This window comes from Stigmatopora nigra, chromosome 19 (assembly GCF_051989575.1).
Source record: "Stigmatopora nigra isolate UIUO_SnigA chromosome 19, RoL_Snig_1.1, whole genome shotgun sequence".
In the NCBI taxonomy this organism is placed as follows: domain Eukaryota; kingdom Metazoa; phylum Chordata; class Actinopteri; order Syngnathiformes; family Syngnathidae; genus Stigmatopora; species Stigmatopora nigra.
The window spans coordinates 9,733,393-9,805,481 of record NC_135526.1 but is presented as its reverse complement, the minus strand read 5'-3'; the positions used below and the strand labels follow the sequence as shown (position 1 = coordinate 9,805,481).

General features: G+C 40.4%; 1 protein-coding gene across 1 annotated transcript; it reads left to right on the top strand.

Annotated features, from left to right (window-relative positions):
* Positions 1–12,788: 12,788 nt before the first annotated feature.
* Positions 12,789–65,492, top strand: LOC144212624 (polypeptide N-acetylgalactosaminyltransferase 10-like). The gene is made up of 12 exons (XM_077740648.1): positions 12,789–13,138; positions 33,307–33,409; positions 34,288–34,426; positions 35,128–35,294; positions 51,408–51,593; positions 51,925–52,108; positions 52,809–52,926; positions 54,286–54,393; positions 59,536–59,757; positions 59,995–60,111; positions 61,907–62,056; positions 63,712–65,492. Exons 1-12 carry the CDS (start codon positions 12,965–12,967, stop codon positions 63,877–63,879), a joined length of 1,836 nt encoding a protein of 611 aa, XP_077596774.1. The 5' UTR covers positions 12,789–12,964; the 3' UTR covers positions 63,880–65,492.
* The last annotated feature ends 6,597 nt before the right edge of the window (positions 65,493–72,089 follow it).

Below are 72,089 nucleotides of genomic sequence, written 5' to 3'. Positions count from 1 at the left end.
CAGGCTAGCCGATGGTGCAATGGTTTTTCCGCCTGACTTTAGTGTGGGCTGTCTGGGTTTGATTCCCACTCAATGACAATGTGTGTGGTTGTCTGTCTCTCTGTGTGCCTTCAATGGGATGCATTATTCAACACTTGCACCTGAGCGCTTCTTTTGTTAGCTGCACGCTAAGCACTCCACCCAATGCCGCGCGGGATTTTTAGTCAGGAAGAGGGGATGCTCTCATTAGGCATTATTAAGTAATCATTGTTTCTCATGGAGCTTTTTTCCCCCAGCGTGAACCCGGCAGACTAAATACGGCAGTCCATTATCCCTCATTATCATCTCATGCTAGCAGCTTTCATTGTATCTGGCGTCCGCTCATTTAATCTGTCGTTGACATGGACAATGGGAATCAAACAATACCTCGACGGAATGCAAAAGTATGGGAGTGTTCATGTTCTGTGTCTGCACGCGTCCCAGATAGCACTATCACGTGTTTGAAAAAAGGTAGATGTTAGCGGATGCAGTTTGTTGCACAAATAGTAAGCAAAGGACATCAGAATTAACATTTGCCTCTAACAAATACAAGATTCCAGGAACTGCTTTTCCGAAAGATATAGGAACAACTGTCACAATTTGTACGTAGAGCAAATATGCCATACACAAGGCAATTGCTTCAATACTTCTGATCTATGGCTACCTACTCAAGGTTACTTTTTATGGACTCATCCTAATAATTACATTTTATGTCTGTGATTAACATTTGGCTCAATGTTGAGGTCTTCTGATTAGGACAGTAGCTAAAACCCATATTTACGAACATTTAAATCACACCAGTGATAGTATTCCACAACTAAAATAAGTTTTCTATTGTACCTGCAATAAAATGTAAAATTTAAGTAAGGGATATCCTTGAGACATTTTCTATATACTAGGTTTCCGGATGCAATCCCCTAAATGTCACAACACTCAATCATGCTCTCTGGAAAATTTAAAATAAGATCCACAAATTGACGGTGTGTTACGATCTCGCCGCGTAGTGCGACGCGATCGTAGGGGAAGTTGAACCCAGATGCAGAGTCGCCGAAGTAAATGGAAAGGTGAGGCAGATCTGTAGCTCTTGTAGGTTGATTTAATAAACGGGGTAACATAACTTCAATAACTTGGCTTGTCCACTCATTACAAACGAAAAGTACATGCGCCGTGGCGTCAATGGAAACAGCAATGACTACGAGGATTAACAGGAAACGAAACCAGAACTAAACCAGACGATCCGACGGCGTCCACAGAAAATCATAATGCTTAAATACCAAAAATAATCTAATCACGTAATTAGTGACAGCTGATAGTTATCGTGACGTCATGCCAGGAAAGGCAATCCAGCGACTCCTGACAGTACATCCCCTCTAAGGGACGGATTCTAGACGTCCCAAGGTCAATTACAACATGAGAAACGGGAACAAGCAGGGAGGGTGGGTGGGAGATCTAGAATTGTCCGGTGGTCTTCCACACCAACCCAAGAACAGACGGAGAGGTCGCTCCGGCGGGCGTCCGCGCCAGCCTGAAACAAGACGAGGCAGTAGTCGGTCCGGCGGGCGTCCGTGCCGGCCAGAAACGAGACGAGTCAGTGGCAGGTCTGGCGGGCGTCCGTCAGAAACAAGACGGGGCAGAGGCAAGTCTGGCGGGCGTCCGTGTCGGCCAGAAACAAGACGAGGCTGTGGTCGATCCGGTGGACGTCCGCGCCGGCCAGAAACGAGACGAGGCAGTGGTCGATCCGGCGGGCGTCCGCGCCGGCCAGAAACGAGACGAGGCTGAGGTCGATCCGGCGGGCGTCCGCGCCGGCCAGAAACGAGACGAGGCTGTGGTCGATCCGGCGGGCGTCCGCGCCGGCCAGAAACGAGACGAGGCAGTGGTCGGTCCGGCGGGCGTCCGCGTCGGCCAGAAACGAGACGAGGCTGAGGTCGATCCGGCGGGCGTCCGCGCCGGCCAGAAACGAGACGAGGCTGTGGTCGATCCGGCGGGCGTCCGCGCCGGCCAAGAACGTTACGAGGCTGTGGTCGATCCGGCGGGCGTCCGCGCAGGCCGGATACGAGACGAGGCTGAGGTCGATCCGGCGGGCGTCCGCGCCGGCCAGAAACGAGACGAGGCAGTGGTCGATCCGGCGGGCGTCCGCGCCGGCCAGAAACGAGACGAGGCAGTGGTCGGTCCGGCAGGCATCCCAGCTGGTCCCTTAAGTCTTTGCCAAACTGCCTGCCTTCAGGAAATATTAGAAGTTTAGTACGGTCGGGCACCTTACCCTGTTTGCTCGGGGGGTGGACAACCCTCTTCACCCAGGAACCCGGATCATTGCTTCTCTGGACGTCGCCGGCCCCGTCCTCCAGGGGCACCGGCGAATTGCCACTCTCGACGTCACCGGCTTCCTCCTCCAGGGGCACCAGCGAATTACCACTCTTGACGTCACCGGCCCCATCCTCCAGGGGCAACGGCAAAATGGCACTCTCGACGTCGCCAGCCCCTTCATCCAGGGACTCCGGCGAATTGCCACTCTCGACGTCACCGGCTTCTTCCTCCAGGGGCACCGGCGAATTGGCACTCTCGACGTCGCCAGCCCCTTCCTCCAGGGACTCCGGCGAATTGCCTCTCTCGACGTCGCCAGTCCCATCTTCCAGGGACTCCGGCGAAATACCACTCTCGACGTCGCCGGCCCCGTCTTCCTCGAGCGCCGGAGCATCGTCGCCACTTCTGGGCGGGCAGGCGCTGGACGGGCAGGCGCTTGGGAGAGCGGTGCTTGGGAGAGCGGTGCTTGGGAGAGCGGTGCTTGGGAGAGCGGTGCTTGGGAGAGCGGTGCTTGGTAGAGCGGTGCTTGGTAGAGCGGTGCTTGGTAGAGCGGTGCTTGGTAGAGCGGTGCTTGGGGGAGCGGTGCTAGAATGGCCGTCCGTCACCAGAAACCTGATCCGTGGCTTTGGTACGGGTGCGACCGGCGATCCCAAAGGCAACGGGAGTAATTTGCGTGGCCTTGGCACAGGAGCTTGGGGCACTTGAAACGGCGCGCTGGGCCGAGTAACTTCGGCCACTTGGACAGGCGTGGTCGGCCGAGTGACTTCGGCCACTTGGAACGGGGAGGGCTGCATAGTCCTTAGGAGCTGCTGGTACAGCGTGGTCGGCCGAGTAACTTCGGGCACTTGGAAAGGCGTGGTCGGCCGAGTGACTTCGGGCACTTGGACAGGCGTGGTCGGTCGAGTGACTTCGGGCACTTGGACAGGCGTGGTCGGCCGAGTGACTTCGGCCACTTGGAACGGGGAGGGCTGCATAGTCCTTAGGAGCTGCTGGTACAGCGTGGTCGGCCGAGTAACCTCGGGCACTTGGAAAGGCGTGGTCGGCCGAGTAACTTCGGGCATTTGGAAAAGCGTGGTGGTGGTCGGAAAAGGAGCTTGGAGGGACGTGGTCGGAAAAGGAGCTTGGAGGGACGTGGTCGGAAAAGGAGATTGGAGGGACGTGGTCGGAAAAGGAGCTTGGAAGGACGTGGGCGGGCGCGTAACTTGGACAGTGGTTAGTGTGTCCAGGCATTGCTTTCGCTTCGCTCTACGGCGTGGCGCTCGGCGCCTCCTCTGGGAGGTTTGCACAGCACCCCCGCCATCACGTCGTGCCCCATAATTGGTGGTTAGCCCACTCTGTAATTGCTGGTCGGGGTATTTGTAATAGGAATTATCGGGGGAACAATCGGGATAATCCTCCTCCAGTGGAAGGTCTCGGGGTCCGAATTGGTCAAAGAATTCATCATCGGATTCCGAAACGCCAGCGAAAAAATCAATTTCCTCAACGATGTCCTCCTCACCAGAATCTTCAGGCTCCCTCCATGGTGAATCAATTCCTCTGGGCATAGGCATAAGATAACTTGGGCGCTCTCTGGTGGTTGTACGCACCTGGGCATCATGATGAAACGGTAAAGGCTTCCCAGGGCGACGTGCATAGCAGTGGTGGGGCGTATGAGTACGCTGCGGCTCTAACTCTCCTACCAGCTGTGGCTCATCTCTAGAAATGATGTGCCTGAGAGCCCCGCACCACGGTGTGTCCATTACAAAATTCCTAAACGATTCTGAGGGGTTTCTTATACATTCCAAGCAGTCCGGTGTCTTCGAGGTGGATGGTTTGCGTCGCCGAGTGCGTCGGCGCGAGCGTGGGTGGCGCTCCGCTGGGTCCATAATGGTCGGATCGTGCTGTTACGATCTCGCCGCGTAGTGCGACGCGATCGTAGGGGAAGTTGAACCCAGATGCAGAGTCGCCGAAGTAAATGGAAAGGTGAGGCAGATCTGTAGCTCTTGTAGGTTGATTTAATAAACGGGGTAACATAACTTCAATAACTTGGCTTGTCCACTCATTACAAACGAAAAGTACATGCGGCGTGGCGTCAATGGAAACAGCAATGACTACGAGGATTAACAGGAAACGAAACCAGAACTAAACCAGACGATCCGACGGCGTCCACAGAAAATCATAATGCTTAAATACCAAAAATAATCTAATCACGTAATTAGTGACAGCTGATAGTTATCGTGACGTCATGCCAGGAAAGGCAATCCAGCGACTCCTGACACGGTGGATATATAGGACCATAAGGTAAAACAGTCTCAAGGACTTTTGCCTTAAATTTGACAGGACGTCAAACATTTCGGTGGAACGCAAAAGCCAAAAAAATTATCCCCTGAATCCACTTTTATTTATCAACACAAATGTCAGGGCCAGGACCAGACAGGTGGGTGGTTGCTCTTCTCACCCAATCACAGGTCCAGCAACGGATGAGCAGTGGCAGGTGCTGCTCATCAGACACCATGGAGCTATTCACGCCACCCAGAGCATGGCCCCGTGGCTAGGTCGTCTTTATCAGTTCACTGTAAAGTACCCCCTCGCCAGTGGTGGGTCGTCAGGGCATTCAAGGCCTTCTTTGCTGGCCCTAGAAATGTCTGAATCATATATTATAGTTTGTCCATCAATACCTATAAAACAATTCCGAATTGTCTGTCAGGTTCCTTTCATTGCTTTCCCCCTGTTTGCACTGCTTCCAGGTGAGTTTTCATATTGAAGAATTTAACCAATCCATTTCAGTCATTATTTGTTGCTAGGGTCAGAAATCCTCCTCAAGCCCTTCACAATCAGTTCTGTGGGCTCTGCTGCATTAAACAAGCCTCGTTAAGACTGTTGCTTTAACCAATCGGATTTCAAGTTGGCAACTGTTGGGTTTATTCTGTATTACTTTTATAATAGTCGTATTAATTCATTTCTTTGTTAAATCATTCTCTTTCTATTCTCTGTATTAATTCCTTTCTTTGTTTAAATCATTCTCTTTCTATTTTCAAAGTGTTGCGAGGTCACGAGTATTGCCAAGTCATCTTTAACCTGGACGGCCTGTTCCAGGATGGTTATACAAACAATCCACCCAATCTGGGTCCTTGAGATTTGGTGGGCCCTTGGTGACGAGGCCAGGGCTATTCGGCCAATAACAAGAATGTTGTTATCGTTATGAAAACCGTGCACTTTGGGTTTTTCTGTATGTACCCATTATATGATTATGATTATATTATATGATTCTTAGGTCAAGGAAGTTGTATAATTACTCTAATCTAAATGTTGTTAGGTCTAGTCTCCTGTTTTTGTTATTGGTAAAATACTTTGATTGTTATTGTAGTCCCAGATGTTGTTTTTACTCATACGTGATGGAATGATCAACAACTCTGTAAATTGTTTTGATTCATGGCAATAAGAAGCGTACGAAAACGTCTATTCGAGGAGACGTTCGGAAGTTGTAAGGTGACACTTGCTGTAACGCTCCCCTCCGGAGGCTTTTATCTGTTGTATCCATTTCTATTTAATTAAATGTCAATAATTGAATAAGATGTCTTCCTGCAGTTATTGATAATTACGGACGAAGGTAATTATTAATGAACCTAACAGCAACACCACAATGCCTTGTCGCAGGCAATGGGATACGTCATAGCCTTCTCGCAGGGGTAAGGATACGTCACCGCTTTCAACAACTCTGATTGGCTAGACAGTGAGCCAGCTAGAGGTTGCAAGCTCAACCCACAATGGCCGCCGGAAGAAAACAAATGGATTTGGGTGCAGATTTGCTGGCAAAATCGTTTTCCAGAAGGTCTTTTCAAGGAAAAAAAGCTGGACATCATCAAGAAAGGTCGGACACCTCCAAAGCAAGCAAGCCTGGCGCAACCGGGAGCGATGGATATTGTGTACAGCTAAAATGCTAAATGACTTCACTATGCTTCTTCAAAATAATCAGAAAGTGTGTGCACATTTGCCTGCTTTGGGGGCCTCGGCCCATGTCCATAACAACAAAACCTTTGGGAGATGTCTAATCATAACATCACTCGGGCATTTTGGCTTGAAGTGGAAAATTAGGGATTTGCCTCGATCAGAACAAACACCTTAAAAGTGCATGTTGTCTACCACCCTTAAGACCACAGGGAGACAGCCGCAAGATTTAAAATGATTTAAACACCACTTTTTGATCTTGTCGGGTGTGCATGTGCGTTGGCTTCGCGAGGCGGCCAATGATTTATGCATGAACCCCTTTTATGCACTTCCCATCTTTCCTCAATGTGAAGCACCGCATTAATATGTGAGTGTTTATATGTTTATGCTCCCTCTATGTCTTCTCCCAACCTTGAAATATGGTAGTGGGTAGAAAAAAATAGATCAATTCAATACGCTTACGCTTTCTGTTTGACGTAAGCATTCAGTCAGTATTGGTCTCAAGACGCTGTTTTATTGTTTTTCATGCTTCAATCCAAAGTAAATATTAATTAGATTGAATACTCACTTGTTAGCGTGATCCTTTCTGCCATGTAAAAATGGGACTCAGAGTATTGCACATATTTGAATTTAATTCTCAAAATATCGGACATAGTCTCTTGGACACGTTTGTTTTTTAAACAATTATTATTTTGTCACAAATTGACCGCCTCCGCGTATAAGCCTTACCCTTAAAATTGCCTTAAAATCGTTGAATTTTACTATTTTTCTTGCATGAGACGCCCCCTGATTAACAATTTTCACCTACATATTCATAGTCTTAATAAAGAGTGCAAATGGGTTACTTTGAAGGGAAAATCTTAAGAAAAGTCATTGTACACATGGCAATTCTGAGATACAGTATGAATTGAAAGGATCGTCTCCTGGATTGCATATTCCGAAAGGGTTTTGCCTGCAAGTGGACAAATTCAAAAAGGAAATCACGTGAGCAGTACAACCAGGAAGTGTGTCCAACTCTGTAGATGCAAACTTAGCATGACATACACATTACGCAGGCATCAAGGCTGATATTCTAACGATCGACCACAAGACATTTGATCGGCCTTAACAACTATTGGGATATGCTGACATATTTAACATTACAAACACATGTATCAAGGCTACTTGCGTCTGGCCAGTAAGAGCACGTTTAAGTACCGGTAAAAGGTAAGATGGCCTCGCCCTGAGCAAGCAATGGCAGGCACAAGTAAGTGAGCTTTATGTTTTATGCAAGATACAATTTATTTTCTATATTGAATTTCATTCATAGACGTCAAAACATTTTTGTAGCATCTTATCTTTTTTTTCTTCTCTCTATTTTGAAATAAATGACCGCATCGGGTGCATTGTCTTGCGTTATGGCTTTTCGTCTTTGTCCTTTTGCAGTTTTGTTCATGTCGTCTAATTTTTGTACAGATAGGCCGTATCCTTGATTCAGCCATTTTTTTTGTTACAAATGCAGCTTATATGTGAGAAAATATGGGACTACTAGAGATCTGCCAAAATAACCCTACAATTGTCACTTAAAAAAGTTTGTATGTCTTTTCAAGCATGTTATTTTTCTTAATATACTCATGACATACGGTATTACCAAAGTCCATGTTGCGGTTCACAGTTAATACCAGCAAATGGGTACTGAAGTGACTTTCTTTATTGCACCGCTCACTTGGGATGGATAAAAATTTGTGGAGTGAAATGAGAATGGACGAGGAAACGGCAGCGCTAATCGACCGTGGCAGCAATCTATCGATCCCCATGGCAACACCGGGTGACGGGGAGATAAGGAGCCATCACTCTTGTCTCTCCACTTCACCTGCCACCTCAGTGCATTCTTCAGCAGAGATGTTCAGCCACATGCAATAGGCCAACACTAGCTTCATTCATATTCCACAAAATACTTAGATCAAGGGAATATGTCAATGTTGATCTTACTCAAAACTGAAATGCTGGGGAATTGATTCAATTGTCAAATTGCAGAATGTGATGCTTTAAATCAGAATAGTGTGAATGAGTCAGAAAATCTGATCTAATTCATTATTAGAAAGCGCCCGTATATCAGTGTGTTACATAAATATGCAATTGTAGTGGCTGGTCTTCAAATAATGGGAGTGACCTCATTCAGGTTCTACGTTCAAGCTCTCAAGCAGTAACGCTTAATACTTAACCTGACTTTTTGTGTGACACTAGTTAACTTCTGGCTTTTGCTAGACAAACCGGGATGTTGCACATACTATTTATGTGTTAAGGATATGTAGAATAAAGACTATTATTGCACAAGGTACCATTGTTAGTGCTCTACTGTTTATTCTACATATTTTTGCAACAGCTTTTTAAAAATGTTATTATTTTTTTACAATGTAATACCAGCATACAATCATCTCATCTCATCTTCTTCTGCTTTTCCAAAGTGGGGACGTGGGGGCAGCAGCTTCAGCAGGGAAGCCAAGACTTCTCTCTACCCAGTCTACTCTTCTGAGAGGACCCCAAGGCGTTCCTGGGATAGGTGGGAAACATAGTCTCCCCAGAGTGTTCAAGGTCGTACTCGCAGCCTCCTCCTGGTGGTGGGGAGTATTCACTTGGCCATCCTTTACTGAAGTAATTCTAATTTTCCCCATAATAATAGATAGAATGATTGGTCTGAAGTGTCGCTTCTTCTCTCAGCACTTTTGTCCAGCTCCGGATTTCCATCGGCATCGAGTTGATGCTCTTTCTGCTGCATATTGTGCACAGCTGGTCCCATGTGTATGACAGTGAATGCATGGCTGAATATCCAAAAAATAGAACAAAGAAAATTGTAAAAACATTAAAGTATAAAGTACAAAATAAAGTACAAAGGAAGGTATTAAGAAATATTAAAACATAATTTTTAAAAAAGATAGAAAGGCTGTAAAACACAAACGAGTAAGAGCGACTACCACTGGCTGCCACTTAGCCACCCGGCGCGATAGAACTCCTTTTTCAGCCTGACGGCATACCTTACTGCCGGTGTTCACCAGTGGGTTCTGGGATTTCCACCACGACAGGCACCGACCACCTTGCGGCCGCAGCTCCAGTCTGTTGCCTCAGCAACAGAAGTGCGGAGGATGGTCCACTCAAACTCAATGTCCCCCGCCTCTCTCGGAAATCTGAGAAGCTCTGTCGGAGGTGGGAATTGAAACTCCTTTTGACAGAGGACTCCACTAGGAGTTCCCAGCAAACCCTTATGAAATGTTTGGGCTGCACGGGCATCCGCCCCAACCAGGTGGTGATCGGTTGACATCTCCGCCCCTCTCGTGGGGCTGTGCCCGGCCGTTCCCCATGGGTATAGGCCCGAGCACTAGGCGCTCGCCATCATGTACCTTTTCCGGGCCTGGCTTCAGAATCGGAATTCGGTGACCCGCGTCCAGGTAAGGGAATCCATAGTTCATTGGTCTTTCTCATAATAAGAGGTCTTCTGAGCCATTCTTTGTCTGGCCCCTCACCTCAGACCACTTTGCCATGGGTGACCTTTCCAGGGGCACAAGGCCCCAGACAACATAGCCCCAACAATCACTTGGACGTAAAAATCGGGGGCATAAAATCAATAAATGCATGTACGACAGCTGTCCAAGGCAGATTTTTTCTCTTATAAGGTGATACACACAAATGCTCAACTAATCTGGAGTCAGACTGTGGGCAATGCCTTTAACTTACAACATTATACCATTTTTTTTTTAGATTTTTTTTTTTAAAGTTTAAAATAATAAGTGCTCTCCATGGACTTAATCCTTTATCTATCAAGGAAACATGGTAAAATGCCTATCCTTCCAAGCCCTGTGCATCGAGCAAAGTTATTTATTTGTGATTTGCAGCATTAATCTGTTCCTGATTAGAATGGCTCATGCTCGGTCGCCCCAACCTGCCGTCTACCAGGCTGAGTTGTGACAATTCAATCTGTTCCAGGTCTTCCGTTATGAATTATAGATGAACCCCATCGTGCCCCCTCCGAAAAGCTGAGAATGAGGTAGAGGATTTACGTTGATCGAGAAGCCCTTCACTTTATAACGCGTGTCACAAGACTCGAGCCAAGGAATAGTGATGATTAAAAAAAGAAAACAAGACGATTTGCGGGGAGGGAGGGAGTACACTCGCCTGGTGGGCCTGCTCATTTGTGATTGACGGCTTAACGGAGAAAGCCATTATATACGCTGTGCAATCAACTGTCAATTGATGGTGTAATTAGTAGATTAGCTAAACAATACTGCAACAACAGTTGTCAGGTTTTTAGTATGAATAAGAATTAATGCTCATGGATCATTCAATTCCACCTTTTGACTGCGGTATGTTAAAATGGGCGAATGGAATTCATCATTTTGCAAAGTAACAAATTAAATTAAATTATTATATCTTGACATTTATGTAAAAAAAATAAAAATAAAAATGCACAAAGTGCCAATCAAGTCTAACATTTCATAATGCAGGTTTCTGGAATGTTGTTTTGTGGTGAAGACAGTCTCCAGTACTGCAGGGTTATAAAACACATCCGGAAATTCCCTTTTACACCAAGGTAGTTGTCCCATGGGGAAAAATGGCAGAAAATCTCTTACTAGTGCTATTGATATCAATATTTTCTACTTTTATAAAGCGGTTGATGCCTTACTCTGCTCCCTATAGTTTTGCAGGATATTGACTAATAGACATGGGAAAAGGATATCGTACCCAGTGAATACTTCAAAAATTTTAAACCTCATTCATGGCAAGCAATAAACCAACTTTTACCTATCTAATTTATATTTACATAGCACTTTATCCATCTGAATTACCATACTATCTACCTTCCTACGTCTACCAATCTCAAACTTTGTACTCACGTAGCTCCCTTCTGAAAATGTACCTCCAACACACTTATTAGATACAAAGGATCACTTGCCGTTATTACCTGTCCTTTCAATGTTTACATGTTATTTCAGTGTTAAAATTTTAAGTAAGAGTGGTGGGGGTAGTAGTTTAAGTACTTTTAGTTTTTTCTTACGAATTTTAGGACCATGTCTTTTGACCATTCATTCATTTTCTGTAACGCTTATGCTCACAAGTTTTTTTGACCACTAAATGCAAATTCCCAAACGGGTCGCATGTTCTTCCCACTGTGTTTGCCCCCTTTAAAGTGCCACATTTCCAACTTACACTTTCCAATAGAGGTGGATATTTCTCCCTCTCAAAGAACCTACAAAAGGGACATTTTAATCTCTCCTCCTTGCTCAGCAATTCACGACTCATTTCGTGCTCATACGGCAAAGCGAGGAAACGACACAGGGGAGAAAAATGACAACGGTTGCAAGCAGAATGAAAACTTTGAGAGTGGAGACCTACAAGCAGAGAATACGAATGAGACAAATCCCAATTTGCCCGCCTTCCTGAGACTAAGCGCCAAAGTGTTTACCACAGATTGATGCTTCTTCCATTTGGAACAAAGCACTATATGTGTCTATTTGTATGTATATTTGTTGGTGCCAGTACGTTGTTTGGGTAAGAACCCAAACAACTTATTGGCACCAACTGTGATGTGATACTTGACCTTCCCATAGTTTGTTGCAATAGAACAAGCAATCATTTTTCATGTTGTGGGTGGTTGGTTCATTTTTTTCCCTCTCGTCTGTTGCATACACTTTACCCTAAAAAATATTTTTATATAACCTTTATTTTATCAGGAATTATTTCATTGAAAAAAATGCTTTTAGGGGTAGTCTTGGCTAAGGAGTTGTATCATTTTATTATTACAATATAAAAGGAGAGCTCATATAGTTATAGTTTCAACACAAGTGAAATAGCCTTCAAATTAGATAAAACTGTTCTAATTCAAAGAGACTGTTCCAAATGTTTGCATTTGTTGAGATAAATTTAATTAGAGCGTGAGTAATATGGATTAGGTTTTTCATTAGCCATGACAAAGTAAAAATATCACTTTAGCATACATTGAGGTAGATTTTGTGTTGTGCAGCATATTATCTTAACTTTAATTTTAAAAATGCAGGGTATCATAATTTTATTCAACACAATTTAGACAATTTAAATATTGATTACAATAAATCCCTTTAATATCTAGTCATCCCACTATAATGTGAACTACAATGAAAACCAGCAGACACCAATATTTTAGTGTGTTTTGAGGGTAATTTATGCTGAAAAAAGTGTGGGGCTGCAATTCGCAATTCGTTTTAATTAATAATCATCTTTTAATCATTTTTAATGATCAAAAGGGTAGTTGTCATATTTTGATGAATCGAAGATCAACAGAAAAAAGTCTTCTGTTGTTCAGCGGATCGGAACAATTCGACAGGAAACATCTCAAACATGCCTGTGCCTTATGTTGCCTACCCAACCCCAATTTCCAAAGTGTCTATGAAAAAAAAACTTGTCAATTAAGTTTGATACCTCAATTGTTTTACAATAAAGTCAGAGTGCGTTATTACTCATTTTAATATTCCCCAAAATACAAACAAATCTCTTTCCTCTCATTTTCAAATTTTACTTTTCGCCCTCTAGCGGTGTGCTGGTGGCGCCTATTCAGCGTCACAGTTCCGGGCTGACGAGTTCCTTCCGCCCCGCTGTCAGAGTGGAAGTTCCCTATATTCGGCCCCAAACGCGAACGCGGACTCCCGGGGGAGGCTCTCCTCACGGCCGCTTCCTCCCTAAGCTTCTATTTTCTTCCCCTCCCGGAGACATGAGGCGAAGGGAGAAAAGATTGCTGCAGTTCGCCGGGGTTCTCATAGCGGCGTTCCTCTTCCTCCCCAACGTCGGCTTGTGGTCTTTATACCGGGACCGGGTCTTCGATAACCCGCCGAATGTTGCTATGTCAGCGGCGGTGGACGGACCAGACCTCCGACCACTGATCCAGGTGAGTCGGAAGCAGTCTGGCCGGAGCGTCGTCGTAACGCGGATGTATGTCAATAAATAAACTATCTCCGAGGTCTTTGCGGTTTTGGTTCGAAACACTGATTTTTGCTAACATAACAATTTGTGTAGGTTGTATATGAGAACAGTTGTTTTAGCAACGTAGACATGGGTCCTAAAAACCCAAACGAAAAATAAACAACACACTAATCTACATCTAGAGCCAGTTCTGTGTGGTCGGTGAGCGGCCACGGCGACCAGGATGTCCGGGGACCACGTAGCACCTCGAAGCGAATAAAGTTGGGACAACACAGGAAGTTTTTGGTTGTGTGTTCACAGGTTGACAATTAATCGCAGCATGCTTCTCTTTTCTTATTAAGACTTTATTTTTGAGTTCGGTTTATTTAATAAAGGGACAATACCTATTAATGAACGTTCATTCATTTCACAAGGGTCGCACGTAGGGTTACAGGTGATTTCTGGCACGAGGCAGGGGACACCCTGAATTGTTGGCCAGCCAATCGCAGGGCACGAGGAGACGGACAACCATTCACACTAACTCACTCGCACTCATACCTAGAGGCAATTTAGAGTGTTCAATCAGCCTCACTCACTTACACTTGTACCTAGAGGCAATTTAGAGTGTTCTATCGGGCTACTGTGCATGTTTTTGCTAACTCCACACAGGAGGACCAACCTGGATTTGAACCCAGGACCCCACAGCTGTGAGGCCGACGCGTTAACCAACCACTCGGCAGGCCACATTAATGAACCAATACATGTAAAATTATTGTTGAAGGCTAATGTCCATCTTTAGTCCCTTGAGCAGGTGGGTGTTAAAATACAAGATCAAATCAATAAGGCAATAGTCGGGAGGGGGAGGGGGTGTTGTGGTTTAGGCGAAAAAAAAGAACAATACAAACCAGCAGAGGAACCATGTAACATACACAAATACCACAGGTCTAGGTAGTGTTGTGATAATTACAGTGGGGCAAATAAGTATTTAGTCAAGCACCAATTGTTCAGGTAATCTTACTTGAAAAAAATTAGAGGCCTGTAATTGTCAACATGGGTTAATTTCAACCATGAAAGACAATGTGGAAAAAAACCCAGAGATTTTTTTTCAACAATTTATTTTCAAATCATGGTGGAAAACAATTATTTGGTCAATACGAAAAGCACATCGATACTTTTATGTGCCCTATGATGGCAATAACGAAGGCCAAACGTTTTCGGTAACTTCACATGCTTTTCACACACTTGCTGTTATTTTGGCCCATTCCTCCACGCATATGTCCTCTAGAGCCGTGATGTTTTGGGCCTGTCGTTGGGCAACACAGACTTTCAACTCTGTCCACGGATTTTCTATGGGATTAAGATCTGGAGACTGGCTAGTCCACTCCAGGATCTTGAAATGCTTCTTACGAAGCCACTCTTTTGTTGCCCTGGCTGTGTGTTTGGGATCATTGTCATACTGAAAGTCCCAGACATGTCTCATCTTCAATGTCCTTGCTGATGGAAGGATATTTTCACTCAAAATCTCTCGATACCTGGCCCCAGTCATTCTTTCCTTTACACAGATCAGTCATCCTGGTCCCTTTGCAGAAAAACAGCCAAAAGCATGATGTTTCCAACCCCATGCTTCAGTGGGTATGGTGTTCTTCGGATGCAATTCAGTATAATTTCTCCTCCAAACATGAGGAAGTGTTGCTACCAAAAAAATTCTATTTTCATTTAATGTGACCATAACACATTCTCCCAGTACTCTTCTGGATCATACAAATGCACTGTAGCGAACGGCTGACGGGCCTAGATGTGTACTGGCTTCAGCAGTGGGACATGTTTGGCAGTGCAGGATTTGAGTCCCTAGTGGTGTATTTGGTTACTGATATTAGCCTTTGTTACTGAGGTCCCAACTCTTTGTAGGTCATTCACTAGGTCTCCCTGTGTGGTTCTGGGATTTTTGCTCACTGCTCTTGTTATCATTTTGACGCCACGGTGTGAGATCTTGCATGGAGCCCCAGATCGAGGGAGATTATCAGTGGTCTTGTATGTCTTCCATTTTTTAATAATTGCTCCCACAGTTGATTTCTTTACACCAAGCACTTTATCTATTGCAGACTTAGTCTTCCCAGCCTGGTGCAGTTTTCCAATTTTGTCTCTGGTGTCCTTTGACAGCTCTGTGGTCTTGGCCATAGTGGAGTTAGGAGTGTGAGAGATTGAGTTTTTGGACAGGTGTCATTTATACCAATAATTTGTTAAAACAGATACTATTAATGCAGGTAACGAGTGAAACTCTTGTTAGACCTCGTGAGAAGAAGTTAGACCTTTTTGACAGCCAGAAATGTTGCTTGCTTGTAGGTGACCAAATACTTATTTTCCACTCTAATTTGGAAACAAATTCTTTAACAATCAAACAATGTGATTTTCAGGTTTTATTTGTTTCCGCATTCTGTCTCTTGTGGTTGAAGTTTACCCACGTTGACAATTACAGACTTCTAATCTTTTCAAGTTGGTTAACTTGCCCAATTGGTAGTTAACTAAATACTCAGAGATGGGTTCGAAAAAAAATCCTTGCATTTCCTCAGCCCTGCATTAAAGTGCAGTTGTGGTCAAAAGTTTACATCCACTTGTGAAGAACATAATGTCATGGCTCTCTTGAGTTTCCAGTTATTTCTACAACTCAGATTTTTCTATGATAGTGATTGGAACATATACTTCTTTGTCACAAAAAAACATTCATGAAGTTTGGTTCGACCGTCCTTTTGCCTTAAAAAACAAGAACAAAGCTTGTTTTGACAGATTTGTTTATCACAGACAATTTGTTTATTGAATATCACGGACAATGGACCCATGGCCACAATAAGACAAAGGACATTGAGTCCACCTCCCATTTACCTGTTTTCTAATGTATATAAAGCCGAGAGGAACTATTTTCACTGAGTATTTAAAGTAGTTGCATTTTTAAATACATTCATACCTCTACTTACGAAATGTTCAGGTTACGATTTTTTTTGTATGCAAATGAGTGACTTGAGATACGAAAAAGATCCAAGTTGCGAAATCCCCAAAAAAGTAAATGCATTTCCTTATCCGTTATTTTATTTTGGAAACTATAGTCACAGATGCGTTGATTCTCACTTTAAAAGATCACTACCCTCTACTGGGCTCTCGTTTCAATCGCTTTCATTTTATCTCATACAATGACAATACAAGCATTTAGTTCAATTCAATTGGCTGTCTCACAACAATCCCCAATCCATGTTTAAAGATTCTCTCCTACATACCTGTCCACCTCGAGTAAATGCTCCCCTTATTAATGATTGCAATTCCCCTTATTAAATGATTTAAAAAGCGTACAAATGCAACGCGTCACAAATTTTCGCACGCACACACTCACACACACACACACTCACACACAAACACTCGCACACTCACACACTCACACACTCACACACTCACACACACACACACACACACACACACTCACACACAAACACTCGCACACTCACACACTCACACACTCACACACTCACACACTCACACACTCACACACTCACACACTCACACACTCACACACTCACACACACACACACACACACACACACACACACACACACACACACACACACTCAAACACACACACACACACACACACACTCAAACACACACACTCCAACACTCCAACACTCCAACACTCCAACACTCCAACACTCAAACACTCAAACACTCAAACACTCAAACACTCCAACACTCAAACACTCAAACACTCAAACACTCAAACACTCAGACACTCAAACACTCAAACACTCACACACTCACACACTCACACTCACACACACACTCACACACACACACACACACACACACACACACACACTCACTCACCACTCACACACTCACACACTCACACACTCACACACTCACACACTCACACACTCACACACACACACACACACTCACACACTCACACACTCACACACTCACACACTCACACACTCACACACTCACACACTCACACACTCACACACTCACACACACACACACACACACTCACACACTCACACACACACTCACTCAGTCACACACACTCTCACAGTCACACACACTCTCACACTCACACACACACACACTCAGACACTCACACACTCACACACTCACACACTCACACACTCACACACACACACACACCTGCACACCCACAGAGGGCACAGGTAAAAGTCTAAAATGTAGTACAAAGTGGACAGCTTTAGGCCCTGGTAGAACGGGCGCTGGCGGACAAACACGGGTATTATATCTCCCATAATAACGGCTGCGGAGGCAACTATTTCAACGGTGTCGGGCACATTTTCATATGCTTTGTCATTTAAAGACATGACTCCATAATTTCCTTAGAATTTTCTCAAATTTTTGTGTTTCCACACATTTTCCATCCAAAACTGGGACAGTTTAACCAATTTTAAAGGGTTTAGTATGTAGTTGTGGCAAGACTGGAATGAATTTTAGAATTTACATATAAAGTACACCTACTTCCGAAAATTTCAGGTTACGAAAAAAGTTCTGGAACCAATTATTTTCGAAAGTAGAGGTATGACTGTATATACAGTATATATTTTAAATTAATAAATTAGTGTTTTACATGCTTATAGCTGTAATATTTAACAAATATACACTTTTTGATAATTATACTTGTGTACTTGTATTTCTGTATAAGCAGGAAAACATGTATTGTGGTAGTTATGATTGGGGGTGATTCTAATTCACGGTTTTTCATTTATCGCGGCCATGTCTGGTCTACATTAACGACGATATTCGAGGGATTACTGTAATATAAGTTTAGCTTCTGCATTTGGCTGAATAAAACATAGCAATCCTTTTTAACTTCAAGTCCATAGACAGGGGTCGGGAACCTTTCTGACGAAGGGAGCCAATTCCTGTTTTAAAATATTATTCCTTGAGCCATTTTCAAGATTTAAAAGTCAATATAGATGACAATTTGTTAATTTGTTCATTTCACCACTTCTAAAATAAATATTTGAATTATTTTGACAACATTGTCACGCTGTTGCTAATCATTGAGTAGTAGTGAGAGTATGCATGAAGAAAAGTCTAATGAAAATAAAAAAGGTTGACGCTTCTATTGGTGCGTTGGGGACTCTGCTCTATCACCAGGGGTTTCCATATTTTAGCTGACAGGTCAGAGCCCCATATGGCTCCTGGGCCATAGGTTCCCTACCCTGCCCTAGGGTATCCCTGGTTAGACATAATTTAGATTGTTAATTAAATTATTTTTTTCAGTTTTTTACAGTATAATCCGGTCTATTAGGACCCCTAAATAGCCACCAGCCATGAATAGCCAGTAAAATCCATTTAAGTGGGGTTCTGTATATGAAGTTATGGCAGTGCCATTGTTTTGTGCTAATATTATTGTTACTCAGGGTAGTTTTCCACGCAGAGCTCGTAGCAATTGCTTGGGTTGCCTGTCCTATTAGTATACCACTGACCACAACTCCAACATTTCCCCTCTCACTTGATTTGTGCAAACATGCATTTTAACAATATTTACCCTGATATGCTATCTGATTTAGTGTATTTTGCCATTTGTCTTCAACATTGTTGGTTCTTATACAGTTAATGGCATATTTATTATGGGTGTTTGTGGGACTCGTATCCAATGAATTTGTTAATAAAGTGTTCATAAAGCTAATGTTTAAATGTAGGAATATGTCAATTGAAGTTGTATTTCATCTTCTCCATTGTCTGCACACCAAACCAAACCTGGCTAGCCAACAATTGTGGGTCCTCATTTTCTGCTGTATAGGGGCTATTATGGAATGTGTGTTTGTGTTGAAGTGAGTTTTGTGCAGTGGCAGTGAAAAGCGGCCTGACTGATTTATTGTTGTCCTTTGTATATGTTTTTAATGATAAAGTTTTGATTATTCCAGTTGGGAAATAACTCGCCTGTTGATGTAAGTTGAAGCTAAATTGCTGATTTTGGGGAGTCATCGAATTTTCATTCAGTGTGAGTTGCCTCAGGAGTTGACATATCTGGATTTGATATCTTGCCTGACAAGCCACGTAATGAATGGGATTAGCGGTGCAGAGAGCCTGTTAGATATTAACAAACTGCACTAACAGCTGTCAGGCTACGGAGTTATTTTATAAGTCTGATTGCGAAGATATAGTTTACAAACACTTGTATTAGATTCTTCTGGCACTCGCTATTTGTCCATTCAATTTGGTCACACAATCAATAACTTGATTTATACACACTAATGCTGATTGCTTAGCAAAATAGTGATTTGAAATTTCTGTTATACAGTCAAACCTCAATTTAGGAATGCCACAAGCTGTGAAATTTTCAGGTTGCGAAAGCTTTATGTGCAAATGACTTCTCCGAGATACGAAAAAAATTTGAGTTACGAAATCCCCCAAAAAGTGAATGCATTCCTTATCCGTTATTTTATTTAAAATATATTGTCATGGATTGATTCTCACTTTAGAATATCGCTGCACTCTACTAATTCACTACAAAATTGGCTAAATCACTGGCAAAAAAGTAATTTAGAAAAGTCATATACTTTTCCTTGGAGCTCCGTTTTGTAGTCTCATTACGAAGGATGCATTCAATGTTGCTTGTCTGATTTTCAGTTTCCAGAAATGGACCACTTGGATAACTCAACATCCCAATTTTATTCTTGACTACATTTCTATTTCAACCAGAGCCTTGTCACACAAAGTAAATCACATGGCTACCACGTTTTGCCCTTCTGATGATTACTATCGGGAATATTTTCAGATCAGCCTGACAGTGTAAGTTGGCGATCTCTATAGAAAACAAGTGTGAACCCAATGTGTCAGACCGCGATACCCTTTTTGTACTTTCGGCTGTCAGAGCCTAAATACTCCAGCATTTCTTGTCTGACTTTCCAAAAGTTAGAATGTTTATCTCCACTTTTTTTTCCTTTAGGATATTATAATTATAGGTCACGTTTCAGTGTCATTAACAACGCTAGACGTCCAATCAGTTCAGACAGGTAGCGTCGAAGAACAAATGAGTGCCCTCTAAGTATTTTAAAAATGGCATAATTCCTGGATGATAGGTATACTATAATATTTAAAAAATGTTCAGCCTAACCTTTCTTAACCTGGCATAACAGCCAAATTATTTTCATGTGAACCAGTCATTCAAATAAATGCTTGACATTTACATATAATAATGTTCACGAAGGAGACGGTACAATCAATTACCTAGCAGTCTTTCAGAAATATACTTCATTTTTATTTTTAGTTTGTGAATTCAAGGGTTGTCAACAAAACAAGGAAACTCAGAGCATCTAAAAAATAGTCATAAGCTCAGGAATGCAGAAGGTTCCCTAGAGTCGTGGTCTCTGAAACATGCCCTTTAATCACATTTTTGGCAGAATAATTGACCATGGGACACTTTGCAAACTCGAGCAACTCAAGGTAGAACTGTATTTGCACTTGATTACAACACTGCACTGGATATCGACTACCCAACAAGTTGAGATTGCATATTGAATATGTGAGACCTCTCGAAACCAGGGAGGAGGAGAGCTTGAAAGTCATTTGCAAGGACAACTGGAGATGCTTGCAGCAGACTTGTATCAGCACGCGACTGTCAGTTTGCTTGTGGTGGTCTTGATAAAGCACCTCAGGAGGAAAAGGCAAGCGTGTGCAGGTAAAAGAAGTGTTTGTTCACAGGCTGACCTTGTAAGAGCGTTTCCTTCCCCCGGGTCCTGCTGCACACAAGGCGGACGTTGACTCGTAGCTGCCGCCAGCAGATTGAGGTGCTGAAGCTACTCAGTATTCCGCTCAGGATGAGCTGGCCAAACCAGGGACAGGTGCATTACTGAGACAGTCTGCCAGACGTTAGCCTTTTGATTACAGCAGAACATGATCCTTTATCACTTTAATTTTCAACCTTTAATATTTTGGATAATTTACATAATCAGTTTAAGGACACGACTGCTAAAATTCTGCTGAGCCTCTTGAACGGTAACTAGTGTAAGTCATTCTTTTTATAATTGGCCTGCTTTCGGGGTAGTAGATTTTGGACCTTTCCTTTCTTGAGACAATACCTGAAGAAATCGAAAATGTATGACTAAGTGTCGTGCACTTTTTATCCATATTTACATTGCATCCCACTGGGTGGAAAAAAGTCAAGTGTGGCTATTTTCTTCAACTTGCACCTTTTCAATTTCGTTGTAGATGTATGAAATATTGACATTTTTAAGTTATTCATATATTACATACATGTCAGTCCTTGAAAAACAGTGAGACTATTTATGAGCACATAAATAAAATGTGACTCAACACTCCATTAGGCAGAAGGTTGGATTTGACTAGATGGGTATCATTATAAGACATGCGATGCTACGACAGTGGATGAAAAGCATATGCTTACGGCTGGGCTGAACTTTGGGCTCATTATTGTCTGAACCAGTCCAATTAGTGAACTCCTATCTGATGGATTGTCACCTGTCAGGTGTCTAGTTGTTCGTTCTTTCGGTCTTTCTGGCTTTCTTTTGTTTTTTTCTGGCTTTCTGGTTTTCTTTGTTTCTTTTTCTTTTTTCTTTCTTTTTATCTCTTTCTATTCATCTATCTATTTCTATTTTGGCTCCCGCAACCCCCGCAACCCTAATGTGGATGAAGCAGTTCAGAAATTGAATTGAGATTTATTTATCATTTTCATTATAAAGTGAGGGGGAGGCAAATATTGGCTTTATTGTATCCAATGGTCATTATATTATCATAAGTTAAAAAGTGTGTGTAGTTCAAGAGTTCAATACCACTTAAATTCACCTAGAAAAGATTTTGGCCATTTTCAGTTCATTCTGAAATGTAACTGTTCTGAAATCCAAATATCTGTTTTGGGCGTAACAGCTCATGATGGCAAGCTGTTGTGCAAAGGGTTATCCTTAACATTTTGCTCCCGTGCATGACAGTGTCGTTTTGTTCACTGCTTGAAGCTACTGTAGCTTGTAGATAAGTCTTTTTCGCCCCCTGCTATTAATCTTTTGCTTCCCTGTTGAGTGCAATACGCAGACACGTCCTGCCCTTTTTATGCTTAGGACTAGAGAAGCTGTTCTTAAGTGTGGTACACGTAATAATACTGGAAGAAATCACTTACTGATTTAAATGCTTACTTTTTTTAAATTTAGCTACATTGAATCAGTCTTCATCCTTAACTGTTAGTTACAATTACAATCCATGTAGTATTTTCTCGTGATATGAGTTACTTGAGGTTTTTTTTTTTTTTAGTTTTTACGAATATGAGCCATTCGGAGAACCAAACTCACATTACAAAAAGTAACAATTTGGCAGATCGGGACCTAATATCTTTTGGTGAAATAAATGAATAAATACATGAGAACGTATTCAACCCGGTACAGTTTACTTTTAAATCAAACAGAAGAAGAGCATGGGTGTTTTGCTACCCCAATCAGCAAGCTATTTGAATAAAAATGGAAAAATTATACCATTACAACAGTTGTGATTCTTCACTTTGTATTAACTCCTTGCATCTGATGTAATTATATAAATGACTTCTACAAGTAGACAAAGAAAGCAATAACACGCCAGGAACAATCAATGTGAATTCCGTGTCCTTATGCCTTGAAAAAAAAGTTTTAGTTGAAAGAAACCAAATTTAAGAAAGAATGAAAAAGATGAGCTATTGAATGCTCCGATGGAATAAGAAAAAGAAAGCTCTAAGAAAAGAAGTATCAGGACATGTCTGTTTGTTCATCAATTTTAGCTTATCAAATACTAGAAATTTAAAGGGTCTAGCAGCATTTTTTAAACTCTTTTGCCTGAAACGTGGTGTTCGTTGCAGTATCTTTGACAAGTGACGTGTTTATGCCTTGAAAGATAGTTTTCACTGAAAGGATCCAAGTTGAAGAAACAACTAAACTACAGTGTTATTAGCATGTTAGCAATAGAGGTTAACACAGCGTGAATGCAAAAGGATAAAAACACTGCCAAAATAAGCGATTATGAGATGCGCTGAGCCGACTCACTAAAAGATCTTATTGAATTCTATCATTTTCTTCCTTTTTTTTAAACACCCCGTAAATACCTGACCACACAGAGCAGCCTTATTGAAAATGTCCTTAACTCACTCATCCATAACCCACTCAACCTCCACAAGGGGCTAAAGATGGAAATTAGCCCTCAGCTACAATCTTACATATTTACTTAAATATGTTGATTAAATATGTTCGTTAATATGTGCTGTCCCATATTAAAAAAATCAAACTCGAACTCATTTGAGGACAGTCTGTAATATTTTTTTTACTTGATTTCAAGCTGTTTTCCAATTTATGTAAATTTTCTAAAAACGTTGCAAAACTATAAAACTTATAGGATAAGTTCATCCAACCTTTTTTTTCTTGTGAATGGCCATATGTGAGGTAAATTTACTCAGTTTTTTTAGGCAGAAAATAGTCCGCTTCCTAATGGTGATGATGACTTCAGTTGATCATTTTATTCATTTCAGAAAGCACAGCAAAATTTGGTTTGAAGGCAAATTTGTGAAAACAAAGATGCCTATCAAAATTTGTGCAGTTTTTATTCTTTACTTTTGATATTGTAAGGAGGAAGTAGTCTTATCTTCATTGCACAACAGAACAACAAAAATACTTCATGAAATCATCATATTTCATATTTTCTTTTCTTACAAAGTAAGAAAAAATAGTTACTTTAATATTTGAATAAGAAGGAAGGGTATTTATTTACTTATTCCCAAAAAATTGAATTTTCAAATTTGAAACAAAAGATGTTACAGTTATGTGATAATTATCAATATCGACCGATGATTTTTTTAAAAAACATTATCATCATTTTTTTGTCATATCGCCCAGCTCTTGAAGGGACCATGCTCAGTATTCCATGTTCCAATTTGTAACCATTGTATTGAGCACCTTTGTTTCTCTCATTTGTACATTTAACAACGATTTTTCTGGTCCGGTGTCTAGAGGTATGTCAAAAAGATTTAAAGGAGCTGTTAAACCACTCCAATATTTTCCCTGAAACTTAAGTACTTTTAAATCAAAATAAGATTTATGAAGAAATATGAGCAAAAAGTACAGGTTCTGTTGATTTCCTCTCCGTGGTTGTCAGAAACACTCCTGGGGCAGAGATCTAGCGCAAACAGCTTCGCCAAATGATGCCAGCAGGATTAGGACCACAAAGACCATTGATGTACAGATCATTATGTAAGCCACATCTGTCCTTTGCACTAAAATCCCTCCCCATCCCGTAGTAGCTCCCGGTTGGCCCACACAAAACAAGCACCAATGCGAATTGCTAATGTCCTGCTTCAAGACAAGAAACTCGGGGCGACAAAAAAAAAAGCACAGCAGTCTAACCTGGTAATATAGCTCATCTGTGGCTTGTTCGTGAATTAAGCAGGAGGAGGAGCGGTCTGCCAATTTGGCAGCGAAAGTCTATCTATCATTTGAATATATTACAGACCCAGTCTTTGAGGTAAAAATCTTCAATGAAGGGAGCCCATACATGGAAAAATAAGTACAAAGTTATGAAATGAAAAGACGACGGTTTACTTACAAACTTAAAACTTTACCATCTAACATGTTAACTAGTCATTGGTCAGTTTCTGATTTGTATGATTTGAACAAAAATATTGAGAATACGTACTGTTTTACTTAGAGCTTTTAGGTGTCATTTTGTGAAAAGTTTACTGATGTAAATGATCAAGTACATGACGATCCGGTATCGATTGCTTGCCCAATAATATGATTGCTAGGTTTAAAAAAGTTACATTTTTTTTCAATGGAACTGCATTCCTTCGGTTAATTTAATGATTTTATATTTTGTACAATTTTGTGCTGGAATGAAAACCATTCCTTTTAACAGAACATCCTATATACAAAAGCTATCATAACAGATTACTACACATGTTTAAGAAACCGTAGTAATACCTTAGTATAAAGCGGTAGTAGGTTATTTTAACTAAGCTAATGATATTTATTTGACCTTGGCTTGTTGAAGTCAGACTCATCACTACTATTATTGAGCCAGTTATGCTGTGCAAGAGATGTTTTATACTGCATCATCTTTTTTAGGCATGAAACGATTTCAGAGTTTGGACATTTATCCTTCATGCACAGTTTCCTCGTGCAATGATGATTGCTTCCGCAGTAAAATTAATCTGTGTATTTTATCGATTCATGCCACTCTTCAAGGCAGAGATTCGCGACAAACCTATGTATGTCCACTCGTAGACTTTGACAGACCACATACTCAATGGAGTCAATAGAAATGCTTTCCTTTTGGCTTTCATGAAAGCTAAGGTAAACACTGATTCACTGCTATTGGCAGGATAGATACGATGCAAGGGGAGCGACATGAGAATGTCTAAACTGCCGCTTTTGCAAGCACTGAGTACAATTCTCTGCAGGCTGAAAGGAGGGAGGCAGCCATCTGTCATGGCCTTTGTCCAGTATCCGCAGTAGCAGTAGAGTTATGGATAATGACTAGTGTCGGGAGATGAGAGTCTGTGAGGCGGCACTGCAGGGATGCGCTACTCTGGAGGTCCCGGTGCCTCAATCTCTGCTTGGCCAGCCTCGACGTGTACAGCAAAGAGACCGTGGAAGTGGATCCTGGGGGGCGGACAGTTCAAGCTTTTGGATTAGATTCACTGACAAAACTCCCAGCTGGCTTTTGTCAAACTCTTTTTGTCGAAAAGTAGTTGGCAAACCAGTCAATGCCAATAGATGTTTTCACGTCTCAGTCCAATGTTTTATTCATAAGTTTCTTTCCCTTTGGCCTTTACTTCACATCTTAGATCTATCTGTTGCTGTTTTTGTTATTTTTTATTTTTTCTCCCACATGTCCCAGAGATATATTCTCTGTCTTTTTTTGAAGTGATTATTATTATTTCAACATACAATGGCACACATGGTATCATGACAGGCAGATGCGTCTGACCTTAAAAGAGGATTGTTTTTTTTTCCATCCATTCCCACATTCCTCAATTTAGCTCACTCAGCTCATTGTCGTATAATGTTCACAGTTACAGTAAGTATTCACTTTGTGGAGTCGTGAATAGGTGCTGGGTCTACTTTTATGACTGATGCACCAATTTCTTCATGATCTGTTGGTGTTGGGGGTGTGTAACAATGGCTCCTGACATCTGAAATGAAAGTTTCACATATGCAGCCTGCGCAGTGGATGTTTATGAAACTTGGAACTTGTGCTGTAATGGAGCTTGGGGGAATACATGGAGAGAAATACTGACAATTTTGGTGAATTTCTATCTTTGAAGCGACGACCATATCTGAAAACCACTTTTGTTCGTGAAATTAATAACATCAATGTAACGACCATATTGCTTCTCGCTGGAATTTGATCTTAATTGGCACTCATATTCATTGTGTCTAAACAAAATTGTTTGGTTGTCAATGAACAGATCTAGACTAAGCTGTGTCGATTAGAATGCATGCAACTTATCTTTAACTTTTATCCAGAATTCAAGATTAAAAAGCATGTGAATTATTCTTTGAACTAGACTGGATTTTTTTTTTACACTTTCCTCTCTACCTGACTGAAGTTGATGAAATATTGACATCTTTCAATTGTAGTGACAAATGCTTGTATTCCTGCTAGCCCACGGGTGGGTAAACTATTCCAGGAAAGGCCGCAGTGGGTGCAGGTTTTCGTTCCAATCTATAACCTTTCTCCAATCTGGTGTCTTATAGGTGCAACCAGTGGATTGCAGTCTGGTACCTCTTGTTTCAGCAGAAACCTCATTGTTTACATTGTTTCTGTTGGATTGGTTGGAACAAAATCCCCCACCCACACTGTTTTTTTGCCTGAACAGGAACTCAGAAGGATCCTAGATCTACAAGGTGGTTTGTTTTTTTGTCAACTAAATCATTGGAAGTTTGCGAAACTCCTCAAAGAACTCAATATAAAAGGACACATGTAATTGAATGCTGCATTTTATGGAGATATTTACCCACTAGTCAACATGACTGGCTGAAGTCAATTAAATGCTGTGGTAAAAAATGATAGACTTCTAGTAGATTTGCTTCCAGTTAGAAGTATAGCTTTTGACAGTGAACAATGACTACTGCCGCCTATTTTTAGATCAGGTAGGTTGGCGGCTTTTGTTTCTGTGCGATGAGCCAGTACAAGGAGAGCAAATGGACACATCTGCAGGGTGAAAGGTGGAGGACGGGAAACAGGCCAGGCTGCCACGTGAAAGGTGGACAATTGTGCCTCTGTGGGCCTCGGCAGAACCAGAGGTCTCCTTCTGATCACTACGAGTGTTATTTTGCTCTCAGTAAGAGGTCAAGGAAAGTGAAATGGGAGGGAACAACCTGAGCAAGGACGGACGGATAGTGCTGCTTTATCCTCAGACAAAATAGTTTTAAAGTGGAATTGTTCCACTCATTCATTTGGGCAAATTCTGCAACATTACACATTTTCCCGTTTAACCACTGTCCCACCACCCCATAGGTAATTGTTTAATTTGAGTTATTTACCAGGCTATCGGACCAGGGCAAAAATTCCTCATAACGAATGTGTGAGGGTGTCAAGATACTGGCAATAAAATTATTTTCAACTTTGATGAACACTGAATCAAACTCCGCTGCAAACGTTTGCGGTGCTCTCTACTAAAGACTACTACTCAAACTACAACTATAGGACCCCAAACTGTCCGCCTAGGTGCCTGAACGAAAAGAAGGATTTAACCTGCCTTTTGATGAAAATTACGAAAATGTATAACAATCAAAGTAGAATTTTGTTTTATTTAAATATCAAGGCTACTCGTGTCTGGCCAGTCAAAGCACGTTTGACTAGGTTATGTATGATGGATGTGCCCCGAGCGAGCAGTGACGAGAATGTGAGTTTTTGTCACGTTTTATGCAAGACATATTTTTTTTTCTTGAATTCCATTCATAGACACCAAAATAAATTTTGTTTAGCATTTCATCTGTTAAGCTTTTCTCTATTTTGAAATAAATGAAAGTTTCGGCCTAATTCATGACATCATGCGCCAACGCAACGGCACCATCTTGAAGTGATGTGATCATGTCACATGCCAATAAAACTTTTTGATAATTTTGATATTAGATATTTAGATATTAATGCTCTAACATTCACAAAGTCTCTCTCTCATGATTAGAATTTTGAGAGCGAGTGATTACCTGGTTGATCGCTTTCAACAGTAAACTCTCTCTTGTGATTATGATTTTGAGAGCGAGCGAATGCGGCGACAAAACGTGCATTCAACGAAATGTCTGGCGGCAAATCCATCGACCAAACGTCCGGCGACCAAGTGTCCGTCGACCAAACGTCCGGGTACCATATATATGTTCCTTCCTCGGTGCTGAGAGATGAAGCGGTGACCTGACTACTGACATTTTTCATCTGTCTTCCAGTTGTTAGTTTCAGCCTAGATTAAAACTTACCTTTTTTTTACATACCTCGAAAAAAAATCTGCTATGTTGTAAAGCCGAGAAACCTGAAGCCGCGAAGTGAAGAAGGATCACAGTACCTTTAGATATGAGCAAATCCTGAGTACTTTATTGATTAAATAATTGATTATTTGTATAATTAGTAAAATCTTGCAATTTTATTTTGGGTGTTTCTGGGATTTTCTAGAAAATTTAAATCAATAGGGAGCAGTTTTCTCACTATGACTGGTTGAAACAAATAAAGTCTGTAGTCATACATCAAGTGAAAGCTAGGCTTCCTCTTTCTGACCTCTGTAGAAGGATTTTCAGATTAGGGCAAGCCTCTCCGAAACGATGACTGCCTAACCTCATTTTCATGGCGTTGTGGTTGACTGGTAATCCGCTCGACAGCAGATTAAAGTTTGCTCTTCAGCCAGAGAGGACTGGATTGGTGCCACCACTGGAGGTTAGGACTATCAACAGTTGTTGCAAGATAGCAATACTGGTGAAAGATATCAGCATCTTTGATCTTCATTTGCGACTATAGTTTCAGGGTAATGAATTACCATAATTTCCACGCAAAAAGGCCCACCACATTATAGGGTGCAGCCTCAATAAATGACACATTTTAAAACAAATTCCAAATAAGTATTTAGTCAACCACCAAGTGTGCAAGTTCTCTTACTTAAAAATATTAGAGAGGCCTGTAATTGTCAACATGGGTAAACCTCAACCATGAGACAGAGAATGTGGGGAAAAACACCAGAAAATCACACTTTGATTTTTAAGGAATTTATTTGTAAATCGTGGTGGAAAGAACCAAGACCACAGAGGCAATATCAAAGAGGTTTGGAGGAGGTGAAGGACCATTTCAGGCCGTGGAGGCAAAAGAGAGAGACCGGAGTCCGGAGACAGGGATTGGGCCCATGAACTGAATCAGTTCTGTAACAGATTCAGTTCTGCCCTCACTCCCCTGACCAACCCAGACCAGAAGTAACTCTCCCCCCTCTTTCTCCTCCTCCTCCTCTTCCACCGGTCTCTGCATTACTTGCTCCAAAACCGGCACCTTAAGGCTCGACTGAAGTTTGCTGCTGATTACATGGACAAACATCAGACCTGGGGGCAAGTTCTGTGGTCAGACGAAACAAAAGTCAAGCTGTTTGGCCAAAATGCCCAGCAATATGTTTGAAGGAGAAACGGTAGGGGCCTTTAACCCCAAGTACACCATGCCTACTGTCCAGCACGGTGGTGGTAGTATTATGCTGTGGGGCTGTTTCGCTGCCAGTGGAACTGGTGCTTTACAGAAAAGTAAATGGGGTAATGAAAAAAGAAGATAACCTTCAATTTTTTTAAGATAACCTAAAGTCATCAGCCCGAAGATTGGGTCTTGGGCGCAGTTGGGTGTTCCAACAGGACAATGACCCCAAACACACATCAAAAGTGGTAATGGAATGGCCAAATCAGGCTAGAATTAAGGTTTTCGAATGGCCTTCCCAAAGTCATGACTTAAACCCCATTGAGAACTGCACCAATTCTGTCAAGAGGAGTGGCCAAAGATTCAACCAGAAGCTTGTGGATGGCCACCCAAAACGCCTAATTGAAGTTAAAATGGCCAAGGGACATGTTACCTAATATTGGTACTGCTGTATGTATATTTTTGACCCAGCAGATATGATCACTTTTCTGTTTACCCATAATCAAGTCATGAAAGAACCAAACTTCATGAATGTTTTTTGTGACAACGAAGTATCTGTTCGAATCACTTTATCAGAGAAAAATCAGTTGTAGATATAACCTGAAACTGAAGAGAGCCATGACATTAGTTCTTCACAAATGTATGCAAACTTATGACCACAACTGTGTGTGTGTGTGTGTGTGTGTGTGTGTATATATATATATATATATATATATATATATATATATATATATATTTCAACAACACGCTTATTTATATATTTGTTCATGTATTTATTTGATTTATTAACTTACTTATTACCTATCTAAAATGCCTTTCCTTTATCCGCATTCTCACCCTCTGGCTACTGTGACAACAAAATTTGCCCGAATACGGGATGAATAAAGTTATTCAATCCAAACCAAAACCTTTTCGGGGGGAAAAGTAGCATATTAGCGGAAATTACAATATTTAACCAATACTCTAAGTTTGTGTGGGAGTGTAAGTAAGTAAAAAGAGTCACATTTTGGGGAAGTTACTCTGTTTCATGACACTGTTAATTTCCACTACTGTTCTAAGTGCGATCATCAAGAAAATCTTTGCACCGCAGCAAACTCTTGGTGCAGGCTTAGTCACTCAATGAATATTAACAGGGTGTTTAAGTCAGACACGATGCACTGACCGAAGAAGCTGCGATATGCTAACATGGGCATAATTCCAAGTGTGACACTATTTTTTCCAACAATGAAGACGCGAGATGAGAGCACCTGGTGAAGCGTGACCCCCTCCGACACCCCTGCAGCTTGACATCCCCTCAACACTGCCTCATTAAATTTAATGCTGCCTTTTAGTGATCCATTTAACCGATGACAAAAGGCCAGGTGTCAATCAGTGTTTGCACAAAGATTCTACACTATAGTGGTTGCATCCAAATGGAGAGAAAAACACAAAAGTACCAGTGTTTGTACCACATAGTAGTACCCGGACACATTTTGACACATTCTTAAACCTCTGTAAAGAAAAACTAACATTTCTGCTGCTTGATAAGTAGATGTGATGGATTAATTGACTAAACATTCGTTAATATGGCAAAGATTAATTGACTCGGGCACTGGTTTAATCAACCGCGATTTCATTTAAAAATCCAATATAATTAATGTTAATTCCTAACATGCGCTACTGTTTGTGTGAGCTGGGAACTTCATCTTTCAATGCTTAACAAGTTTAAAGGAGACCACTTAATTGTTCTGAAATGAGTGTTTACTGTGATTTGAGGACTGTTTTTTCTTCTTTCTTGCAATCATACCGTCCCATCTGCTCCTCCTGAAGATTCTATCTTTTTCCAACTTTGGTTTCCGCTGACTGTCTGTCCCGATTAAAATCCACTGCCCACGTTCTCCGCTTTACATGTGTGCGCATTGACTAAAAACCTTCACCCCCTTCCTTTCTCCTTGCTTTATTTCTCAAGGTTCTCACAGAGTGAGTTACAAAACCCCCAGAGTAAGACCACGGGGTTGACGTGCTACAATTTTAAACCAGTGTAAAAAATGGGGCAGCACAAAAATTCTGTCAACTTTTGCTTCAGTATACATTTTCACAGATAGATTCTTTGCTTGTCTGGTCCTTTTTATGACTCATCCGATGTGTTCACCCCTGACAAAAATGAAGTAAAGTCAAATTGAAATCAGCTGCTTTTGCACAATTTTTGTTGTTGTTTTTTTGGGTGCATTAAGGACACACGAGAGGACACCGACTAATGCCCGACATGTGCTCCCCTTGAGCATCAACATTATGAAGTAATTCATTCTTTTCTGTGTGTGTGTTACTGTGACCCAGACAGTTGTCACAGAGTAACAGTGCAGTAAACATTCCCCTAGTGTATGACATTTTGGTTCATGAGTTGGTTTTAACTTGTAAGGATAAAGATACATTTTTGCTAAAATAACTGTCAAGTTTCTTTTGGACTTCAGTGGTTAACACAGTTGCCACATAGTTTCAGGTTCCAGGTTGGAATCACCTCTCAAGCCTGCTTGTTTTTTCTTCAGGTATTCATGTAAGATAGGTGCACACCATAATGTGCCATTTGTAATAATCAATGATTTATGTTATTAAGTGCCTCTCATGTTATGATGTTATCCCAAATATGTGCGCATAAAAATAATTGGGAGTAATATAGCTCAAAATATATGACAGCGACCTGTTCAAACCTGCAGTAACAACTGCTGAATATTAGAACATATGTGATGGTAGTAGCTATTTGGTGTCACGTTTCCGTGAACTACCAGTCAGGTTAAAGATTCATGCTAATTCATGCCTGGTGGTCACAACATTTGTATTAATATAGTGGGGCTAATTGCCACTTCCTCTTAACTAATTATTTCCGCGCTGGTACTGTGTGATGCACCACAATATATCTGCGTGCAAGCCGCTAAGTGCAGAAGGGTCTTTTCTTGTGGGTTGGCTGGAGTGCTACCTATCTACAGCACATGTTAAACTCAGTGTCACCGCATTGGTATTCACCCCGCAAGCTTCACCAAGCGTGAAATAGAAGAGTACGCTTTACTGTGGTTCAACTCTCAGTGGAGCGGCAAGCAGCCTGATGCTGCTTCAAATAAAATGCCACAGATACCATCACATGAGAAATCATGTAGTCTAATTAAAAGTTTACTTTATTGCAGTTATAGAAAAGAAAAAAATCTACGTTTTGTCAATATTCACACTAAAGAGGCTGGTTTTGGGGTAGAGTCAGAGATAAAGCTCTTAGTTGTCGAGATGCTGTTTTTTTTTTTCAACAGAAAACTTTCTCTAGAGTTACTACAGCTATACCACGTTTACATGCAACACCTGTGCCTCTTGGCTCATCTGGAACGCATGAATACATTGTCCACCTTATCCCGTCCCCCATGTTGACTCGCTGAGCACTTGTGATTTTTTTGACAATTCACCCAAGATCATTGTGAGACATTTGGCTGTGTATGGAAAAAATGTTTGCAAATCATTGATGGTGGATTAAAAAAAACAGACTGCCTGAATGCATGTTTGTTTTAGGATGGAGACAGACAGCAGAAGGACAATCCAGTTGGCCAAAACGGCCCTCAGAGGAAAGACTGGCACGACTACGATGCAATCAAAAGGGACGCTTCTAGATCTGGTGGGTCCACTAACAAAATTTCATGCTAAAGTAATAGCTTGAGATACGAGCTTAATACGTTCCGGGACCAAGCTCGTATGTCAGTTTACTCGTATCTAAAATCAATTTTCTCATCTAAAATAACAATACAAATGCAGCTAAAAATAGGATATTACAATTGTAAAATGTTTTTAACTGTTCTAATTCACCACCTAAGCTCACAAAGTAACAAATACCTTATGATCTGTAATAAGATGTGACATTATTGTGTACCGTATTGTATGGAGTTCTTATCTTTGAGACGGACGGTAGCGGCCAAACGGCTGAGGAGAGAGATGTGACATATTCGGATCGCTACACTTTTGTAACACTATGTAACATAACATAAACTTTAGATTTAACTTAAATGAACTTCGCTTACAAAATACACACCTTTTTGTGCAAAAACAAAAAGCAAAGGTGCTAATGTATTCCACCGCAGTTTTCTTGTCAGAACTAGCTGCTTCCCCGTGCCTCACAACTGAGTGTATCCCCAGTTTGTTTTTTTAAAGTTATCGAACCAGGCACAACTCGCTTTGAAGGTTTCAGCTGGCGTCGAAGTATTCCCTTTCGCAGCAGTTTGAACTTTTTCTCCTTTATTCATATTAAAAGAAGCCCCTCCCTATTGCCATGAATGTCACTGCACAGCTGGAAACGGACCAAATTTGTCTCTTATCTCAGGGCAAAAATTTGATCTGAATTTTCCTCGTATCTCAAATTTCTTGTATGTTTGGACACTCATATGTCAAGGTATTACTTACTGTACATTGTTTACACCTGTAATGTAATTTAAACATTGAGGAGGAAACTCGCAATAGTTGCTTTTTATCTTAACGGTGACCTGTGCATGATTGATTCAGGAAACGGCGAACATGGAAAGCCATTCCCTTTGACAGATGCTGACAAGGTGGACCAGGCCTACTGGGAGAACGGTTTCAACATTTTTGTCAGTGACAGGATCTCCCTTAATCGTTCCATCCCTGACATTCGACATCCCAAGTAAGTTGTTGCTTAATCAGTAGGAATATGTCTAACCTAGTCCCGAGCTATCTGCCTAACAATCTATCTTTCTTTCAGTTTTTATGCTATTGTCCTTCATTTCACTGAAAGGGCATGTCCTTCCTCTTCTCTTTTGAAGGTTTGCAATTTCCCAATGACCACTGCAAGCTTAGTTCACAAGGACCAGCAACTCAAATTTCTTTTCAATGCTTCAAATAGTCCAGTGTATAAATGCTTATAGGTATTTATTTCAGTTTTATTCAAATAAAGCTTTATGTTTACATGTATGGCAGGCAATGCACGTGCTTGTGGGAATTTTTTTATAGATATATATCTGTCTATGCACACCTGTATATATTTGTATCTGTATTGATGAGATCAGAGAGGGAAGAAAGGACTGGTGTTGCACGTTTTCTTTTTTGGCACCTCATCAACTGTCGTGGTTGGGCGGGAGAAAAGGGGATGGCAATGAATTTCCAGGTGCTTAGTTCCTGAGTGGGATTTACAATCACTGTTTTTCCACTGAGAAACTTTTCAAAAGGTTGTGTGCTTGTGTGAGCAAAAATGAGGTAAAATGCGCTGCAATTATGTCATATTATTTTGTGTTAGGACCAATGAATTAGATTAATAATTGACTGACTGGTTATTTAAATTTGACATGCACATAAAACCGCTCTCAATTTTGTTTCTCTTTTATTAAGCTGCAAACACAAGCTGTACAGCAAGAAGCTTCCCAGCACCAGCATCATTATTCCGTTCCACAATGAGGGTTGGTCGTCATTACTGAGGACTGTCCACAGCGTTCTTAATCGTTCGCCTCCGCAGCTCATCGCGGAGGTGATCCTTGTGGACGACTTCAGCGATAAAGGTACAGAAAATAAAAATGCTATGTTCCTGCCTTTTGCTGCAGGCCTTTTACCACATGTTAGTTTTAAGAGATGAGTAAGAAATGCATGGGGGTGCACAATAATTATTTCCCTGTTCCTATATTTTGAATAAGGGCATATTAACATTAGCATATTAGCATTGTGAATCAGATTTGAATCCTGCAACCAAAAGATATTGAGCTCTCAACTCATTGCAAACGTATCTACCGAGACATGAGATCCCACATGAAATAGCACATTCAACATATATTCTTCGGCGCTGAAATGGGCGGCACTGGGCGCAGAAGAAGTGACATGTCACTGTCAATATTTAGATATTAATACATTACAATCTTTTCCAATGCTTAGAACAGTAATATTTAATGAATACATTCAGTCATTCATTTTCTGAATCGCTTTAACCTCATTGGAGCCCATGCCAGCTAGTCGGAAGCAAACTTCAGTCGAGCCTTAAGGTGCCGCTTTTGGAGCAAAGGCTTCCTTCCTGCGCGGTAACCTATCAGTCCATGGAGATGCAAAACACGCTTGACTGTGCTTACTTACACCTGTGTTCCAGCAGCTTCTAATTCTTGGCAGATCTGCTTTTTGGTGATTCTCGGTTGAATCTTTTCTCTCAGCAGCAGGTGATAGCTTGCGTTTTCTTCCTGATTGTGGCATTGACAAAACAGTGCCATGCACCTTATACTTACAAACAATTGTTTTCACTGTTGCTCTTGGGACCTGCAGTTGCTTTGAATTGGCTCCAAGTGACTTTCCTGACTTGTTCAAGTCAAGGATTCGCTTTTTCAGATCCATGCTGAGCTCCTTTAACTTTCCCATTGTAGCGTTTGTGGGCGTTTGCATCCAATGAGCCCTATTTAAATGGCCTCAGAGTAGTTACCACCTTTAGTCACTCATAATTACTCGCAAGAAGTTAAGAGGCCATTTTATGAAGCTCATTTCACTGACAACTTTCCAAGTGACCAAAATTGCCAATTCATGTTGCTGTATGTATATTTTTGACCCAGCAGATTTGATCCCTTTTTCCTGTTAACCCATAATAAAGTCATAAAAGAACCAAACTTCAAGAATGTTTTTGTGACAAAGAAGTATCTCTTCCAATCACTCTATCAGAGAAAAATCAGAGTTGTTGAAATAATGGAAACTCAAGAGAGCCATGACATTGTTCTTCACGTGTATGCCATGTTTTGACCACAACTGTATATCGACGTATGTGGCATGTCTTACATGGATAATCTCATTTTCTGAACGGCTTTATCCTCACTGGGGTTGTAAGGGGTGCTGGAGCCTATCCCAGCTGACTCGGTGCCTGAGTTGGTGACACCCTGAATCGGTGGCCAGCCGATCGCAGGGCACAAGGAGACGGACAACCTTGCACACTCACACCCATACCTAGAGGTAATTTAGAGAGTCCAACCAGCCTACTCTGCATGTTTTTGGAATGCGGGAGGAAACCAGAGTACCCTGAGGAAACACATGCAGGCCCGAGGAGAACATGCAAACTCCACACAGGTGGAACAAACTGGATTTGAACCCAGGACCCCAGAGCTGTGAGTCTAACATGCCAACCACTCTTTCACTGGGCCGCTTAATAAATACACTTCTTGATAATTTTACTTGCATATTTTTGTGTAGGTGCAAAAAATGTAGTATGGTAGTAATAATAGGTGTGATCCTACCTCATGTTTTTTTTTATTATTGTGACCATGTCTGAACACATTATCCACAAAATTTGAGGGATTACTTTATAAATGTTTGCTGTTTTTTTTCTTTTGATAGCATTGATGTTTTTATAGTTGCAAGGTGAACTGGAAATTCTGTACTTATGATCCCGTCACCTAATGCATAGACCACCCCTGCAATTTACTCGTGCTAAGAGAAGCTATTTCAATAAAATGTGTTCGTTCAGTTAGAAATGTTTCTTCCCACATCAACGAAGAATTGTTTCTCGCTATGTATATACCGGAATATGAATGTTTTCAAGAGTTCTCCTCTTGCCGTCTTCAACAACCTCCCGCTCGCATGCTTCCTCGCCTACGCTGGGCCGTGACTCACCCTAAACACGCTAACACTGGAAGTCTCCTGTCACATTTCAAACAAACTCACTCAACTGTCGCCACTCAATTTTGTGAAGTAAGCGACTAATGAAAAATATCAATTTAACTAGAAATCAGCAAAAGTTGCAAGCACATTTGGGAAATCTGAGACCACACGTTTCCAGTGATATAAAAATGCTATACTAATTCCAATATCAAGCCAGTATCATGATGAGAAGAAACACAGTTGCACCTTGGATACAAAGTTTAGTAACTTTTTTGCATTGATTGCTTTTATTGACCTTATCAGGTATAATGGAATTTCAAGTTTCAACACGAAGTGCACAAATACAACAACAATCAAACAGAAAAATAAATGAATAATCAATAAATAAATAAGTAGTCCAAGTGAGATCAGCAGAGTGGAGCGGTCTTGTTCCCCCGGAAGTCCAGGATGAGTCACGTGAATAAGTGGTCATATAAATAAGTACATACAAAGTGGTTAGCATTAAGTCTTAATTAGGTCCTTCTAGGTGCAGAACACTGAGTTGAGTCTGGTGACAGCTCTTGGGAAGAATGTGTCCTTTAGTCTGTTTGTCTTGGCCGTTATGGGCCTGTTTCGGCTGCCATAGGGGAGCAGGTAGAAGTGTTGGAAGCCGGGATGTGTATTTTCTTTTGTGGTGTTCTCTGCCCTTCCTAAGCACCAGGATTTGTAGATACTGAATAGGGGGCAGTTGATGAGCTTTTGGGCTGTGTTGATCACCCTCTGCAGGTTGGTGTTTACTTGCTCCTTCCTGAGTACTCTCAGGGAATGTTAACTAGACTGGTGCTAGTTGGTCAGCACATGCCTTAAGTACTATGCCTGGTATTCCATCTGGTCCTGTGGCCTTCCTGGGGTTTACTGCACCGAGCACACGTTTTACGTCCCCTACCTCCATATTGAGTGGGTTGAAGCTTTTTCCCGAACTTGGCGTGGGATGTATTGGAGGTTGAGGTGTTGTGACTGGGTGGTGACTTTGGGACTCAAAGCCTGCAAAAAAGTTGTTTAGCTCTTCTGCTAATGCCGCATCTGAGTGTGCAGGACTTGCAGCTTGGCTTTTGTGCTTGGGACGGTATTTTTGACACATCGTTCGGGGGTCGTCAAGTTGTCCTTCTATCTTCCCCTTGCAATCTGCTTTGGCATCCCTGATCCCTCTCCTCAGGATGGCGCCAGCTGCGTAGCAGGGATCAGACTTGGCTGGTCATCCAAGGCTTCCGGTTTGGGTACACCTGGATGGTCTTCTCCACAGTGACTGTAGCCATCCAGTACTTGTTGATGTCTGTTCAAACCAGTGTTGGAGTCGGGAGAGTATGTCGTCAGGCCATATGATAATGGTTCGCTTGTGTAGCTTCGTTTGTCGGCTAAGGGGTGTGTATGCTTGGGCCATGAACAAAAATATGTGGTATGACTGTCCAAAGTGTGAGCCTGCTATGGCTCTGTATGCATCTTGGATGTTAGAATAAACATGATCCAGAGTTTTATTCTCTCTTGTTAGACATTTCACGTGCTGTTAAAAGTTCTGCTAAACCGTTTTGAGATTTGCTCGATTAAAATCTTGTGCAAATATATGTGCAGCAGTTCAGGTGATTTTTTGTTGTGTCCTTCAGTAGGGAGAACGCGGTACTTACCTTAGCGTGGGTGGGATGTAGGCAGCTGTGATGATGACAACGGCTAAATTTCTGGGAAGAAAGAAGGGTCTGCATCTCCAACATGAATTCTATGTCTGGAGAACATTGTCTAACCAGAACAGCGCTATTGTTACACAATTCATCATTCACAAAATTGCAAAGCCCTCCACCTCTTTTTTTCCCTGAATCCTGTCTCATCTCAGCACCGTATGTATGGCTTGCTAACTGCACTATAGCGTTGGGTATTTGTGGGTGGAGGCACTTCTCTGTCATTATTAGCATGTAGCATAGGCAAATTCAGCGGTTAGCAGCGAGCTCTAATTCCAAATTGTCTGATTGGTTTACGATAGATCTGACGTTGGAGAGGTATATATGCTTGGCAGGGGTGGTTTAAGTGGTTGTTTCTTGAGCTAACACAACACCATCGCTTCTTATTTCTCTCCCAAAACCTTCTCTTTTGTCTATAACAAACCATGGGGGCACCGCTAATTTTTTCCGGGATGCTGTGTTCTCGGTGGAAATTGCTAGAAACCTTAATTCATTGCTGATAACTGATGTTTAATACATCCTAACAGTTATAGCTGAATTTAAATCCGGTTTTGACGAACAAGTTGCGACAAGACACAAAACACTTGAAAATTAGTTCACAAGTAGTGAGAGCTTTTGACTGATGCACTTATGTAGAGGAAATAAGATATAATTGTGGTGCAATACCAGTGACAAAATGGGACTTCTTTAATTTTGTGAGTCACAAAAACGATTTGTCTTGTATATTTTCAAATATTGGGCGGCTCGGTGGCGTGAGTGGTTAGCGCGTCGGCCTCACAACTCTGGGGTTCAAATCCAGGTCACGTCCACCTGTGTGGATTTTGCATGTTGGCCTGTTCTTTGTTGGTATCCTCCTCCATCCTACTGCAGTGTACTCCCACATTCCAAAAACATGCATGGTAGGCAGATTGGACACTCTAAATTGCCCCTTGGGTTGGGCGAGTGTACTTTGCGATCGGCTGGCCACTGTTTCAGGGTGGGTGTCCCCCGCCCCTGGCCCGGAGTCGGCGGAGATAGGCTCCAGAACCTCCAATGACCCTAATGAGGATAAGGCGGTCCAGAAAATGAGATTAGAGATGAGATTTCAAATAGCAGGTTAACAAAATATAAATGTTGACACCAGTTCAGTTCTACAGGTTGGATTGAAAAGAAATAGTACCTTACTTTCCTTCTTTTTAAATAGTTTGCAAAAACCCAAAATTTCAATGAATGCCAAAAAATGATATCAAGTTTTATTTAACTTGTCCTACATTATTTTTGTTTTTTACACTTAATTTAGCGCGAATCGTATTCACCCCTGATAAAAACATAAAACTCCGTAAATGGGACAAGGGTACTCCTGAAATGGGGTCGACGGAGGTTAGCGGTTCTGCTCCCGGCTGTCCAGTCCGCTCAGAAAGCTCTATTTTTCTGAGAAAAAAAGACGGCCACAGATCCTGAGTTGAGTGACAGTCCCCTGTCTTCCGCCATTTTCTTATTGGCATGCGGAAGAGAGTGAACTGTCTCCCACTTGCAAATTTTAGCATGAATATTTCACATTTTATGAACTTTTTAAAATGTATACTTACTATAAAAAAACGCAATGTGCTAAAGCCGCGGATGTTGAAGCCTCGAAGTGGTGAAGGATAACAGAATTTATCATTTTGGCTATTACATGAATGAAATCCAAATCTAATTTCTGAAACATTCTTCAAATTTGCAGTGCTTCAAGGCAGGATGACGAGAAGCAGGAAAAACAGCCAGTTATGGCTAGAAACAGAGCAGTAGGAGTGGAATTCCGTGTTGAAAATGGTAGAACCATCTAATCCACCTTTCGGTGTGTACAAAAATCTCCAGCCTCATTAACCCCTAATTGAATTTCCAAAGCCAGTGCAGAGATCCTGTTAAATTCTCAGTCCCCCTGCAGATATTTGGAGGGTGCCCCACCTCAGCTCCCTTTCAAGGTGAGGCGTGCTTATGTGCTCTATTCTCTGTGGATTCCTGTGATCACCATCTGTTCTATGAGAATTTTTACCCTGCTGGCAGCGAGAGCTAGAAACAAAACTGTGGAACTACATGTGTTGTCAAGAGCTGCTTTTTTCTGATCTTAGTCTTGTGACTCAGATGTGCCACACTTGGTATTCAACTTCTTTAACTAAAGAGAAAGACTCTAAAAAGTATTAAATAGATAACTTTCCACCTGCATCCCAGTATTGGTTGTAACTTCATAAATGTAACATATACACAGGAAAAATAGAAATCTATTTCTGAAAATAGCAGAGGTGCCCACCTCCGTCGACCCCATTTCAGGAGTACCCTTGTCCCATATGAATGCGAGTCATGCAAAATACATATAAAATAAAATAAAATATGCGTAGGACAATTCAAATCAAACTTGTATTATCATGTTCTTACATTCATTGAAATATTGTAAAAAGTACAGCCTAATGAAATTAAGTTTATATTTCTGTTTGGGTCCTTCTACGTGCGTTTGTCAGAACTTGTAACTCGGATGATTCAGAAAGCACTCGTGTTACCGAACTCTTCCGGTTTACAGTGCAGTTGAATCAAGATGGCGGAAGCCGGGCGTAGTGATGGTGTGGGAAAAAAATGTAATTGAAAATTTTTGGGGATTTTCGGAGTTCAGTTAGGTTGTCATGAGCCCCGGAGTTTGCGTTGCATTTCGGGAGAAACTCCTGAAATTCCGGAGTAGCCTTGAAATAGGTGTTCATTTCTTCTTCAATTTGGCTTTATTGGTTCTATTTGTCATGGAGGGTATATCAAATCAACTCGATTTTCTCATTTGATTTTGTGACAAAATGAGGTTGTTGTATGAACGAATAAAGCTGTAATCTTACGTGATTTTTTATTTTTTGTTTATTTTATTTTTTTTAGGGAATTATTCATAGCACCCTACTTTTATTTTAGTCTATTTTCAGAAACACGTCCTTTAAATGGAGTTTCCCCGACTATTACTCGGCAGATTAAAGCCAAAAGCAAAGCAGAGTTGCAATATTGTTGGCAGCTTCTGAAAACAATGCATATACTCATTGTATAAAGCAGGGGTCGGGAAATTTTTTGACGAAGAGAGCCATAAACAATTCATATTTTCAAACATTATTCCTTGAGAGCCATACTCAGAATTTAAAAGTAAAAATACATGAAAATGTGAGCATTTATTATTCATTTCACCATTTTGAAAAATGAATGCAGAAGAGTGTAATGAAGAAAATTTAGGATTTACTGAAGAAAAAATATGATTTTAAAAAGGCACTAGAGATGGTTTTAGCGCCACATTGCCGGCGTGACGCTCCCATTGGTGCGTCCGGGACTTAGGTCTCTCACCAGCGGTTCCCATATTCTACAACACAGGTTCGCGAAGAGCCATATACATCCATCAAAATAGCCACATATGGCTCCCAAGCCATAGTTTCCCTATCCCTGGTATAAAGTGATGTTTTTTTGTGTTTGTTTTTTAAACAAGAGGCAAAGCAATGTGCTGTCTTGTTTTTTTCCCTCTGCTCCTCCTGCTTCTATTTGATGTGTATTTTGGAAATGCGAACTGCTCTCAGGGGACTCTTCATTAGCACCTGTTAAGTCTCCATGCTTGTTAGAGGACAGAGATGAGCATGAGAAGCTGTGTTTGGTTTGACTTTAATAAATACTCATTTATTGTGGAAAAACAACATTGGCGTAGTTGGTGAGGAGACCTTCCTGGACTTGTTTTTTATTATTGTTCACAGCTAAGAATTGAAACGTATTTCATGTGTACTTACTTTTATCACTACATACACACACAATTGTAACAATTTTGTTCTCCGAAGATTTTTTTGTATTCACCTGTGTGGATATGTTTCTATTGAACTAGGCCCGTGGAAAAAACGAATCAATGTGCATTTCAAAGAGAGAAAAAAATATCTTTGTTATGCAACATTATGTATAATGTAATATTATGCTGTGTGGACAGAAGTGATCAAATTAATTAAATCAAATTTGCCTTTTGACATTAATAAAGATTACTTTTTTAATCTCAAAATGCTTTCCACACACTTCCCACTGTTCACCCAGTGAAAAGACACCAACTCTCTTGTTAAAGACTCTCTCAAGGACTGAGTTCCATTGCTTGGTTTAGTATATTTCTGCAATGTTTGTTAGCCACGCGATTTTGAATGAGGGGGGTCGTGTTAACAGTGACTAATGGTGACTCTGCACTGCCTCTTTGAAGCCACTTTATATTCTCCTTGTTGCGTTCAATTTGTAGCCCCCCTTTTTTGCTTGCCTGAACACACGTTTGGTCACCCATGCAATGATGCATGGATTTTTAGAGATGCCAGCCTTCGTTGTCAGCCTGTTGACCCACAGCGCCTTGAGCAGTGCTGAAGTCTAGTGCAAGATGGCTATCTGAATTAAGATTAGGAAGCCAAAGATCACCTATTAAAAAGTTTAAAGATGTAGAATTACTATGTACATTTCATTTTCTTTGGCTGAACCTTTAGTTAATGAAGTTTGACTAAAAAATGAAATCTTTGATTTCATTTCCGATGTAGATGTTGCGGTAAACAAATAATATTCAAAGCAAGCACAATTACGCATATTTGGAGAAGTTTGCAATAAAAAATATTTTTGTCAAACCAATTTTATATCTACACAAGTAAATACTCTAACTTCTTGTTTAGAGAGGAGATTGAAGACATCATTAACTCCTCCTTTGGGGATTCTTATCAATTTTGGATAAGCGGACTCTAAATTCCCCCTAGGTATGGGTGTGAGTCTGAAAGGTTGTCTTCCTCCTCGCACCCTGCCATCGGCTGGCCACCGATTCAGGGTGTCTTCCGCCTACAGCACCCCCTTGTGAGGATAAGCGATTCAGAAAATGAATGAATGAAAGCTGAGCAGACCATGTAATAAACTGTGGATCTCTGTTTAGTTTTTGCCACAGTGTGTAAAAAAAGGAATCTGTTGAATTTTGACTAAATCAAATGCGGACAGCCACATGTTCAGGCAGCGCTTTTAACAATAAGTTGAAATTGTCCTCTCCTTTCATTAAGTTACAATGTCAATGCTGAGCATAAGTGAATAATGTCTTTTTTCATAGGCTGTTAAAACTGTATTCAATGTGTTAGTAGAAAAACATACAGTAGAGGAAGGGGATCTTTAAATTCCCTCTAGATTGTCTTATATCATCACAGACTTTCCCTTGGCATATGATTTCCTTTTTTATACGATGCTTGCAGAAAAGCAGATTCAAAATGTGCCCCTCTTGGCAGACTGAGGGGGGGGGGGCGCAGTATGTGCGGTATATTTTGGAGGAATGAATTAGCATCTTGGCATCTTCCTTTGCGGGAAATAATCCAGCATTTTGACAGGGAAAACTGCTGCTGCTTCAATAGATCCTGCTCTAAATGGAGGCTAATTAAATTGGCCATAAAATGAATTTGCATCTCTATGGCTCAACTTGGGTTACGCATTTGCAATAGATGGATTTTTTTTAGGTGTAATGCCACAATTTGTACGCTTAATATTAATTGTATTATTTGCATTATTTAAAAAGATGAAAATATTCCAGTCCAACTGACATAATATGTATGTAGGTCTCCACAGGAGTCAGGAAAAAGTCTCAGACTAATGGCCCAATTTGAACAGTAGAGCAGCCATTCCAGTGTAAATTACTGGGCATATTTTTATGAACTCATAGAAAATGTGTCCACATGTACCAGACTCACCTGAAGAAAATTGAAAACTTTGCCCTTGGCACAAGTTAAACCAATTTGACGTAAAATGCAGTAATGTCTCAGTGTAATCTAATTCATAAATATTAGGGTGTTTTCACAAATGTGTAATTTAGGCAGCTGGTACCCAAAGTTTTGGTGCTTTTGAAGAAGTTAATGTGAACTACTGATCCTTCACCACCTCGCGGCTTCAGTACATCACATTTTTATATTACCGTATTTTCACAACAATTTTTAGCTGCAGTGTCAATAACGAGCGCTATTTCTGTATTTCACACACACAAAACATGCACCGTTTTTATAGACGCAACCAGGCATGGCAATACAAAACATACACGCATACACCCACACGCTAAAAACACGTTTTTAAAAAGGCAATGGAAGCAAAACAGAGTTCGGTTTTACTTTATTTATCCATTTTACAATGTACTCACATCATTATCACCCACAAATCCATCAAATTCCCCATTTTCTGTGTCCGAATTGAACGACTGTCTCGAAAACGTTGAGTTTTATACATTTGTCCAGGCGGCCACAATCCACTCGCAAATAGTAGGTAGCGTAACTAGCCCGGCGCTGCCTACTACCCTTCGTAAAGCTGTGTTGATGCCGATGTCCAGCTTATTGTATTGTATACACTTAGAAGCAAAGAAAATGTGCATGGAATTTCATGTTGCTGAGTGAAATGTATATTTTTAGCATGTCTACTAAAAACATTTGTTAGCTGAAAATTAACAGGAATTAAGCCATTTTGGAGGAAACAGCTACAGAAAATGCATGTACCGCATAAATTACCCTTTAATAAAGTTACATATATGACCTAAGAGTACCACACTCTTAATGTAGACTAATTTGTTTTCTAACATAGACCCTTCCTCAATTATCGTGATTTAGAGCCCTGCCAATTTGTCGTAAACCGATAAAGCCATATCCCAATTTATTCCAGGCAAATTAACCATAAATAATTAGATGCTGTAACCTTTGCCTCGCGTTGCTCCCTAATGTGTGAACATGTAATGAAATGATTGCCGCTTCCGCCTGTTTGGGAGAAGGTTATGCAAGATTCAGTCTGTGGATGCCTGGAGTTTAGCCCAAATCGATCTGCTAATGGGTTCTCACTAATGGCTTGACCTATAGCTATGTTATGAAGGTGACGGCCGGCTTTCCACCCCCCCACCTCGGGTTGCATCAACTCTCTATACTCATTGCTTTTCTTTGGCAGACTCGTTTGTTTGGAACATGGAATAACAAATTACACTATTATATGATGATATTGAGGACAATTTTCAAACGTTTAGGGGCATATCTGTCAGAAGGATTCCCAAATGGTCTCTGAAGGATTATAAACCAACTACATACCTTGGCTTTTTCAGTGTTCACACTGTTGAAATTTTAACTTCAGAAGGCAATACAAGCATAACCTCTAAAACGGTTTATCCAATAAAATAGTACTTGGAAATTTAGGCAAGATTAGGCATCAACTATAACTATAATTAAAGCCGGTCTCACTTAGCACTACTAAAGGTTGTTGGTCTGTCTCATGACTGTAAATCTAAGAAGCCATTTCCAAAAGGATATAGGAAGATTGCCATTTTAGTTTGAATTTGACATTTTCAATGCCGTGACCATTTCCACCACTCCTCCAAAAGCTAATTCTTCTGAGACATTTTTCCTGATCACTACCTAACAAGATATGCTAAACAAGCCAAGGTCATTGATTGTTAGTATGCCAACAAAGTATGATGACTCGATAGCAATAGGATGTCTTTCGAAGCATAGACCGTCTCTGTGCTATCATGAGCTCTGTAGGTCTAATTTTATGCACGGTGGATAACTTTGCTTGCAATTACGGGTGTCTACTCTGTTTTTTGCTCATAGATAAGGCATTTTGGCCCAAACGGTGCTAGCCTGACACTATGCTATCGTATGTTATGCAACCATGTTATGCCAGCGTATGTTATGCTAGTATATGTCATGCTAGCGTATGTTATGCTAGTATATGTCATGCTAGCGTATGTTATGCTAGCATATGTTATGCTATCGTGTGTTATGCTTGTGTTTTTTGTTAAGGGCAGCATGAGCAAAACTAACTTTGATTGTGCTTTATTGAGCTAAAAGGTACTCACGTTAAAAGAAGTTAAAGCAGTTAAACTTCTACAAAACCGTCAACTCCTCATCTTCTGTATCTGATATGAAGAGTTTGCCGTTCAACATGCTATGCTCCATCTCACTGTCAGAGTCGGAGTTGTCGCCGAGGTATTCGGGGAACTTGATACTAGCTTTGGTGAAAGCTTGAACAACTGTGCTGGCCAACACTTGAGCCCAAGCATCCACAAACTCATTAACATATTGTCGTGACTGGCCCGATGCTGCCTGCCGGTCTTTGTGTATACCATCGGACATTCATTGCTCCCAAGCCATTCCCAACTTTGTTTTGAATACTCTGTTTTTGGCCAGCAGTTGTAGTTCCTTTGCCTAGCCTCCCGCAATTACGCCAAACCCGGAGTTCATATGATGCCATACTTGCCGGACGTCCACTATATTAAAATAGCATGTCAGCAAGAAATGCACCCAGACAATCAAACGGTCAGCATCATACAGCAACATCTACAGAGTATTGAATTTAGTGCATACAAAAAGCGCACTGACTGATTGGGTAAAATTTTAGACTTTTAAGTGTGCCCTATAAGTGTGAAAAAACAGTAAGTAAAAATATAAAACTGTTAGAAGGTCACTCAATAAGACACCAAAAAGATAAATCAAGCCACAGACGGCTTGAAAGGCCTTGTTGAAGATTCTGTCGGTTTTTGCTGGTCCCGCTGCCTGCCGGATCAATGATACCTTCCTAAAAGAACCGGGGTGCCAAGTGACATCAAAACCAACAAGCACACGCTAGGAAGCAAGGAATGTAATGGAAAATTGAGTCAGTGCTCAGATAAAACATGCCTGTGTGTCATTCGAACAGCCCCAGTTTATCCTTTAATGGTTTAAATGGACCGCTGCCTGTCCTCCATCATGTCCTCTGATATTCAGAATCCAATTAGTAGATGCATTGCGAGGGAGGGAGGTTTGGGGCTAAGGGAACGGGGGATGTCTTAGTGAGCAGGACATTTGTAAGAACTGCTATCAAGGAGGAACACTGACTGTGGTGATATTTTATTAATGAGAGCTCATGCTCTCCAAGTAACTATAGTCCACTTTATGCTTTGGTACAAAAAAAATCGGGTGAATTTGTGTATAACTTTTGAGTCAGGAATTAAATTATGTGCTCTTTTTAAACAAATGTCACTGTCTTTACTAAATAGCAAAAGAACAGTGTAATACAATAATCCCTCAAATATCGCGGTTAATGGGGCCAGATATAGCCGCGATAATCGAAAAGCCTCAGGGTAGGGTCAACCCTATTTAAAAAATTAAATACATAAATAAAATGTCTTCGGTGCTGAGTCCTAGTAGCAAAAGTGGCTTCCGGTTACAGAGTTTCAGCATAGATTTTCATATTTTTATGCACTTATCGTATTTACTCGCATTTAAACTGCACCCTTACAATTTTAGAATTGTACAATTTCTCGCGTATAAGCCACCCTCTGATTCCCAATTTTCACCTCCATATGCACTATGTCACTTTCGAACAAGAAATAAAACAAAAACAAAAACAAAGCTCCCTAGGTGAAATGGCTGTCCGGGAGCTAAGTAAGATGGCCGTGCCGCTAGCAAGCAGTCACTGGAATGCGAGTTTTTTCATGTTTGATGCAAAATACTTATGTTTGTTTTTCTTGAATTTCATTCATAGATGTCAAAATACATTTTGTTTAGCGTTTTATCTCTATCTTTTCTCTGTTTTGAAATAAATGACATTATCGGCTGCATTTGCTTGCCTCATGATGTCACGGCGCCATTGTTTCGTGACGTCATTGTGCCGTGGTGTCTCAACTTGCAGTTTTGTGCATGTCGTGTTTTTATGCGCAAATAAGCCGTATCCTCGTTTCAGTCATCATTTTTTGACCGACAAAAGCGGCTTATGTGAGTAAATACGGTAATAAAAAAATTAAAAACATTTCCCCAGAAAAAAAATCTTATCCATCTAGTGTAGCCGCCAAATGGCGATAATTATATATGAAATGGTGTTTGGATTTTGATCTGTCCTTAGAATTGGAAGACAGTTTTAGAGTCTGTAAAGAAGACACATTGGTTAACAAAATGGGCAGGATGGGACAGAACATATGTAGTGAGCGAGACAGTTGAAGACCCTGTGAACAAGTGGTATAAAATGTAGCAAGTAGGAGAGGACATAGTATGTGAATCAGGTAGTACTATGAGTGTAATAGAAAATATCAACAAAGCAGGTGTGAAGAAGGAAATTAAGCAAACTGAACAGTAAGAAATAAGATCGAAAAACAAAAGACAATACATTCTAAAATACATGAGTAAAAGCAGCAGCAATCAATCAGGATGGGAAAGCCCTATTCATTCATTATATGTAGCGCTTATCCTCTCAAGGGTCGCGGTGGTGGGGGTTATCCCAGCTAACAATGGACACCAGGTGGGGCACAATGTGAATTTAAAAAGTTAGGAGCAATAACTATAGCGACCTAACACCAAACGGCCAAATTGCAGGACATACCAAATCATAGTGAACCAATAATTTGTAATGATACATGAAATGACTATTAGAAGTTGAAAGGGAAGCTATTGCAAGACCTTGGAAACCCTCCTCCTCTGTTCATGACTGACTTTGGCCTAACACATGTTTTTATGAGACGGGATGGAGAGAGCGTGCTTGCTCAGGGCCTTGTAAATGCTCCCTTTATTGAATTAGCGCTAAAAACCTAGACAGCGCAATCGAGCACTTTGTTTGTTCCACCACGTTGAAACGACAGTTACGGCACAGTATAAATTACAACCTCAAGATGTGATTTATGTGTTTTATTTCCATAAAAGTGACAAAGGAGAAAAGCTAGATGCCATGTTTTCTTGATTGATACTTTTTTTTCTAGCCACAACAAAAGACCAAACAACACCTATGTCTTGAAGGGAATACTGTACACAATTCATGAATGAAATGAATACCCACACTGAATCACAGCAAAGAAAATGTTTAACTTTTTGTGGGAGAATAAAATAGGAAATATTAGAAATATATGAACTGTTCCTGCAAAAGCTGATGCTTGGCAAAATGAAACGTCATTTAGCTGCAGTGGTGTTTTCCTACTGTTTAGCTCTTTTTTATCTGTTTGAGCATTTTTTGTAAATAGATTAAAAGCATTGAAAAATACCTCAAATATAACAAATGGTTTATTTACAGTATCTGCTGTAATCGTGATGAACAACATCAAAGGCATAGTGGCAGGAACAATGTTTTATAAATGTTTCAAAATGAAAGACAGAAGTCAGTTAATATGGTCTGTACTACAGGGTGTTTCTTTTTGTGAATTTGATTTGTGTTAAATGTATGGAACTAGTACGGGCAAGTGCATATTTTGAACTTGATCAATGCTGACACAATGTCAAAACAACCACTCCAAGGACACACTGGCTACATTATTTGCAGTTTTGATCTATACACTGCTGTTGGGGCTTTTAAAAATTTCACATGATTAATTATTTGATTTTAAAACACTTTGCTTGCTTTTAGAGTTAAGAGGAATAAATGAAAGATATTTATCCCTTTGTAGGCACCAACAAATTCATGTAGCCCAAGATGGTTCCGTTACGCTATGGTAATTCTGTCTACGGTTTGAAAGTATATGGTAAAATCTCCCCGGACTCATGCTTTCCGGGGTTGACTTTTACACACTTTCCATTTTGGATTCTAACTCTTCGCACATGAACGCAGAGGCAAACCCTTAAAGAACATTTTTTTATTGCACAGTTTAATTGTGGATCTGTATGAGTAATTGAGGGAGACCTGGCGGACAAGTGATTAGCGCATCGCCTCACAGTCTTGGTGTTGTGGGTTCAGTCCCCAGGTTGGTCCTCCCTGCGGAGTTTGGATTGGATGTTCTTTCCAGGCAATACTTGCTACAAGACTCCTTTGTTAGCCACATACATTTCTATTTAAGCATACTCTTCTTGAATACTGACCATTTACAATCTTACTCCTGTGCCAGCAGTGTTTATGCATGCATCCACTTTTTTTTATGTCCTACACTTGGTTGCGTTTTACCCTCCTTATAGTCCAACGACAGCAGTAAAAAGTAAAAAATCAGCAGATTGCAGAAAAGTTTGCAGAGGAAAAATAATTTCCAGATGAGTTATAATTTCGAAGGCCAAAAGGGGGACATTTTAAGTCTGGAGCAGGTGGCACTACCAGATGCCTGATTTAATGTTGATTGTTAACTTTCATCTATTGTAAGAGTAGTAAGGTGCTATTAAAGTTTTGATTCACAGTACAAATCCTGCTCCGAATACTTATAGCTCAAATAATTCACCGTTTCAAGGTTTTCACATTCTCTTTCATTATATATGTAAGGCTTGTTAACTGGTTATATTTGTGTTGTTTATTTGTTGGTGTGATTGAATTGAATTACGTTAAAAATTTATTTTCATGCTCGACAAAAAAAGACAGCAAGTCAGCCTTTTTGACTTGAAGCGGTCGTTCTTGAAACAGTCACTATTATTTCTCCTTGGACAGAGCACCTCAAGGCCCCTCTGGATGAGTACATGGTTCGCTTCCCCAAAGTGCGCATTCTGAGGAGTAAAAAGAGAGAGGGTCTCATACGGACTCGCTTGCTGGGGGCTACGGCCGCCAAGGGCGAGGTCATCACCTTCCTGGACTCGCACTGCGAGGCTAACGTCAACTGGCTGCCTCCGCTACTGGGTGAGGAAAATTAGTCTGTCAGACACTTAGAAAACTAGTGACAATAGTTACTTTTTGTGCGAAAGATTGAGGAAAATCTAAGTTTTGTGGGCACTCAAGTTTCGGTTCTTGACAGGTATATGTTATGAATGAAAAAAAAAAATTTAGATGAAATTAATGACGACAAAACCTGCAAGCTGTCAACAATAAATTCTCCAAAGAATAAAAGAATGTGAAACACTAGTGTCCACCAGTGAGCCAGAATGAGTCAGAATTCATGAATGCAAAATGCAAGCCAGCAAGCTATGAAAAGCAAGTTTCATCAAATTGTAACACAATCTGTAATTCTCAGACCGAATTGCAGAAAACCGCAAGACCATCGTGTGTCCGATGATCGATGTGATCGACCATGACAACTTCGGCTACGAGACGCAGGCAGGTGACGCCATGCGGGGGGCCTTCGACTGGGAAATGTACTACAAGCGCATCCCCATCCCCACCCGGCTGCAGAAAACCGACCTTAGCGAGCCCTTTGAGTGAGTTGCACTCACTATGATTTGTTCTATTTCAAGTTCAACAGTTAAGCCGGCAGTATTGTAATTTCTCGAGTTAAATGCAGTCTTGCGAATGATTTGCACTCCCAAAATCCATGCTCCTGCTTTTACTTTTCTAAGGCGAGCAAGCTATGAAAAAGCTGATTTTCAATGATCATTGTAATAAAAGCTGTTGAGGAATCTTGAGCAGAAAATACACTGGTGTCAGGGGAAGATAAGCAGAAAAATAGAGTTGCCTGAAAGACGGAATCTATCCTCATTTCTTGGAATTAGTCATCACGTCTTGCCTGACAAGATGACCTTCAACGCAAATCCAATTGAAGTTGCAAAAATGTTCGTTTTCATTTTTATTGACATTGACACAGTTGTGGCCTGAGCTATTAAAAAATATAGACTCCATGCAAAAAAAATCTATCTTCGATGTCAATTCAGCAGAAACAAAAAGCACCGAGTCGTCTGTAATTAAATGTACTGTCTTGGTGCAAATTTCCTCCTCAAATGTATTTGTGACATTTGATACTGTGGAGACGTTTTCAGATTATAATTTACATCGGCTTCGATATGTTAAACACTAATTACAGCCTGGTGTCACAGGTTCATTAGTAAAAGTTAGGAATTTAGTAAATGAAACCAATGTGACCAATCCCTGTCAACCAAAATGTTTTTTCCCCTTGCGGTTTAGGTCTCCCGTAATGGCCGGTGGGCTGTTTGCCATGGACAGGAAGTGGTTCTGGGAGTTAGGAGGGTACGACACAGGTCTGGAGATTTGGGGAGGAGAGCAGTATGAGATCTCCTTCAAGGTGAAGGAAACAATTACCTTCTCTTACTTTACTCACCATTGGAACTATGAGAAATGTTTTATGTGATTACTATGTTGTTTGTAAAGGTGCAACAATGAATGGCTTCATGTGTTTATCGTATAAACCAGTATGTTGGGCGGCCCAGTGGTTGAGTTTCTGCCTGGGTTCAAATCCAGGTTGGTTCACCTGTGTGGAGTTGGCGTGTTATCGCCGGGCCTGCGTGTGTTTTCTCCGGGTACTCTGGTTTTCTCCCACATTCCAGAGACATGCATCGTAGGCTGATTGGACGCTCCAAATTGCCCCTAGGTATGAGTGAGCGTGAATGGCTGTTTGTCTCCTTGTGCCCTGCGATTGGCTGGCTATCATTTCAGGGTGTCCCTATCTCTTTTTTAGGACTCAAGTTTGAAAAAAGACATTTTGAACATAAAATTACATTTTTATACAGAAAGTAATTACAGTACATCAAATTTCACATCTCATTTTCTGAACCACTTTATCCTCACTATATATATATATATATACATACACACAGATATATATATATATATATATATATACACACACACAGAGATATATATATATATATATATATATATATATATATATATATATATATATATATATATATATATATATATATATATATATATATATATATACATACATATATATATATATATGTGTGTGTGTGTGTATATACACGCACTTATACGTACATAGATATGTATCAGAAATTCAACAATGGCTGGTTCTCAGTAGGAGGCAAAAATTTCAGTCACAGACGCTCATAATGTGTAATAATGTCAACATTTTAAACCTGATTGGGGAAAAAGGTCCTCCAGCGCACAGTTTTTGGCTTTTGTTCGAGTTAAACCCAAGCGACTTTACATCAATCACGCTCACTATGCCTTGTTATTAGGTTGAGCTTTCGTTTGCCGTTTCAACGTGAATTATTCCGTATGAGTGGTGGCGACATTGTCAGAATCGTAAAGAGCCGTCCCGCCACTCTTCCAGTCAGTCGAGAAAGCTGATGGCCTTGCACCGCTCAGTAATCGAATTGTACTTTGAACGCGCGCCTCGCTTTTGTCGTCTCACTTAATCAAGCACAAAGGGCCCCCACCCTCGAACTGTCCCGCCCCTTCGGGGAGTCTCATTTAATTAGACAGATTCCGTGATGGGAGATTAAATGTGTTCTGCGCCGTACCGGCTTTGATACGAATATGAATTGAGATGTCAAATCTGCTTTATTATATTCCTTCTGTTTAAATGAACCTGTTGACAGGGACTGAATTCTTAAGAATGAGAAAATACACTTCATAATATGGCTATCATGATACTAAATACTGTATTTACGCCCAGGTGTGGATGTGCGGTGGTCGTATGGAAGACATCCCGTGTTCCAGGGTGGGACATATTTACAGGAAATATGTCCCATACAAAGTGCCCGGTGGAGTCAGCCTTGCCAGGGTGAGTTTCCTCAGTTTGACCCGCACGACGACCACACATCAAATTGCCATTGGTGGGGGCAAAGTATGCATACAATGAGTTAAACAAAGACTCTTCAAATCTCTTAATTCAAGTTGGACTATCACATAAGGGCAGGGGTAGCAAGCACGCAGCTCTTTGCTTTTTATCATACTTTGTATATACTTCTCTCTTCAAACACACCCAAATTGATCAAAAACAAATAATAAATAATATTTTACCAATAATTTGGCAGATTGGATTTTTTTATGCTGCTTCTGACATAAGGTTGTAAAAGTGAGAATGTTAACATAAAACATCTCTTCATCCATAAATCATGCTTTATCTATTCCTGCTGTCCGAAACAATTGTCGTGTCATATCGTAACCGAAAAGACTCGGCAAGACACAATAGTGCTGGATGCGCTGACCCAAGACGCCTTTCCACATCATTTACAAACGTTATTTTGGGAATAATTTCCAGCAGCGAGTTTTCAGGTGGACACACGTCTATTCGCACATCACGATTTATAAGGATTAGAGAATAGATAAAGCGTGATTTATGGATGAGTGGATGTTTTATAACTCCCGTCACGACAGAAAAAAAAGGGTTCCGGGGAGCAGCTAGGAAACTCACTGGTGGACCAATCAGCCACGCGGTGCGTTTAGGGCTCATCATGTAAACAATGATTCATACATAAATTCTACTTTCAGCTGTAACAAATAAAAGTTGAGTTTACACACCTCGAGAACCTTCTCTAAATTCAATTAGGATACGAAAGCCGTTTCTGGCCACCATTAAAAAAATTGAACTCTCTACGTTGCACCGTTTGGACAAATGTAGCGATATAGTCTTAACATACACAAACACACACACACACCCATAAATCACGCTAGGATTATAGACCATGTTAATGGGGCCCAAGATTCTTCTGTGTCTGGCACCCATTTTTCTCTCAGATGCAATGTTGGTGTTATGGAGCTTTGTGTTTTTTGGAACTGATTTCCTCCTTTGACCAACATTAGATTTTCTACTCCCATTTCTAAACACTCTTTTTCCATTGAGTCATATGCCGTGTGCCGGCTCCTGTCCTGCCGCCACGTCTTCGCTTTTTAGGACCGATGATTTTCAGCATTACATTAAAAAAAATAAAAATTCTACTATTTCAATTGTTATTGATCTCTGTGAGACTTGATAGTTTATTCTTAAATATGCTTTTTCAAGATTCCATCATTTAATTAGTCTGTAAAACTGATAGTGGTACCAAAAGAATTACTTGAAACTGAACGCAAGTAGGTGGCCCGTTGGATGAGTGGTTAGCAGGGTGGCCCCTGCCTGGTGCCCATAGTTGGATGGGAAAGGCTCAGCACCCCCTACTTTCCTTGTGAGAATAAGCAGTAAGGAAAATGAATGAATGAATAATTGAACACAAATACAAAATAAAATCTACCTTTTTTGCTGTCAATAATATTATCTGCATGCCTACACGATTTAACTTGTACTTTATGCACAGCCTAGCAACGAGGCACTCTAGTCAAGCCAGTGTCCTTGCTGATGGCAATGATGTCACAACCGAATCCTACACACACAAAAATGCCTCTCCTCGGTCATTGCTGTTTAGTACACAATTAGAGTCAACATCGAGGCGGAGGCACTTTAAACATCCAGACCAGCAGACAAATGCATCACAGATTTTTCCTCAATCTCCAGTCTGAAAATCTAGCCTTTGTGCGGTTCACGGATCAGCCTCTCCACCTCCTTGAATTTTATCACCGTAGAAAGCACAGAAGAGGGTTGCTTCACCTTGTGTAGTGCTAAAAGCAATGAAGCATGTACAAGCTGTGTGGGTGCATCTTTTCCGACCCTCCAAGGCTGGGTGATTTGTCTTGATTCTAACTCATACAGTACTTCCGCTTGTCGGCTCATGCACTTAAGGCTGACTTTTTTTTATTTCACATTGTGTGTACATGGCGACCCTGTAAAGAATGTTTCAGATAGGTGATTTGTTCTTCATTGCTCTCAAGTCTTAGACTTAGATGCTGGCAATTGTTAGAACATGAAAAAAAGCACACCTGAATGTAGTTTTTCCAACTTTAAACAAAGCCATATAGAGTCATACCTTTACTTAAAAAATTAATTGGTTCCAGAACTTTTTTCGTAACTTGAAAATTTGATAAGTAGAGCAGTATTTTATATGTAAATTATCTAATTTGTTCCACGGTCCTCAAACAACTACCAACTAAACCCTTTAAAATTGGTCAAAGTGTCCCAATTTAGTTTGAAAGATGTGAGGAAACACAAAAATGAGAGAAAATTATCTGGAAATGATTGATTAATGTCTTAAAATGAATAACAAGCATATGAAAATGTACCCTGCATATTACCCATGTTTTTTTTTGTTTATCGTAGCCATGTCTGTGCCTCATTAACCGCAATAATCGAAGGATTGCTGTATATGAGTTAGAATTAGAACGATGAAATGAGAGCCCAGTAGAGGGTAGAGAGGTCTCTAAATAAAATAAATGATAAGGAATTGCATTTACTTTTTGGGGGTTTTGTAACTTGGATCTTTTTGGTATCTCGAGGCACTCATTTGCATATAAAACATTTCCTATCTAGAGGCATTCGTAAGTAGACATATGGCTGTACCTCGAGATACGAGTTTAATGCATGCCGGGACTGAGCTCGAATGTCAATTTACTCGTAACTCAAATGAATGTTTCCCATAGAAATGAACTAAAAACAAAGGAATTTGTTCCAACCCTCTGGGGAAAAAAACAACAGGATATTGGATTGAAAAAACATTTTTATTCGTTCTAATTAGCCATCTTTTAACAAGTTAACAAATAACTGGTGGTATAATAGTACTAAAATGTGTTTAATAGTCCTAAAATTTTACTGATTTCGTAGTGGGGAGCGAAAGACTTTTTGCACGGCAATGCGCTCATAACATAACAAAAAAATTCAAATGAACTTGGATTACGATGCAGACACTCAAATAAATTTAATCTAATCTTGCACTGAACTTAATTATAATTTTGTTTAAAAATGTTATACCTTTCATCTCCCGGGTTGGCTCTATTTGCTCCGCCTCCACCCTGACTTTCAGCTGCAACCTATCGAGAGTTGTTTGCTTCAGTCTTCGCTTCAAAATATTGTGAAAATTATGCACAGAAATGTCCTCACAATAGGATAAAGTACGACCACTTGCCAACTTGCCCGGGAAGTAGTACTCCTCTCGTATTAGCGAACAAGCTCCGCCATTCACACTGTCGAACGGAAAAAAAAACACTGAAGTATTGCAACGCTCCGCCCAGTAGAGACATTACACAAGGGAGTTTGGACTAGAAAGACAGTGCCCACGATGTTCTTATGAGCAGTCTCTCGCATCCGCAGTATGCTCACATACCAAAATTTGTCTCGTATCTAAAGATAAATATTTGCTCAAAATTGTACTCGTATCTTAAAATGCACTGATGTCGGGGCACTCGTATATCGAGGTATTTTCTCTACTGTGATCCTTAACCACTTTGCGGCTTCAACATTTACGGCTTCAGTACATTGCAATTTTTCATATTAAGTACATAAAAAAATCCTAAAACTGTCGAAATTCATGCTGAAACTCACTAGTGGAAGACGGGATAAAAAAATGGTGGAAATCAGGGCTCCCCTTCTTCTTCGGCGCTGAATTACGTGGCTCGAGAAGGGCTACATCTTCTCCTGATTTGTTGCAAGTGAATTTCCCAAGCGCATTCCAATTCTCTTTGGATTTTGAGTCTCCTTTGAAAATGCCCTCAGCGTCTTGGCACCCATTGATCCCTTGAAAAAATGAGACATGATGACAGTGACCGAAAAAAAAAGATGTTGCTATGCGAAAGTGCCGTTGCGGCATAAATGAATCTACCGTGCGTTACCAAGAAAGAAGTGAACATTCAGAAGTGCGCCCCAATATACTTTCCAAGGACAGTACGCGAGTGGTAACCACTATGAATAAATAAATAAACCAGCATTATGAGTGATTTACGCCATAGATGAGTGAAGCAGCGGACAACGAGAAGGATGAGGATGAGGAATGTGGTCTTCTTCCTGACTACCAGGGGAAAAAAATGTTGTCCAGTAATATTTATTTTAAAATTCCCCAATCTATGTGAAGTAATTGGAATTCTGCAAAAGAAATTTGGTATCATTGAAAAGCTCTGCATGTCCTATATAGAGCACAAAAGGAGTAAATGCGATTGGATGTACTGGGTTTAAGATATTTAGGTTTACAAATGGCCTCTACAGAGGAAAACTTTGAACTCCTGGTATATGGCCCGCATTTGCAACAACGGGTCCAGGAGATTGATGACAAAGTGGTCAGAGACATTAAATTTAGCAATCGTCTTGACAGTGTCATGCCCTTTTTACCAAAGCAAATTTGTAGAAGAAAAGAAACGGCATTTGCCATGTTCCTTGTCCGCCGGAAAACCTCTCGCAGAAAGAGGCTCCTCCTGCTGGCCCTACGTTGCCTCCTGAAGATTCCACTAATGATCCAATACCTCTCGAATCTGATGAAGAGGACTTCGACTAAACCTCACAATAGCTGTTTCTTTTTTTTTTTTTTAATGAATCGGAGAGGAACTATTTTCATTTAGAGCGCAGTACTTAAAGTATTTAATATTTTTTAGTCATGGATTATACTTAGATATTAATACACTTCATTCTTATGCCTCAACTGTAATATTTAATAAATACATAAGAAGGTTTAGCAATGAAAACGTTTGTTTGGACGAATCAGTTGTGCAGCACAAAACAATTACATTTTAATATTTTTTTCTTGGAAACAAACTTATATCAAAAAATAAAAATTGAGCTTTATGAAGTTTGTTTCACTCTTGTACAAATGAATATGTAGTATCAAGCATACTCTATGTCGTGTTTTGTGCCATATAGTGTGAAATTAAGCTTGGTCTAATGCAATGTTTATTAATGGGTTAACACTTTTCTACCCCCAAGATTGTGCTTTAGTAGACAAGTACTTTATCACTTTCTCTATGCCCTTCATAACCATTGTGATAATTTACAAATTACCAAAATGAAGTAGGCTCCAGCCCCAAGAGTTGGTGTTTTCCAACTCAACTCACAGCAGCCTTTCTCTTTTTCCAGAATCTGAAGCGCGTGGCGGAGGTCTGGATGGACGAGTATGCCGAGTACATCTATCAGCGGCGGCCCGAGTACCGTCACATGTCTGTGGGCGATGTAAGGGAGCAGAAGGAACTGAGGAGACGCCTTGGATGCAAGAACTTTAAGTGGTTCATGAACGAGGTGGCCTGGGATCTTCCACAGCACTACCCCCCTGTAGAGCCACCTGCCGCAGCCTGGGGCACGGTATGCCCACTACTTCTATTAGACTTGACTAAGCAAAAAGTCACTCTGACAGAAATGACCATCAATGTGATGGTTATTTGAACCCTTTAAACAACTCTACTGTAAGAAGTTAAAAAAAAAGATAGGCTTGAAAATCAATGATATTCTTCTTTGCACATTCTGAATGTGAGATAGCACTAATTTTCAATGTTAATGCTATCCTTTAACTGTTATTATCATTTGTTGTCCGCATCGCAGATACGAAACGAGGCAAGCACCATGTGTATGGAAACAAAGCACTTTGTGTCGGGAAGTTCCATCCGCATGGAAAACTGTGGCAATGCACGGGGTGAAGTCAGCTGGAGCCATGGGCAGGTGAGTGAGATCAAATGAACGCTCAATAATTCAGTTATTGTTCCAACCATTCTTTAGCCTTATGAGGCAGGGGTCTGATTTTCTTGGGTCTATATATCTATAGATGTATATCTATAGATATATAGATATAGATATAGATGTAGACATAGGCATACAGGCGTAAAATTCTGGGCAAATGTTTCCCTTGAGATATGAGAATTTCAGACAGCCAGTTCGCTAGGCCGCAAATGGCTGCTTTATGATTTTGCAGCATCTCCCTTGTTCACAGATCTTTACGAGCACTGGGCATTTTTTCCAGTTTTTTTGTTGTTGTTATTGTTGTTATTTTGTATTAGTCCGTGCAGAATTAAGGGAAACACAATGGATCCAAAGCAAGCCAGGGTAGTTCGAAGAAAAGGAGTATGATTTTATTTTTTTTTGTTTTTTTGGGCATTTTCCCCTCAATGCATTTTCACTGGGCATTACAATGTTCTGATTTTTGCTATTCGCTCTTGGCTGAGTTGCTCTTCTGTGAGTCAAATCGGAGACGCTTCCATTCTGTGATAGACATGCTCAAATTAGCTTCTAATGCTAGTTTAATTACATTGACAATGTGCATATTACATTGAGATAGGCACAGCTGAACTCCTGCCAGTGTCTAATTGTTGTTGCAGTAAATTGTCTCGCAGGTAATTGTGTTTCTATGTCCAAACACACATGCCCACACAGACTGAGCTTGATTTATTTTGCACGCTCCCAGAGGAGTGTATTGGTTGGGAGATGTCTAATTCCAGTTTATAGAACAGCCCTAAGAATGTGTGTCTGTTTTTGAGAGTCAGCCTGCCTAAGCTTCTCTGACACTTTAATTGCTTGAAACTTGCGACGCATCATTGTTTTATCTACCATTTGTGTTCTACTAAGACTGTCATTCAATGCAAATTGAAGCAAAAACATCTGAAAGCCATTCTTGACAGGATTTTTCAATTTAAAAAATATATATTTTGAATTATTAAAACCATGAGTATCTGATGGCGTTTTCACAGATTGCCATCAGATACTCATGAGATGAAAATGAGGTCGACATTAAAATTAAAACAGGAGTAAAGAAAGTCTTGAATAAACGGAATGAAATTGAATGAGAGGTTTGTCAGTTTGGTTGAAATTATCCATATTATATTGTTATTTTTTTGGAGATAATTCATCTTTATGGGGGCTCAAGCAAACATCTCCAGAAAAAACGCTAGAAATGGACAAAGTCTCCCATTTATAGTTGAGACTGATAATTTTAGCAAATTCCACAACGGGTATAAGAGCTCTTCTGCCTTTTTATGATTATGACTGGACAGGGTTGGTCCAATATTGTTCCACTGTAGAAGTTTGTGAACATTTTTAATCGCACATAGCAGCAGAAAGCAATACTATATTTTAGGTATAAGATTAGCCCTGTTTGTTAGTCCAAAGAATTTTAGACATTGAAGCATTTTAATAAAACCAAGCAACGTTGTACTGCTCCCTTACTGAAAAAAAAACATTGTACAAACCGTTTTTTTATTGTGAAACAAGAATCTGTTATTTCGTTTGGTACTATTTGTGCGCATAGACTATAATTATCCAATATACTCTGGTTCATGAAATGTCAATCACAATGAATAAAAATGTTACACACAAGGGAATTCACCCAACAAGACGGTAAGAAATTGGTTAGTCATCCTTCATTTCTCGAAACAGGACACCGGGAAAAGTGTCAAGGGCCTTTGTCTAAACAGAAACCAAAAGTCATTTTCGTTTCAAAATGTTCAACTCTTCCTGCTCTCAGGTGTTTACATTTGGTTGGCGTCAGGACATCCGCGTGGGCGACCCCCTGCACACCAAGAAGGTTTGCTTCGACGCCGTTTCCCACAGCAGCCCTGTCACGCTCTACGACTGCCATGGCATGAAAGGAAACCAGCTGTGGCGCTACCGCAAGGTAAGGATGCTCGACAAATACTATGATTTGTTGCCTCGCACAGCAGCTTTCATATTCATCATCAGAGGTGGGTAGAAACTCGGTACATTCACACAGTTTTTAGTTGATTTTCGGGGGGAAATGTACAGTCGTACCTCTAATTTGGAAATTAATTGGTTCAAGTGGTACCACCACTATTGCTACTGCTACTACCAATACCACCATCACTACCACTATTGTTACTACTACTACCACTACCACTATCATTACCACTATTGCTACTACTACTACCACTATCACTACCACTATTGCTACGACTACTACCACTATCACCATCACTACCACTATTGCTACTACTACTACCATTACCACCACCACTATTGCTATTACTACTACTACCACCACTACCACCACCACTATTGCTACCACCACTATTGCTACCACTACTACCACCACCATTGCTACTACTACTGCCACTACCACCACCACTATTGCTACTACTACTACCACTACCATCACCACCACCATTATTGCTTCTGCTACTACCACTACTACAACTACTAGTACTACTATTGCTACTACTACCACTCCTACAACTACTAGTACTACTATTGCTACTACTACCACTCCTACAACTACTAGTACTACTATTGCTACTACTACCACCACTACAACTACTAGTACTACTATTGCTACTACTACCACTACTACAACTACTAGTACTATTATTGGTACTAATACCACTACTACAACTACAAGTACTACTATTGCTACTACTACTACTACTACCACTACTACAGCTTCATCTAGTGCAGAAACCTTTTTGACAGAGAGAGCCATAAAAAAATAATATTTGTAAATGTTGCTCCTTCAGAGCCATACTTAAAATTTAAAAGTGAAAATACACTAAAATTTGTGCTATTTGTAGTAATATCCCCATCACAAACATTCTCTGAAATCTTTTGACAACGTTGTCGCGCTGTAGCTAATCAATGATAATCAATTGGAGTATGCATGCAGAAGAATGTTATGGAAAAACAAATGTTTAAAGCCGCACTAAAGGTAGTGTCAGCGCCACAATGGTCAACGTAACGCTCCTATTGATGTATTCAGGACTGAGCTCTCTCAACAGCAATTCCCATATTTTACCTCTGTTTAGTGGAGAGCCATATGCACCTATCAAAAGAGCCACATATGGCTCCCGAGCCATAGGTTCCCTACCCCCTCTAGTGGTTGTATAACACAACCCCTACTAATAAAACTACTACAGCTTCTTCTAGTGCAGTGGTTCTTAACCTTTTTGGAGCTACCAAGCCTCACCAGTTTCGTATGCGCATTCACCATCCTGAACCATACTTAAGTGTAAAATAAAATTATCAAATTCAAGATATATAAATTCCTCGCAGCACTTATTGGCCAAGCAATGTCACGTGATCGTCTGCAGCCAGTGATTAATTGAAATTAATAGAAAGTAACCTAAAGTCCACGGACAGCAAAGCATCCCCACACAATTTTATCAAAACTGCATCTTCCACTTTTAAGGTAACTCGACACTAATTGAGTACAATTTTTTGGCCACTCACCCTCCTCCGTTCATCATTGTGTCGATGAAAATCATGTTCACATCCCATTTTCTAACCAATCTTTTTTTTTTTTTTTTACCTCCAAACCACCAGGATAAAAGCTTGTTCCACCCGGTAAGCAACAGTTGCGTGGACGGTAACGCAGCCGAGCGGCGCATCTTCATGAACACGTGTGACCCCTCTTCGCCCAGCCAGCGTTGGCTCTTCGAGAAGACTAACGCCACCGTGCTGGAACGATTTAACCACTTCGCCGCTAATTGAATGCGGACCTCCTGTACCTGCTGTTGACTATCTGATCCCTTTGGAGGCCACCTGGATGGGACTTGACACCGTGCTCCCCCACTACTGCCTATTTTTCTCCTTTCGCCGCCTTATTTTTCCGGCCTTTTCTTCACCACCGAATTCCTTATCTTGTCCTGTTGCCGTTCTTTTACGTCTCCCTGCCTCCTTTTTGGAGTAGGCTACATGGCCGTAATCACAGTGAAAGCAGGCACAATCTCTCAGAAAAGACCACTCCGTATATCTTTGACCCCTGTTCTCCCCTTCTCCTCATTTTTTCTTTCCTTTTCTCGACTCTGCGGATGTCACTGCTTACTGGGAGGACCCCGTCACAGGCGGTTGAGCATGGGGTCACCCCGTCTTGCCTCGCTTGGTATGTGATTGGCAGGCCGGAAAGAGTAACTGGGACCGACTTTAATGCACTTGTGATAAACTTGAACAAATTCTTAGTGCCTTGTTGTTGTTGCATTTTTTCTGTATGAAAGTGCGTGTGCATGTTAAGAATGTGGATTCATCGCAACAAAACTGACCTCTCCCACACTTGAGAATGAAGTGGCTATTTCGAATCATGATGTGATGCTCTGTTTGATTTATGAAACCAATTCTTTTGGCTTTTTTTGTTTGTTTTACGTTTTTTTTTTTGTTGTGATCCTTAAATGTGATGATTTGGGAAAACTTAACAGGCCTGTTAATGACTTACTTGTGTCAGGCTTTTTGAATTTTGCTCATTGAAGTATTGTTGCACATTTCAGGCATTCCAACCCAACTGTAAGTTCAAACCTACTAAATTTTGTCTCATAAAAAGAATTTAAAAAAACGGTTTCCTTTCACCAGTAAATGGAAGATTGATGTGGGTATTTTCTCTTCTTTTCTGAGGAGTTGAATTAACCAGTCGTCGTTGCTTGGAAACAAATTTTGCTGTTAACATAAAAGTCCTTTTCTTGCTCTTGATTAGCTAGCTTCCTTTGAAATTCAATAAGAATTGAAAAAATAATCAATTTTTTGTTAGAAAATATTCAAAGGGGATGATTTATAGTTACCTTTTCAAATTTTTCCTCAATCATTCTTTATTTTGACCTCATCTAATTAATTAATGACTTGTCAACGATTGGACTTTTTTTGCACTCTTTTGGCTGACATGATGCAAAAATGCTACTTCACACTACAATTGTCGATTTTCATTTGAATATACTTTCTTGCCAAAATCGGGGGATTTTTGGGCATGTTGAGGCAACCAAAAAAGTTTTTTTATGTCTAAAATCCATGCTGTATTATGCAAATTCATGGCCTTTTCAATAATTTATTTCTGGCCAGCTTGGTGATTTTAGGACAACTTTCCTCTTGCGTTGAATTCAGCGTAGAAATGAATCCTATTACTTGTTTTGTTACCATGTGACCATTTTGTGTGTAGCAAAGTGTAAATTTTGTACTGCGTGAATGGTGACATCTTATTTTCTACTGACGTCACAAAAAGTGGTTGGGGGAAAAAAGGTTTATTTCGATATTTAACAATATAAAATGGAGCTGGAAATGTAAGATATTTTGCGGAAAATGTTTTAAAAATACAAATAAAAGGTTTTTATAATTGAAAAACATTCTGAGTTGAAATTATTATTTTACATTGGGCTTTACAGCTCATTCAATGGATTTAATGTTTTTGATTATCAGTCATCATTTTTAAGGGCTGTAAAAAATGCCAGATTACAAAAAATAAGAATATTTTGCTCATTTTGTTTGATGAATGATTAATATTATGGAAGCTATATAAATCTTCACTGTGAGATTTTTGAAAATGACCAATAAGTGCTAAATGTTAGCAATCTTGGCTTAGGGTTCCTAAAATGTCAACCTTATATTCTTTTTTTTTTTTGCAGTGATGGAATGCCATCTGGTTCATGTTGTCTCATTAACTGGCCATTTTCATTACATTCCCTTGTCAATTGTTATTAGCGACTGATTGTCATTTTAACCTCAGTAGCACGCAAACACATTTTCCTTCCCTAAAATGTGACGTTTCGGCCAATTTTTATGGTTAAGAGTTTCAAACATTTGAATTAAACTGTTTTTTAACAAAACAGTTTATGACCGAGTTGATCTGTGTTTTAATTAGCCATCACTTCAATTGTTCGTTTCAGCAATTAATTCATTGATGCAGATCGATGCATCTTATTCACTCTGGACATTTTATCCAAGAGCTGGAGAATTAAAAACGAGAGAAATTTCTACGCCATCAGGCACCTGATTGGCATTTTTGCAAGTTAAAATGGTAGGTTATGTTTTCTGTCGTATTTATGTTATTTATTTCATGGATAGAACTTTTTGGTAATAAAGCGAGCGGGGGAGGTGTCATTTTGAGGGATTCCTCTCAATGCTTTCTCCTTATAAATGATAATTTACCTTCCAAAAGTTAATTTATTCAAGTGTAAAAACAATATCGAAAAACCGTGAGAATTTTAATTTATTTTTATTGAAGTACTCTATTTTCATTTTATTAAAAGTGTCATTTTGGGGTCAAAACTAGAAAACAAATGACAAATAGCATAAACGGAGAATACCGAGAATTTGAGCAAGATAGTACATACTATCTACACACAATCAAAAGATTTTAAATGTTCTGAATGTACTTCAAGTTTTTATCCGATGTCTCTTTTAGGTCGTCCCTCATTGGCATTCTAGCGTACACCCTGTCGCCTTTCTTGTCAGGCCAGTAACGGCTAAATGTTGCTCTCCAAGCGCCGTTGATAAATGCGCTTGTCAGCGAACGAGAAGGATCCGTTCCAAATCGCCCGAGACTCATCTCCGTCTCATCAGGAGGGACCTCGTTCATCAGTGCGCACCAAAAATCTATCGGCCGTCAGTGTTAAAACGGATGCTTCTCTATCAATGGCTAGCAAATGATTACTAGTACTGTCTTTACCATCACCGGTATAAAATTCAGCACACGGCCTAGATAAACAAAAATCCAGTTTACCTTGGTTTTAGCAAAACCAGTAGCAAATTTGTTGTTTTGCTACTGGTTTTGGTGCTGCATGAACCAGCATGTGGCAGACGGTTAAGAAATTGAGATGAGATGATTGGATATTTATGAAGACTGGTAGGACAAAGAAAGGCTATCAAAAAACGGAATAAATGCTAAAACGACTTGCTTTCTTCCAGTTGTATTGAGAAGTGAAAGTCCAAATGATCATCAGGATATTTTCTTCGCTAAGAAATATGGTCTAGCGCGTGGCGTTAGCATGACACTAATGCGCTCATAAATCTGTGCAGCGGGAAGACGACGGCAATAAAGAGATGAAGAGTATCGCTATAACTTTTTTAATTCCCCAGAATAATTCAGCCTGGGGTGACATTAAGATTCTGTTTTTGATGGTGTTTTTCTTTTGATAGTGTTCTCATTTTTGCTCCGAATGATTTTTGTGAGATGAGTGATAAAAAAAGACAAGACATTGCTGAAGCTTCAATGGTCAATTCTCTTTATTCACAAGAGAAAGGACGACTCTATCTGACTCCAGCTTAAAAGATCTCTGTCGCAGCCCAAAGTGGGCGTTAGTTTGAATATTAGTGTGTGGGTTTCAGCTACAAAGGAATTTCCATATAAGGATTTTTCCAAGAGTTGCTAGTCTTTTAATTAACTTAATTGGTACTTAGGCCTTGAGATATTTCAGGCTTTTTGGACAGCTAGAAAGAAGGAACTATGGGTCGGTTTCAAGATAAGTGTGGAATGTACAATGTATAAACGACTTAAGTGATTATACAAACACTATACTACTGTGAATAATGACAATCGGGTTATAGGATGGTGAGAATATACTTTATGTATATATAGTAACAAATACCTGTCAACTTGTACGTTTTACACATATTTTACAAGGTTTTTTTTTACCATTTCAAATCATGTACGCCGTACACAGACTTTTGTAAGGGGAAGATTTTTGTTTAAAAAAAAAAAATCGCCAACATATATGAAAACCGATCTCAACAAGACCTTTTTGGCTAAAATCCAGATAGTCTTGTAGGCTGGTAGCCAATGACGCTGCTGTCATTGATCGTTACTATTGTCACGGTATACCAGAAAAAAATATCCTCAATCGTATGTATTTTGTTAGCGGTGCGTACGGCAATGTCGACAAAGGTTACCGCGTGTAAACATGGGTAGTACGGTGTTTGTATGTTTTTTTGGTGGTTTGTACGGGGAATCATAATCATTTATAAGGGCAGTTATCGGCAGAGGTTGACAAGTATGGTAACACTTCTATGCACAAAAAAAGTGCTAGAAATCGAGTCGATCTTGGATCAAAGCAAAGTAGCACTTTTTAGGGAAAACATTGAGCAATAATCATATTATTTATTATTTAATCATTATTAATAATAATTAGTATTCTTTTAGGAGTGACTTTGGGGTTAATAGTGCTTTCATATGTTTTTTTCTATTTATTAAGGCAACGTTTTAACTGAAAACAACAGGAAGGCACCCTTTGCGATGCTAATGAGGATTGTCATCTGGAGGAAAAGCTCTCAAGCAAAAATAATTGAAGCTGCGAACAATGATGAAGGAGCGCTTACGGCCCAATGTTTTATGGTTAATCCCCCACGACAATCCAATTTTGACGCCATCTTCCATCAGCATTAGAGAGCGTACAGGCAACAAAGCAAAGCATCATCGAATAACGTCTCCGTCTGACGAAAAGCCTGCTTCCAAATGAGTTTCATTTGGCCAAATTTCCTAATATCGAATTTTATTATGATAGTCGCGTCTCATCTCATCTTCTTCCGCTTTTCCGAAGTCAGGTCGCTGGGGCATTAGCTTCAGCAGACTTCCCTCTTCCCAGCTACTTCATCCAGCTATTCCAGGAGAACCTAAAGGCGCTCCTGGGCAAGCCGGGAGACCCAGCGTGTCCGAGGTCGGCCCCACGGCTTCTTCCCGGTGGGATGTGCTCAGAACACCTCCCTAGGAAAGCACAGAGGGGGCATCCGAATCAGATGCCCGAGCCAACCCATCTGGCTCACAGTATGTATGTAATGTGATCCGAAAAACGGCACGACGCTGTTTGTATTAACGATGTGTCATTCTTCTACACTGAAATATCTCTTCTTCACCTGCACTGGGTGCCAGCCATATTAGCGCCAAGAAGAAGCAGAACCCTTACTTCCGACACTTTTTATTACTTTATAAGATCTCTAAAACAAACTGTTAACTTTTACTGATGCTATTTAGTCAGTCTTTCGCTTGCGGGTTTCAGCATGGATTTTGACATCTTATTGATTTTTTTTTTATACTTAAGATAATAAAATGTGATGTACAGTAGCCGCGAAAGTTGAAGCCATGTAGTGGTGAAAGATCACAGTACACACTAGACTGGTCACTAGGGAGCTGTAGGGCACATGGAGACAAACACCCATCTCTACTGACAATCATATGACCTCCACTGGGAATCAAGACCCCGCCTCTCCACACTAAAGTCAGGCAAGTCAACCTCTAGACCACAAGGCCGTATTAATATTTTTGTTCTTTTTATTACTTTATAAGACCTCTAAAACAAACTGTAGAGTTTACTGATGCTATTTAACCAGGTCTAACTTTTACTATTGTTACTTTAGTGTATGCTTGTTCTGAGTTTTTGATAAAATAAAAAATTGCCCTCCCAAAAATATATTTTTTTTCCACTTCTTTATGTATTCTTTGGCTGGTGTGACTAGAAGTCCAAAAAAAATGGTAATTTCCTGTCAATCAATCAAAACTGACTTTCTTTTCAACGGCGGCTACATCATAACTAGTTATTTTCACACTTTGACATTGACCAATAAAATATCTTAATGAAAATTGCATTAGATTACATTGACGTCATCCTATCATCACTAAACTGTATCTACACTTTTGGGAGAACATATATACGCTTTGACGCTCTCAGGCCCCGCCTTGTTTAAGCATCAGCCCATTATAAATTCAACACCTGCTGTATATCGTCAAATGTTGCGTGGTTGGTGCAAACGCACTCAGAGCTCTTTGGATATGTGACCCAGTTGTTGAAAGCACCTGCAGGGCCAACGCTCCCTAAACGCATCACAACATGTGTCAGGCTGCTTGTCGAGAGCTGCTGGCTGCACACTCAGTCAAAACACTAACAGTCAACTGCAGATGTGAGGACGCAGAAAAATGCAGCCCCCACAGCTGATTTAACTTAGCACCATGAAATTCAGTTGGCGTATCTATCATTAAGGGAGACCCACAAAAAAAATCTTCACGAACCAATGCTAAGAAAGACAGGAAAGTCTGCTATTTTGGTTCTGAAGCTGCCCAAACAGGGTCATTTTTGTTGCTACAACCCCCATTTTTTATTTTAAATTTACCCTCAGGAGCCAATTTTACATAGAAGGGTAGAATTAAAAAAAATAAGCCAATTTGACTAGAGCAGCCAGTTTAGAGTCAATCTGTCTTTTCCAGGCAACCATGAAAGGTGGATAGGAAAAAGATGTAATTTGGACTTGAGCACGCATTTTAGAGTTCTTTTGCCATTTTTTTTGCTTTCCAGGTTTCACAGAGGTTTTCTACAACCACGTCGAAATTCTTATCTACATCTTAGACGTGCGGTCATTCAGAAACTGAAATACAACGGACTTTTTGTCATCTTACTTGGGCCATGGTTTCAACATTTGTTGAAATAAAGGCCAATATCTGTCCTATTGGTTACTGTTTCTGCACATGCCTTTCTGGTTATTTTTATAATGCCTTTATGCTATTTCCCAAAATGCACCTCTCCCTTCTCTTCTTTTCTTGCTTTCTGCAGGTGTCTTACAGCTGCTCTTCTCATTATAATGATCACAGAAGACGATACAATCAGTGTGTTATTATCTTCAAAACATTCTCCTTTTCAGACTGTTGGATTTCTTACAAGAGCCATTGATTGGCAGCTAAATAAAGCCATGGCAATAAGAAGTGGAGAAGCCTTTTTGTCACTCTTATTGAAACAACTCAAGTGTTTTCTTTAAACGAGATCCTTTTGAAGCACCTGGAACTCGCTCGTGGTGTGGAGGGAGGACAGATTGGGTTTGGGGGGTTGGCTTTGCAATGAGGCTAATTGGAACTTGTCTTTGCCGAGTTGGCATTCAGTGTGGGATGATCAAGGTTTCAATTAAAGCAGATGTCAGGATTCGCGACAACGGTGGCTTTCAAGCGAAAACAGATGCATCGACAGATAAGAACAGTGGGGAATTAGTAACATTTAAAGTTTATAGAACACATTGTTGGATAGCAACTTGCCTCATTAGGCACTTCTCATACCTGACAACTTGTACGTTTTATACGTATTTTATACGTGTTTTTACCATTTCAAATCATGTACGCCATACACCGACTTTTATTACGGGGAATTTTTTTTTATATCGCCAATATTTGTGAAAACCGATCTCAACAAGACCGTTTTGGCTAAAATCCAGATAGTCTCGTAGGCTAGTAGACAACGACGCTACTGTCATCGATAGTTACTATTGTCACGGCATACCAGCAAAAATTATACTCAATCGTATGTATTTTTTTAGCGGTGCATACGGCAATACCGATAAAGGATGACATGCGCATGCGTAGATATATATAGAGTAAATATCGTGGAAGCAAGCATGGAGGAGCCACCTAGTATGAAACGTGTTACCGTGAGTAAACATGCCTCGTACGGTGTTTGTATGGTTTTTGGGGGGTTTGTACGGGGAATCATGATCATTTATTCGGGCTATATCGGCAGAGGTTGACTGGTATGACTTCTGGTTGAGATAGACGTCCAATCTTTTAGATTGCGTATACAAAAATGCAAGTGCACAAGTATAATTATCATGAAGTGTATTTATTAAATATTAGTTATATGCATATGAAAAGACTGATGTATTAATATCTAAATATAAACTAATATATATTGAAAAAGTGTAAATTCTTTAAATACTGTACTCAGAGCAAAAATAGGTCATTTCTGCTTGATATAAAAAACAAACAGTTAAAGAGAGTTTTAGTCTAAGTCCAAGTCCATCACACTTGAATAACAACAACAAAGGCATTGAATTACATTCAGGCTGCCCTCCACATTCCGGTAGGAGTAGGATCTTGAAGGGGAGCCCCCTTTCAGCGAGGTACAGCTTCGTGTTCGGGATGAAACAGTTTAAGAACCAGTCCTTTGTGAGGGCTTTTGTGATCCAGGCTTTTCTGT

What these genes read in the sequence shown, in the direction of transcription:
- LOC144212624 (XM_077740648.1), top strand. Translation starts at nt 12,965, where the DNA reads ATGAGGCGAAGGGAGAAAAGATTGCTGCAGTTCGCCGGGGTTCTCATA. An exon ending in CTGCCGCAGCCTGGGGCACG is followed by an intron (nt 59,758 to 59,994) that starts GTATGCCCACTA and finishes TCCGCATCGCAG; the next exon opens with ATACGAAACGAGGCAAGCAC. An exon ending in TCAGCTGGAGCCATGGGCAG is followed by an intron (nt 60,112 to 61,906) that starts GTGAGTGAGATC and finishes TCCTGCTCTCAG; the next exon opens with GTGTTTACATTTGGTTGGCG.